A 52,396-nucleotide genomic window follows, 5' to 3' on the forward strand; every position below is an offset into this window, starting at 1 on the left:
ACCATTAAAAGGTTATTCCTCTAACTTTGACCTTTTTATAACAATTTAATTATTATTATTTAATTTTTCTCTTTTTTTTACTCCATTTTATCTTCCATGAGTTTTTGAAATTTGTTTTTCTTTAATTTTTTTTTCATTTATCATCAATTTTTTCTTAAAGAAAAATCTTCTTATCCGATGCAGTACCAAGGCAATATAAATAATCCGCCATTAGTCCGATACTGCATCAAACACCCGATTATTTAGTTAGTACTATCCGATGTACAAATTATCATATCTGACTGAAATAGTCAGTACAATTCAACCTGCCAAACAAGGTCTGAATGTCTTCAAACTTCCCAACAACTTTTGTCATGATATTGATGCGGTCATTGCTAGGTTTTGGTGAGGGTAGAAAGAAACCAAAAGACGTATCGATTGGGTTAGTTAGGATGCTTTGGGGGCCACCAAAAAATGATGGGGGTTTGGGTTTTCAGAATTTGTAGTTCAACCTGGCTCTACTTGCTAAGCAATTTTGGCGTTTAATCCACAATCCTACCTCGCTTTGGGCCTGGGTTCTAAAAGACCAATACTTTCCCCAAGTATTGTTTTTGGAAGCTAAAAAGAATGGAAGGGCTTCCTGGGCTTGGTCTAGCTTGCTGGAAGGGAGAGATTTACTTTTGAAGGGAGCCATTGGAAAATAATGAGTGGTGATCAAACAAAGCTTGGACTTGGTCTAGCTTGCTAGAAGGGAGATATTTACTTTTAAAGGGAGCCATTGGCAAATAATGAGTGGTGATCAAACAAAGCTTTGACTTGACAGGTAGGTCCCTAGTATTCCTTTGGGGCACCCAACACCAACCCTCGAAACCATTGTTGATGTCAACCAATAGGTTTCCTCCATTATCTACCATGAGACTAGGTGTTGGCAATTGGACAATATTCGTGACATCATTTCTAATGTGGTGTGTTCAGCCATTTCCGACACTTACATTGGCAATTCCAGACAAAATGATCTGCTAATCTAGCCGGCAAATGTAGGGGGTAAATATACCGTTGAACACGGTTATGGGTGGCTTCATGCCAATGCTCTGTGTTTGAGAACTCGTCGGCCTTTTTCTTCTAGGGATGTGGATCTCGTGGTGTGGAAGTGCATTTGGGGTATCAAAGCCCCTCATAAGGTTTGGAATTTTATGTGGTGGGGACTTCGGGGAGCTTTAGCAACTCAACTAAGTTTATTCAAGAGAAAGTGTTCGACTTCTTCCATCTGCCCCATTTGCAACAAGCAGGAGGAATCTGTCGAACATGTTTTACTTTTATGCCCATGGGTTAGCTCGTGTCTGGTTGGTGGACCTTTGAATTATAGGGTGGACCGATCTTCCGTTACTACCCTTGATGCTTGGATCTTAAAGGCGGGTCAAGAGTGCTCTGGAAGTAAGGAAGAGAGGAAACATTTCCTCATGATGGTTGCCTTCACTTGCTGATATATTTCGAAGGGCTGGTGTAGGGCTATTTTTTACCATAAGCCTCTATCCCTTATTCAAACTATCAACGCCATATCTTCTGTTGTAGAGTTGTTCGCGCATACTGGCGCCTTAGTCCCTAATCATACCCTGTTACACCGTCACATTTGCAGCGACCTTCATGGACTCCCTCACCCTATCACATGATCAAAATCAATGTTGATGCAAGTTGGAAGCTGGGGAGCTGTTAGGGTTTGGTTGGGGTAGTGGTTCGGGATTCATTGGATCGATGTCTTGCTGTTAAGAGGCAGGTTGTCAATGCGTCATGTGCGGTTGTGGTTAAGGCTTTTGATGTACTTCAAGGTTGTCTCTTTGCCAACAAGAGAACTGGCCCGTTGTCATCATGGAGTTTGACTCTAAGCAGGTCATCTCTAGTCTGCAAGGTGGTACTGATAATGCACATTGGGAGGCAGTCCATGTCCTTTCTCGGGCACTGGATATTGGTGTCTCATTGGAATCTTGCACGTGATCTTGGGTCCCAAGATCAAGGAACGAAGCGGCAAATTTTGTGGTGTCGTATCAATTTACGGAGATGTGTATTCTGTTTGGGTTGATTGACTCCTATCTTCGTTTGTAAGAATCTTGAACAAGGATGGCTTGCCTTGTCCCCTTAATTAGCTAGTTTTTGTATGTATTTCTTTGTCTCATTTGGCTGTTTGCCTTGGTAATAACATTTTCAATTCCTCAAAAAAAAAAAAAAAAAAAAAAAAAAAAACAAAGAACACGCGGCTTGTGATTTTTGCCATGTCGCCTACATTGGGGTTTTAAGAATGATTAACATGTGGTGTGTTGTCATTGCTGCGATGTAGAAGTAGGACGAGGATTCTATTCGGATCCTCTTTGTTAGGATTTTAGGGGTCAATTCATCTTAGTCATTTATCGTATAATGTGCAGTCAATTTTTGTTAGGTATTGTTTGTGCTTAATTTTAAATAAAAAATTTAAAATAATTTATGACCACAAGATGACAAATGAACGAATGAGATGAACAGATCCCTAAAATCCTCACAAAAGAATCTGAATCGGATCCTATTCCGTAGGGATATGGTTCTCTCTCTCCTCCTATTCTCCCTCTATTTCTCTCCTCTCCTATTTAAACGGTTACATTTCTCTCCTCTCCTATTTGAACGGTTATAATTAAGTCATATCAATATTTTATGTTAATTTTTTAATGACAAAACGCAATATGTGAGAGGAGGGAAGGAAAAAGAAAGAAGGATCCCACTCCATTCCGTAGAAGTACTCACCGCACCATTCGGATTAGAGTTAGAATTAGGGATGGGCAACGGTTATGGCAGGTGGGTAATCGCGATTATTTACCCATAACTGTTTATGCTCATACCAGCATAACCATTTACCCGTTGGGAATGACCTAAACGGTTATACCCATACCCATAGTCGTTTATAAACGGTTAACCATACCCATAACCGTTTATAAACGGTTAACCATACCCATTTAACCGTAACTGTTTAATACCCGTTTACCTATTTACCCTTTTTAACCCGTTTATCTTTTTTTATTTATTTTTTACTGTTATCCATTTTTCAACTGTCTACATGTGTTTTTAACAACTTGAAATTTAAAAAAAAATTGTCATAATTTTCTTATTTTTGACAATTAAACACCGTTATAGGTACATTCATCGTACATTTCCGTATTTTAATTTTTTAAGTTCATATACCATTCCAATAATTGAAATAATAATTTACGGACGATATTTTTAACTGTTACCAATGAAGGTAAATATAATATTTGCTAAGTATTATTGGGTTACAAAAATTGTTTAGAAGACATTTTTGTCAAAGCATTTTTGTCAATTTCACGCTTACTCACAAGGAATTTAACTTAATTTGGCGAATTCCTTGATGATGAGAATCATCATTCCTGTAGCAGTGTTATTGAGAGGACCGATGAATTCCTTGCTAATTTATTGGGTGCTAAGTATTATTGGATCGAGAACATGATTTGTGTTAATTTTACATATATAAAATAAATAGGTAAACGGTTATCCGTTTATAACCGCGGTTAATACCCATAACCCCCTATTTAAATTTTACATGTAATCGGTTATACCCATAATCGTTTATTTATCTAAACAATTATCCATAACCGTAACCGTTTAATTTAAATGGGCAGATAATCACGGTTACCCATAACTAATGGATATTTGCCCATCTAAGACAGAATAAACAAGTGCAGACCTGATTTCGCCGGCTACAACAAAAACACAGCGAGCTGCGTAACACCAGATCCTCAAAACTCTCTCTCTCTCTCTCTCTCTCTCTCTCTCCCCGTGAAACTCTCGCAAAACTTCTCACTGTTTCGTTATGGCGCGGAGCTGGAGATCGAATCCGGTGGTTCTCGTGCTTTTCCTACAGCTCTGCTTGTCGCTCATCTCTTCGTCGCTCGCAGTTTCTCCCGGGTACGATTGAAAAGTTCTTCTCTTTTATCCATACGAACTACGACTCATCAACGATTTCTGAAATTAATTTGGTTCAATATTCTAATTAAATTATCTGTTGCAGGTCTGCCGACGGATACACCATTCATGGCAGAGTGAAGATCCCACCCAGTAAGTCTTTCAATTGAATTTAGCTTCCTGTTGACTGTAATTTGTACCCTTTCGTTTTTACAGAAAAGTTTGAAAAATTATGATTTAGTGTGCAGTTTTTGGTGAATTTTTCATGTTAGACGAATCAAATAGTTAGTTAATTAAGAATAAGAATGTGAATTCAAAAAGACTGAAAAATCTGAAATTTTGATTGATTTGTTGTTGTATTGGGATGAGGAGATAGATGTAAACTGATAAGGGCTTGTGGAATAGGAATGGTTTCCTGTTAATTTGATCGGTTCTGGTAGTTTGTGAGGTTATGGATTTTTACCCTGATCTTGGATGAGTGGTTCCAGTGTGGACTCAGAACTAGCTAAATTTGTGGTAGAAGATTTGCTCTGGGAGGGTTAGTCTGGATTACCCTCTACACTTCAATCACCGATATTAAACTCAAATTTCTTCCAAGGAAAAAGTTCTTTTACTGTTGCATTCTGTCTATTAGTTAATCGGACTGTGTTTCTTTCTTCTATGACACAAGTGCGTAGCCCATGTGTTTTAAGTCACAAATTTTTTATGCAGGTCACGGGGTGAAAGGGTTTGCACCTTACGGAAAAATATCAAATATCAAAGTCATACTAAATGGTGGTCAAAGTGTTACCTTTCTGAGGCCTGATGGATTTTTTACATTGTATCCTATTTGTTCTCTTGATAAGGATATTTCTAATGCTGTTTTTGTATGTGCCTTGTGCGTATGTGTTTGATATTATATCCCGTAATAGAGAATCAAGAAATGATATATTGATTATTATGTATACCACGTTTCCTTAACGTGTGCGCTTAAAGCCATAATGTGCCTGCGGGGACTCATTTGATCGAAGTGTCTGCGATAGGCTATTTCTTTTCTCCGGTGAGATTCCTCTATATAATTGTCTCAATACGTCGTGAAATGGAAGGATCACAAATCTGATATCCCCATGTTTTCATTTTCTTAAAAATGTTAAGGTCCGAGTTGATGTTAGTGCTAGAAACCCAGGCAAGGTTCAGGCAGCACTGACTGAGAATAGGAGGCCTCTAAATGAGTTTGTTTTGGAGCCATTGAGAGAGGAACAGTATTATGAGGTTGGTTTCGGTTTTTTCATTCTTCTTTATATGTTCATCACATTTCTGTATCGTTATGACTGTTTCACCGCATGTCATGTTTGTGTCATTGCAGATAAGAGAACCCTTCTCAATAATGTCTCTTGTAAAGAGCCCCATGGGTCTGATGGTTGGATTTATGCTAATTGTTGTGTTCCTGATGCCGAAGTTAGTGGAGAACATGGGTAAGTGATGTATGCTTGTATGGGTTTTAAAATTTCATCTATGAGATTGAGACTCTGGTGTGCTTTAGATTTACTTCCATCAATAATATTCGTAGGGACTCGGTATTCTCTTTTGAGAGTTACCTAGGCTGAATCCTCCCGTAATGGCATCTAGCATGTTTTCTTACCTTCATCAATTTTTTACTTTTTACTCCTTAGATGGCTGTACAGTATTTAAAATGCACTTGATTGTTACTTTTAACTGCTGATTTTTTCCCCTCTATGTATAAATCGCTAGCAGTTTTATCTCCTCCAGTAATACCTTTGTTCGAATGAATGGCATCTGTTTTGATATTATTACATTTGCCGTTCATATTCATCCCTTTTTGTGTCCTATCATGCTTGTTGACGGTGGTGTGTTTTGGTAGAGTATAAATTTGTAAGAGTTGGTGAATAAGTAATTTTTATGGTGACAACAGATCCTGAAGAAATGAGGCGAACACAAGAAGAAATGAGAAACCAAGGCGTTCCCTCACTGGCAAGTTTGTTACCTGGTGCTGCGAGGAGTTAAAGATTAAAGTGGAGAAGTTGGAACCCTCTTTGCAATGGAGGACTTATGTTTTCCTCTCCAGAAGCTGGGAGCTTGTGTATCTTTACGGTTACGAAAGAAATCCAAGAAATATTACGAATTGGTCTTACTCTTTTTTTTTTGTTTCCTTCTGTTTTGGCTAGGACCGTGATGCTATAATGTTGGTAATATGTTTTTGATTCTGTATTTGATGGTTTAGGGTTGTCTTTGATTCTGAAACGTTTTTATTTATTTATTTATTTTTGGGGTCAAAGTAAATTAGAATAATTTAGAACATAGCAAATGATGAATTACCTTAGTGGTTAGAGGCTTAGAGGCTTTGAGCTTTTCTCTTCAACCCACTATGTTTGGATTTCAAACCCTACCTCTTGCTCATGGTATGGATTAGTGTGAATCTCGGTTGCACTAAAAGGAAATAGAATTTTCTTGAACAAAATAAGGATTTATAAAACTTGGAGGCAACATTGTCCATACCAAACTGGCTGGCTACTTAGTACTGCAGTTTAATGTTATTCATTTTCATCGGTAAGTGAAATATCTTAAATATAACTTTTGTCAAAGATGAATTTAAACCACGTTATTAATAATTTATTATGAACGAACTGCCCAACTAGATAATATCGAATGTTGAAAAAAATAAAATAAAATAAAATAATCGGCCCTAAAAGGTAACCGCTCCAAATTTCCAACCAAGCCTCTACCCTTTTCTCTCTCGCGGAAAATTCAAAGTTTATGATTTCAGATGCCTTCCAAATTCCGCATAACCTAATGCAGTTTCAGAATCCCTGTCCGAATCAGTAAATCCGCCACTAAATCTGCACCTCCGATTCTCCACCGAATCATTGCTTTGCACTCTTCGCTCTTTCCGTCTCTGCTGATTCGGAATCCGGGATGGAAGGCTTGCCGACGATGATGAAATCAGAGCGGCGATGGCGATCGAAGCCGCTTCAGACCTCCAAGCCCTCCATTCTCATGGCCTTCTTCTCCTGCGTCGCTTGGCTCTACGTCGCCGGCCGGTACGTTATCTCCTTCCAAAATTGTTTCCAAAAATGCACTCTTCCAGCTTTAAATATTCAAGTTTTACTATTCATATTCAAATTCTAATTCCTGAGCTTTCTGTTTGATCTGATACAATTCAGTGTCGATCGCGTGTTAAGAGTTCATGGTAATTAATTATCAAGTTGATCACTTGTTTGGGAAATGCAGGTTGTGGCAGGATGCGGAGAACAGAACAGTGCTTTCTAATCTTCTAAACAAGCACTTGGCCAGGTTAGATTTTGGACCCTCTTTGTTTGGAATATTTTTTATTCGAGTGATATCGTAATTAATTTGATCTAAGCGACGGGAGCGGGATTTCAAACTTGGCTGTAGAGTTCAGAAGAACTCAGGGCAGGTTTGATTTTGGATCCTCCTTATTTGGATTTTTTTTTTAATTTTTTTTATTCGTGCGATATTGTAATTAATTTAATCTGAACCACGGGAGGAGGATTTGAGCTTGGGTGTAGAGTGGAGCACGCAGCTCTTTTGTTTCAAACTTTAGTATAAAGGTTTTGCTTTTTTCGATTTTGATTTCCCAAGTTAATCCAACCGTCGAGGATGAAATTGCGAAAATTGGTGAATTTTATTTTTAATTCAATATAACTTCTGTGATGTTTCAGAGACCAAAGGTTCTCTCGGTAGAGGACAAGTTAGCAGTGCTTGGATGCAAGTATGCTCCTACTTTTTGTTTCTCTTTGATCGGTTTATTTGAGTTGTGTGTAGTTTTAGTGTCCGTATTAACGGTAGTGATTTGTAATTTTGTAGAGACCTGGAGAGGAGGATTGTGAAAGCTGAGATGGACTTGACACTGGCCAAGAGTCAAGGGTACCTCAAGAACCACTTGCAACAAAAGGTGTCTTCTTCTGGCCGATTGCTCGCTGTTATTGGAGTTTATACTGGATTTGGTAGTCATTTGAACCGAAATATGTTTAGAGGGTCTTGGATGCCTAAAGGTCAGTTGGAATTTCTGATGGCAATTTATACAGATTTACCACGTGTTCTCTCTCTGACTAAACTTACAGTGGCATCGCTTGAATTCAGATGAAGTATTGATTCTCAATCTTTTTACTTACACTCCTCTGGTTTGAGTTTTATGTTCCATCCTGTTAAAAGTAGCCCCTTTGTGAAAGTCAAGGTATTTTTTAATAATCCTGTAGTGTTCATTCAGGCACTCCCTTTGCCTAATTTGAGTAACATATGTTAGAATGAGTTGTACTGTATGAATCAGGTTAAAGCTGTTAGATATGCATACTAAGACAACCATTAAGGTGCAATTATCGGGTTACATCAGGCATCAATTGCAGGTTAACTGAATTAATTTACCATGGTAAACCCCCAGTGTTCAACAACAGGCACCTTCTGTGTATGTAGCGGTGGTGGTAGATAATGTGGATTCGTGATTACTGTAGTCATTTTAAGTCAAAATTAAACTGGTTTACTAACAACCATTGGATCCTATTGGCCTTTGCAGGTGATGCTTTGAGGAAGCTAGAAGAAAGAGGAATAGTAATACGCTTTGTAATTGGTCGGAGGTTTTTCTTCACACTTTAATCTCAATATTAGTACTATGCATTCCTGATTCTTATTATTGTTTTGTTTGCTTGGTCGAGTCACTATGCTACTATAAGTGTTATACCTGTGATAGCTATGGGTACACTCTTCTCATAATCTTTGTGCTTTTAACTTGCAGTGCCAATCGGGGTGATAGCTTAGATCGGAATGTTGATAAGGAAAGTCATTTGACAAAGGATTTCTTGATTCTTGTAAGCAGTACAATCTTAGGGTTACTAAAACATATATGTTCAATCTTTTACCCAAGACTGGAGAAGCCACACATTGTGATGTTATGGTACATTACTCGTAATACCCATTAAAAATATGCGGGGAAATTCTATAGCTAAATTTTTGGAAGTTGGTTTATTGGATGCATGGTGGAAGTTATGTCCATATGTGGTGATTAGGCTTTTATTGTATTACGTTGAATCCTTGATAATATGTAATAACTAAAAGTTCAACATCTAATCATAGTTGTAGGATTCCTCTTATATATTTGATAACTTAGACTTTATTGATAAGAAAAATATATAGTTCTAAACTGTAATATTGTTATATCAGGAAGGTCACGAGGAGGCTCAAGAAGAGATGCCCAAGAAAGCAAAGTTCTTCTTCAGTACTGCAGTTCAGAAATGGGATGCGGAGTTTTATGTCAAAGTTGATGACAGTATCAATCTTGATCTTGGTACAACTTCGATTCAAGACTAGAATCCAACTTATTCATCAGAACTCTTCATACATCATTGAAAATATCTTTTCTTGACCTAAACAGAGGGGCTAATTGGACTTCTTGAACATCGTCGTGCTCAAGAAGGTGCTTATATCGGCTGCATGAAGTCAGGAGATGTGATTTCTGAAGAGTATATACTTTACCATCCTATATCTTTGTGCAACTTGATATTATTTTCCACTTTATTTCTAGATCTTGAGGTCCATAAGACCATCTCCAACCAAACACCACCACACCCCCCCCCCCCCCCCCCCCCCCAACCAAAAAAAGGATTTAAGCCTGGCTTAAATTATTCTGGACCCACCAAACCATCATATTTCAAACATTTTTTTGTTTTTTACTTATAATCTAACGGCTATGATCAAATGAGATCAAATCTAATGGTAGAAAAAAAATTGACGGCCCAAAATTAAATCTAATGACTAAAATAATTTAAGAAAGTTATTTAAATCAAATTTAACCTTAAACTTTATAAATACCTATGTATTTGTATGATTTTTAATTACTTATTAGAATTTAAATACTTTTAGATTATAATGTTCGTACAAATAAATTAGGATAATCTACATAAATTTTATTTTCAAAAAAGTTACTGCAAAAAAAAACAAAAAAAAAAAAAAAAAAAAAAAAAAAAAAAACAAGGCTAAAATCATTGTGATAATCTCGGGCTAGAATTTTAAGCCATAAGGGTTGGAGGAGAAAAGCAGTTTCTAGGTTATGGCTTAAAATTTTCTGACTTAAATTTATAAGCTTTATCCCCAAGGGTTGGAGATGGTCTAAGGTTATACAACTGTTTTGGTCTGCAGGGGAAAGTCTTGGTATGAACCTGACTGGTGGAAATTTGGGGATCAGAAATCGTAAGTGATTGAACCTATGGAAGAAAACTTCATCTATACTTTGTTATTTGTTGATTACTTGATCCAGATGTGTGCACACACACCCACGATTTGGCTCTGGTAAAGTGCCAATACATGGAGGTCATTTGAGTTTTTTTAATCATGGTGATAGGAAGAAATCTGATGGCCTAAGATTTGCTCTGTACTGGAGCCTCTGTTCGTGTGTGTGTTTATGTATGTAACTATGTATGCGCATATCTAGAGAGAGATTGGGTGATAGAAAGAAATGTGATGGCCTAAGATTTGCTCCGTACTAGAGCCTCTGTGTGTGTTTGATGTCTGTAATACCCATATCTAGAGAGATTGTTTTTGTCTCTGATTTTTTGTAGAGTTATGTCATGTCTGGACTGCTAGTCCAGTATAAAACATTCTCAGTTTGATTGTTTTAATGCTGATTGAGAAAGACATATAACCGTCCAAGTGCAAATTATGCATTATAAAGAGATTGACAAGTTTGACCATTCTGTATATTTCTGGTAAACATGTACAATATACCGACAGGCTAAGAAGATTTTTGTTTAAATTTGACAGTTCTATGTACTGGTAGATTTGGTTATATCATTCTTACCACTTCTCTCCCTTTCAGGTACTTCCGACATGCGGGTGGTTCCCTCATTATACTATCCAAGAACTTAGCTCAGTATATCAACATAAACAGGTTTGTTCTCAATGCTATTGCTGGGGAAAAGAGTTCCCAATGTTATCAAGATGATCATATGCTTAGATTGTATTGCATCGTGGCTTGGGAGAGTGATTTTGTTGGACTTATTTGTGCTTTCATTATCCTGTGACTTATTTCTGTTTCCTTTCGTATGCAGTGCATCATTGAAGACTTATGCCCATGATGATGTATCAGTGGGTTCATGGATGATGGGTATCCAAGCCACTTATATAGATGACAACCGCCTTTGCTGCGGTAGCATTAGACAAGGTAAATTCACTCCATCCTTTTTTTTTTTAGTATAAAAAGTCGCCTATCTTGCTTGAACTGGCCTCGGTTTCGGAAATTTGAAATGATAAAAGTATGGATGCCTTTCAGGTCTTCTAGCTTGAAAGAAAATACTAAAATGGAAAGAAAAGGACACTTTAAATTGATGTAAAAGCATATGCTTAAATATTTGACTTGATGGATGCAACTTGTGTTGACAATTGCCATTTAACTCTTCCAATTTTGCAGACAAGGTGTGTTCTCTGGCTTGATCAAAGCGGAAATAAATCTTTCGGTAGAAGAGAAATTGATCTGTACATGCAACTTTTGCTTGAACATGAGAATGGTGTTTGAATCATGATGTTCATACTTATGTTCAACTGGGGTTGCTACGAGGGTCGCAGTGGATGTGCACATCATTCTTTTCATGTGTGAAGATCGGCTGGAATTTTTGCACCGCCCGTTGTGGTAGGAAATAGCTGTTGAATGTGAGTGATAGCATGATACTTTGTAAGATGAACTTCATCTGTTCTTTAGTGAATATATGATAGCTTGGTCTCCACGCGGTTCCATCTGGGCCGTCCATAGGAGCAATCCCCACAGCAGCTAAATCTTTTCTAATTGTATGTGATCTTTCATATTCTTTGTTCATCCTCACTGCATTTCTTTCCTCAATTTTTTGCAATACTTGATCTTCGGTTAACTTGGCACGCTTCAAGGCTTTATCCTTAAGCTCCTGCAGAACCTGTAGCATAAAAAAGTTCACGTGTTGCAGAAAAAAAACGTATTCAACAGAAAAAATAGGTGTTCTGCGACAAGCCCAAGAAACTCATAGAAGTATCAGAGTACTGGGCTTGTTCGTAGAACCCTATTTAGATTTCTTGTGGCACCAACTTCTGTACCTCCGGCTATGTTATGATATTGTGATTACCTTGGTCACAAGTAACCAATTTGGGGGTCAATTTGTAATTGTCTTGGGTTTTAGTGCAATTTACATCTCTTTATGGATTCTGTTTTAGCCATTTGGCTGTTTGTACCCACGTGGCAGCTCACATCAGTGTATGAGCTATTATATAAAGCTCTACTTTCTTTTTTTTCTTTTTTTTTTTGAATCAAGAAAAATATATTAAAAAGAAAACTCAAGAACATGAAGAGCAAATGAAGGAATACAATGATTCCAAATATGACAATCAATAATAAGAAGGCCTTGGCGAGCGAAGACATCTGTCACAAGGTTGGACTCTCTATAAATATGTTTCCAGTCAATGCAATCAAAATTGGTTGCTGTCCACTTGTTATCTTCAATAATAGGAACCAGATTTTATGGCGTCGCACCGCGGTCCAACAATGACTGAATGACTAACTTAGAGTCACTTTCAACCATAATCTTTGTATAGCCCTTCCTCTTAGTAAAAAGAAGGCCCTCTCTAAGAGCCCTAGCCTCCACTTCATAAATAGTGGCACCATCCAGATTTAAAGCTCCACCTCCAATAATCTGTCCATTATGATTCCTTAAGACAAATCCCACCGTCACTTGTCCCCAGCCACCAAACCGTCAAAATTTAACTTAACAAAACTCTTATATGGCAGATGCCATTTAACAATTGTGGAAGTATCATCAATATTTCTTCTCAAACTTTTACCATTGGCCTTAAGATTTCTCTCACCCATAGATATAGCCAATAACTTAGATCTTGCTGGGATGGGAAAAACATTTATGAACCCCATAATATTACGGTAATTCCAAATTTGCCAACAAAGGAGCAAAAACATGCTCAAATCACTAGGAACTTCCTTATCAACATGCTTTAAAGAATTTAGTCAGTCTACTACCGAGTTGAAGTTAGCATTAGTGAAATTGCCTGACTTAATTGAACAAAGGTCCCAAATCAAGTTAGTGACACCACAATTAAAAAAATAAATGCATCTAGTCCTCGTCTACAGAATTACAAAAATGACACATCTTATCACTATTAATTACAATATGACTTAATCTTTTTCTAGTTTGAAGTCTTTCACGAATGAACAACCATGCAAACATCTTAACTTTAGGATGAATATTAAGTTTCCACATCTTATTAATTTTTTTTAACTTATGCTTTGTAGATTGAGTCAGCGTCCCTTTCTGGATCCAAGTAGCTAATTTAACAGAGAACTTACCATTTGTATTTGGACCCCAAACAAGCACATCTTTGGAATCCTGCAAGGGAATTGTAATATTACAAATTTTCCTCACAATTTCATTACTAACCACTCGCGAAAGTTTTCTCCTACCCCAACAATAATACCCCAACAATAATTATCAATAAATTTATTGACTTTCAAGTCCCAATTAATGTTTTGGTTGTCAATGTTGGGTAAGAGATGGAACAACAGGTAAGGAAAAACCCAATTGTGGGACCATAACAAAATGTCCTTACCATAACCCACTTAAGAATAACATCCCTAGTTTTCAAGATACCTTTCCAAGTAAAAGAATGATTTTGTCTAATTTTATTATCTAGAAAATTTTACTTTCTAAGATACTTACTTTTTACTAACTTCACCCACCAGTTATCCTCCTCAGTCATTACCTTCCAACCCAACTTAGTGAGACAAGCATTATTAAAATGATCTAGTCTTCTAACTCCTAAACCTCCCATCTTCTTAGGAGCATAGACTGAATCACAAGCCACTAGAAAGATTTTCTTGTCCTTACCCCATAAAAAATCCCTACACTCTTTATTAAGCTTATTGACAATCTTGTCAGGACACTTATAGCAAGACATAACATGATAATGCATACCTGTTAAATTAGAGTTAATTAAAGTAAGTCTCCTCGCTCTCGAAAGAGTGCTTGCTTTCCAACCAGCTAATTTTCGCTTAACCCTCTTAAGTAACTCATTACCATTAACTTGGTCTTTCCAGAAAACAATATTATGAATTCCTGGATACTTACCAACAGTAGCTTTATGTTGAATATGTAAAATATTAACAATATCAATTCTAGTTGTAGAAGTGGTATTCTTGGAAAAATACTAGGACGACTTATGAAAGTTTATTTGTTAGCCCGCCGCTTTAGAAAACATATTAAGGATTTGAAGAATATTCCTCGCACCCCTTGGCGTGGCCTTAGTAAACAGGACACAATCATCAACAAACACTAGATTTGAAATTTTAAATCCTCTAGATGAGGACAAAATACCAATATGAGACTTCGGATGATTTGTTAGGGTATTGAGGTGTCTAATTAATTGTTCCATACAAATGATGAAAATATAAGGGGACAGGGGTCCCTTTGTCTAATTCCCTGCTTCGAATAAAAATAACCATGAGGTCGCCCATTTATAAGCACAGAGAAGGAAGGAGAAGTAATACATTCCATAACTAATTCAACCCAATGATTATCAAAACCAAATCTAAAAAGAACATATCGAATGTAATCCCAGTTTAAGTAATCATATGTCTTTTCCAGATCTAGGTTGACACCCATAGCTCTAGTTCTTCCTTTCATCCTATTGAAACCAGCAAACATTTTGCGAGCAATAAGAATATTATCCCGAATGGCTCTACTTGGAACAAAAGCACCTTAATTGTGCGAGATGCAAAGATCTAACAAAGGTTTTAGTCACTTAATGATGCTCTTTGTGATAATTTTATAACTAACATTACACAAACTAATAGGCTTATAGTTACTAATAGTATCCAGATTATCTATTTGAGGAACTAAAACGATGTTGGTATGATTTATGAGTCTTAAGATGGAACCATTTTGGAAAAAATCTTTGATCAAACAGGAAACAAAGTCCCTAATTTGGTCCTAGCAACCACGAAAAAATGCCACACTCAAACCATCAGGACCCAGGGCTTTAAGAGCTCTAATACTACTCCCAACATCCCAAATTTCCTCATCTGTAACAAGAGACAACAAACTTTCATTATGATGATTAGAAATACAAGGTTGAATAATATTCGCTAAATTACTTAGGTCAGTCCTCAAGGGAAGACTGTCATAGGAAAAATGCTTTTAAAATTGTGCACAAAAACCTATTCAAGGCCCTGACCAATAGACCACCAAAAACCATTCTCATATTTGACTTTTGTAATTTCATTCATTTTCTTACGAATAGTAGCCTTAGTTTGAAAGAATTTAGTATTCTTATCCCCAAGTTGCAACCAATTAGTTTTAGCTCTCTGGGCCCACATAATTTATTCACAAAGTAACACGTGATTCAATTCATCTTGAAGAGATATTTCCGTCATCAAATCAGTAGAGTTGTTACTCATAATTTGCTTTTGAAGCTCCTCAATTTCATTTAACAATTCTTTATTTTTCTCCTTTAAATTGCCAAAAGTGTCCTTGTTCCATTTACAAACTAGAAATTTAAACTTACCAGCGCACACTATGAATTTATCTTTAGGATTAATAGTAGGGTCACAATGCCAAGAATTTTGCACAAATGTTTTAAACTGAGGATAGCATCGCATTTAAACGAGAAGTAGTTATTCTTCTCCTCTTTAGAATTTAGAGATAATAAAATAGGACTATGATCAGAACAAAAAATAGGATAGTTATGCAAATGATATTAGGGAACATATTTAACCATAAAGGGTTAGCCACCACCCTATCCAATCTCTCAAAAACAACCGAATGATAGTATGACAATTAGGCGAAGTAAAAGGAACTACAGACACATTTAAAGAAAAAAGGTTGCCACGATTAAGAAAATTGATAAAATTGTTCATGTCCATGGTATGGGTTTAATTACCTCCAACCTTCTCTGAAAGATCAACAATATTGTTAAAATCTCCAACTAAGCACCAAGGACTATGAATTGGATCTAACTTGAGGACCTCCTCCCACAGGTCACACTGCATATGTTTTTGGGGAAAGGCATATATGAAAGTAACTAATTGCTCTAAATTAGTAACTAAGTCCTTCATAGAATAGTGGATATATCTCAGAGAGGAAGAAATTATACTAACAAAAACTTTAGTACTATTCCAACATAAGCATAGGCCCCCAGATCAGCCAATTGGATCACAGTAAAAAATATTGTCAAAATACTTGGATTAAAAGTTCCTAGGGACCTTATGAACAACCACCTTAATCTCCATCAAGCAAAAATGGTCCAATTTAGCTAAACTACATACAAAATTAAAATTACTAGGAAATAACTTTCTCCTAATACCTCTACAGTTCCATGCAAGACACTTCATCAATCTAATTCTTCAGGATAACTAAACTCTTCCTTAATTGCAATTTGCTCTTGGATTCTCTTTCTTGGACTCAGCATCCTAACAGTGGCATAAGGGGCACCATCACTAGGCCCAACTTTAACAACATCCTCCTCACAAACTCTTTTCTTTGGATTCATCATTCCTATTTTGGGCCTTACACTCACAGAGCCAACCTCTACATTAAGAAAAGCAGAAACCACATTTCTAGTGTTCTCCCTAGTTTCAGCCTTCTCACTTTTCACATTTGACATATCAACAACCAGGTATAAAGCAAGATCATTCATAACATCAAAGAAATCAAAATTAATACTTTTATAATCATAAACAAGATTATTATCACATGGCAAGATAAAGAACTCATCATCACCAAACATAGAATCAATAAAATTAATACTAAAGATAATTATCCATCTATCCCCACCATTACCTTAAGCATCCCATGAAAATTGAATCTTATTTTCACAATGTCAGGTTCCTGCATCAAACCTTCAAGGCCGCAATCATCTACGCTGCAATTTGGGTCATGGATCCCACCACAGCAACCTAGATTAAGATCTTGCAGGAGCTCGTCACATTTATGGTATGAAATGAATTAAATATAATTTTACATAAACAAAAAACTGTTCTTCCTGCTACCACATCCATTTATGTATCTCACAGCTTTGATTAAGGTCGAATAGGCTCCTGGATTTGGATCTTATCATAGGTATCACCCATTTCCTCGGTCCTGGTTTCCCTTCCCTTATATGCCTTATCATACCACCACCAACTCTAAACTCTCTGTTATAGACACTTGCGTAGCTTCCCTTAATCTGCCATGGTGAACCTTGACTCCAAAATCAATTCAGCAGTTTCCAACGCCTTCGATCATAAACTTCCACTTTACTTTGAGCAACTTTGTCATGAATTGTAGTTTGGAGGTCATGGGGAAGGTCCTACTTTTACTGTTTTTGCAAACCCAAAACCTCAGGTTGTTAAGCAAATCCAGCCACCTTATAGCTCAATCTTTGTATCTGTTGGCCACACGCCTTGCCCACAGTGGTCTCCTCAAACTGACTTCCCTAATTCGTTGAAGATGATGACCCCTTAGCTTGGATCTTTAAAGTTGAGCAGTTCTTAGCATGTACTCACTACTTCATTTTGCTTAGATGAAGAGTCTTTACAGTGGTTCCAATGGATGGATTGTATCCATTCAACTCTACCTAGGGAGAATTTCACCAAGGCTTTGTGCAAAGAATTTGGGCTTGGAAATTTGAGAATAGTGCTGAATCTCTCATCAAACTATACTAGACAGGTAGTCTCAAGGATTATATCACTGAATTTCCCCACTTGGTTAATTGTACTAGTGATTTAGGTCTTATTTTACTCAAGAGCTGTTTCTTAGGTGGTTTGAGAAAAGGAATTAAAATTTGATGCTAAGCTGTTAAAACCTATCACTGTCTATGAGGGTATATACATTGTTGTGTAGCTCAATTCTAAACTCACTTTGATGAAAACATTGCCACCTAAACCTTTCTAACCCATTAAACATCCACCCTTGTTGACCACACCCCCATTACACCCAATACCAAGGCAGGGTAACTTAGGTATCAAGAAATTATCTCCTGAGAAGATCCAAAAAAAGAGGGAGAGAGGTAGATACTGGTTTTGTCTTAATAAGTGGACTAGGGGTCATAAGTGTGGGCTTAATCAATTGTTAATGCTAGAAATTAATGAAAATTGTTATGAGTCTGAGGAGTTCCAACTTGAGTTACATCATGTGCAACTTAGTGAGTGTGCTTTTTATGGCACCACAACTAGACAAACAATCCACACTATGAAAGTGTAAGGCATAGTGCAAGGTCAAATTGTTACTATTATTCTGGATTCAGGTAGCACTCATAATTTCATTGACTCTAAGTTGTTGAAGCAATGGGGACACCAAACACATGCTACAAAACCTTTTGAGGTTATGATAGCTGATGAAGAGAAAGTAGAGCTCTGGTTACTGCAAGGTTATGGGATTAAATGTGGGATGTTACAATTGTGTTGTTGATTTATATTCCTTACCCTTAGGTGGTTGTGATATTGTTAGGGGTTCAGTGCCTATCCATAGTCAGTCCAGTACTCTAGGATTTCCATTTAATCACTATGGAATTCTCCAAGTACAACCAACAATATAAGTTGTGTCTTAATAGGCTTGCACTTTATTGGTTCAGGAAGTATCTCTTCATCTTACTGACAAAGACCTATCCAATTCAAATTTGGGTTTGTTCTTATAGCCCATGGAGAGTCAAAGAGTTGAGGCTTGCAATCTCAGTTCTCATCAATTGCAAGAATTGCATACTTTGCTTGGAGATTATGAAGAAATTGTTGTCCGACCTTCTAAACCACCCTTCCAGAACCCAGGATCATCATATACCTTTATGTCTAGGAGCAAACCCCCTAATATCAGGCCCTACCATGAAGGTTAAAAAAAGAAGAAGACACACTGACCTAGCCAAGGATGATGAGATTCGAAGTCCAATGCCTTCACGTATGAAATGTCATTCGACATTAAATGTCAGTTTGAATGGTTAACTCAAGGTGAAACAACGTACACTCATACACATTAGTCAATCCTTAAACCAACGAGCCGGAAAAGATGATGAAAGGTGGTACTGGACGTCTACCATGTTGCAGTTAAAGAGGTCGATGAGGAAGAAGTCTCCAAATAAAACGTTAGAGAAATTCCACCACAACTCGATGACGGGGGGCAAGCAACTATCAATGACTTGAAGTTAGCACCACCACACTTGAAATGATGCTACGCTTAAAACTGTGTATGACACAAAAAAATGAAATAAAAATATCTGTTGAATTGAAAATCCGAAAGAGTGGCTCAAGAAAAAATTAGAACTAAAAAAAAACCTTTTAACTATGTGATGATTGGGATCCGTTCAAATCGAGGGTACATAGGCAGCTCGAACTTTCAATTTCGAGTTTAGTCACATCAAAATAAAAGCAAGGATTCATTCATAATTGATACTTTTATTCTCACAAGGTTCGGCTAGAAAATGTCAATCTTAGTACAAAAGAAAGGGAAAATAAAAGGAAGAAGTACAATCAAGACACCATTCCTGTCACATCCCGGCCCGGGCCTTTACCACATCCTGGGCTCGACTCTACCGTAGCACGATAATGTCCGCTTTGGGCCCCGACCACGCGCTCATGGTTTTGTTTCTGGGAACTCATACGAGAACTTCCTAGTGGGTCACCCATCATGGGAACTCTCGCGTGAACTCGCTTAACTTTATAGTTCCTACAGAACCCGAAGCCAGTGAGCTCCCAAAAGGCCCCGTGCTAGGTAGAGATGGGAATATACATATAAGGCTTACAGGATCCACTACGTTGGGCGATGTGGGATGTTACAATTCCATATAAATTCAAAGTGAACTCCTTCTTCTTTGTCGTTGATGTCCTTATGAATTCACTTCAACAAAATTTGTCGATGCATCATTCCAAGAAGAAAAGAAGCAGTCTATGCCACTTCCATAAAGCCATCAAGGCAGCAAGGTTGCAAGCAGTATGCTTCAAGGCTACTAGCTGCAAGGAAGCAGAACGCAGTAACAACAAAGCAGCTGCACAACGGACAGCAGCGACAACGCGCATTAGTGGCAGTGCGAAGTGAGCAGCGGCAGTGCATTAGCAAAACAAAGCAATTTGTAGCAGCGGCAAACACACATCTAGATACTCAAACTTTCAAGCCCTAAACAATCTCAAAGACTCTGAAAACTCTCAAGCCTCAAACGTTCTCAAACAATCAGAAGGCTCAGAAAACTCTTTGTATTCTTCATCATACTTGTGAAGAATCATCAAGCACCACTGCACACGCCGATTGTGAAGGAAAAATTTGTGAAAACAAGTTAATTTAAGCAACATCTATGCATGCAATTAACAATTAAAGGCGGAATCATGCTTGTATGCACTAAAAAAAAAAAAAAAAAAAACTTCACCCGTGAAATTCAAGGCCTAGTAGTTGTGGTGAACCAAGACTCAACTAAAATCTTATAGAAAAGAGTTGAGAAACTTTTATACCTTTGAAGCACCTCTTTGCTTAGCAAAGGATATGCACCCATGTGAGGGCCTTCTTTCCTTAGTCTCCTTAATCCTTGTCTCCATGGATGTAGATGGAGGAACTTTGCTTCTTGGCTCCATGACTTCTTGGATATGGATAAAGGAATGGATTCTCCAAGTTCCCAAGAAAGGGAACCTCTACGTTTCCACACCAAGGAGAGCATTGAGGAAGAGATGAGTGACCTAGGAAGAAATGGATGCTAGTCCATTTTTCCTAGGGTGGCCCGGCCTCCTACGAGAAGAGAAAGTTTTTGTGTTTTTCTCTTTTCTCTCTAGAAAACCCCTATGAGGGAATGAGTTATAAGTTCCTTTCTATAGCCTCTTACATTGAGTGGCATAATTGAAATTAAAACCAATTCTCCCTCACACTTTGTATGGTCGACCTTATGGGTTCATTGGGCTTTCATGCCCTTTGTGTTTTCAAGTTGTCATACAACTTGAGTTATTGGACTTGACATTTGAAGCCCATTGGGCCTTGAGGCCCAAAACTAACCCAAGGTCTAAAACAAACTTATTCGTTTGATTAATTAACATATTAATTAATCATAGCCATAAATAATTAAACCATTTAATTATCCTTACTCATCTTCGTTGTTTCTTTAATCTCTACCTTACTCAGTGTACTATCCATTAGGTTCCCTTTAGCGAGGCAGTGGGCGATTAGAACTCTTTAAATTGATTGTGAATTGAAACTTACTTTTCAATTCTCCCTTTAGTGATTATACACCTTTAGGGCTTCCACAAACCATGAGTGACACTTAGCAGTATGTCATGGCGACCCAATCTAATGAAAAGTGGTGAACCTATTCTGTTTGGGATTACAATGCAATATGGTCTTTCCCTAATACAATACTCTTGACCACATTGTTTGATTTGATAGTTTGTTCATGTTTACTATCCAATACGATTATCTTACTTATATGATTACCTTGAATGTGATTTGGAACGACTTCCTAAATCTCATTCATACTCTGGCCAGAGATTCTTAATCATATCATTAGAGTATTCTCCCTCAAACGGTATGAAGGTTAGATATACCTTGTTGTGCATTCACTTGCCTCCATGGCTAAGCGGCTTAACCCCAACTATGCCGTGGACACCTTTATGAGTGACTTTGACATAGTCAAAGATCAAAGACCTAACCATAAGACAACTATGATCCCTTAGGTCAAAAGACTACTTTGCATTATCCCAACTATGAGTTTTCATGTGACATGAGTATGAGAACTCCTTGTTGATCGCGTTCAGTGGACTCATTCTCTATTGAGCACCTACATGCTTGTCTTGGTGTCAGTCACACGAATGACTCGAGACCAGTCACTCTCTCTAAGAGAAGACATAGCACGTACTGATCTTAACGGACTGTCAATGCCCAATTGGCAATGATTAGGAATGGTATCATGAATCTAACTTCTTTAGATCACATTCTCCCAATTACAGACTTATCGTTTAAGCATATAACATTTATATGAACGACTTTAAACAATAATCTTTGCCCTTTATATTAAACTAGATTAGTTTAACATGTGAAATGTTTGTAAAGTATCATCATATGATTGGCTTTAGGGCACATTTCCAACCGATTGTTCTATTTGCCACAAGCCAAACCTTGAGGCATCCATTCATCTGAGATAAATTCATTGCGACCCTTGGATCAACAACCATACACATACATCCTACAAACCCAGAGATCGAATCAGAGGATTCAAAGTTGTAACAGAGATTGTACCCCTAAACACTCATTAATACAAATTCTTTATTTTGTACACGTATTTTAGTTTCATTCGTTGTAGGAATGTTGCGTATATGTATATATAAATATTCAATATCCAAATTATACATCTCCTTATATATGAGGACACGTATAACTTAGGCAATGGATATTAATCTAGATCACTAGGTAATGATTTTTTTAATTTTTGTCAATTTGTATTGATATGTAGTACCATCCAATCACACTTTTTGTATATATTAGTAAAACCAGTCAAATGGCTTTTAAGGTGTTAAAACATTTGGAGCTTTGAGAGATTAAATATTAAATATTACATGACTTTTACATTGAATACAAACATTTTAGAAATGCCACTATGTTAGTGGCTAATAACAATCCAACATAAATATGTGTCTGTGTTATGGTCTTTAAATAGGATCAATAATCACTGGTAGGATTCCATTCTTTGCTCTTGTGTCTGGAGCTCCATGCCCATCACCATATTGGTATATGTATTGGGAAATCCGAGCAAGGTTTATTGCTGCTTTTACAAATTCCTTGGTAAATGGAGAAGCAGAAGCTGCATCTTTGTTCAACTGCTTCCAACTATTTTCAACCAAATTACTTACATATTGACGAGCAGATTCCTCAGTGGGACAACAAATTAATACTTAAAATATTCAAGTCAAGATAAATTAATGCGTGCATGATTAAAGTACAAATTAAAAATAAATTAAATGGTTGTTTGATAATTATTTTGGTTTTTGAAAATTGAAAACTTGTTGGTAACTTTTGTGAATTTTCAAAATGGGAGCTGTCCTTCACATTATTTTTATCATTTTCCTTAAATATTGGTTTGATTTTGATTTTGAGATTTTATTTTTTATTTAAAAACCTAAACGCATTAAAGAGTTCCCAAACAATTTTTTAATCTTCAGTTTGAAAATGAAAAACTAAAATAGTTTTTAAACCGACTTTGAAATAAGTACATACCGCCGAAGTACTCAAATCATTGGAAAGCCGGAAAATAAGAGATGGCCAATGCAAGAGACCGTGGTGATTCTGTGATATCCATGCATTGTCAATATATTTTTCAAATGTGGGTGTGTGCTTGTCATAACACCATGTTGTCTCCTCTAAAAATGCTTTGCATAAATCAACCCACTGAGATTTATATAATTCAAAAGATTGCAGTTAATTGATATTAGAAATTGAAGTTATAATTCAATTGGAGAATAATATGATATCATTAATGTAATAGAAGATTGATTACATTGCACACATTGTCCAGTACAAAGGCTATATTGTGCGTTAATGTGGTTGATTTTGTATGTCTAAGTAGCATTGTTGATATATGATAATACAAATGTAGTGTACGTACAACTTTTATGGCATAAGGGAGGACGTGTTCTCCTTGCTCCTTTAAAGTGTCATAAACCATCTCATTCACTGTGTTGTAAAGAGCTAGAAAACAAAGCTTCATGTAACCTGGGAGAATTTGTATAGGTTTGATATCCCATCTGAGTACGAAAAGTACGTAATTAAGAATTAATTAAGAAAGTTGTTAATGAAACGCGAAGATATAAACACAAAAGAAAATTTCTAACCTTTCAACAGCAGAAGTAAAAAGCTCTAGTTCATCCAAAGTACCATAAACATCATAGACATCATCAATGGTGTTACGAGAGCAGCCACTTTTGTCAACCCTTTCCTGATATGACTGTGTTGAGGTTCAAAGATGATTCCAACCGACTAAAAAAAGCACTCCATCACTCTGTCTCTGGTGAACCTCAACTTTTTTGCTAACTCCATATCCACCCACCACCACCTAAATGAATTAATGAAGCAAACACTGATTGACTTAGGATTAATACTTACACTCCTAGTTCTTTGTTTGATTCTCTCTTCCCAAATATTGCATATATAAGAGGAACAAACTTATTACCTTGATACTTCTTGAAGATCCCTTTGGAGTGTGAATTGCATTGCACCCTGTTAAAATCTCGGTTGGCAATTTCAAGTAGCACTTGATTTGCATCTGGCTTTTTACTGTATGCCTCAATATACCGTCTAGCTTCTAATCTTTGCATTCTGTGGTGCAGTGGAAGTTCCAGTGCATCACTCACTTGTTCTGCTATTCCTTTGGTAACATTAGCTCCACTGTGGTTCTTGAGATAAATGGTTGAGAATGCAAGGCTTTCATCCAAAAGGTTCTTTCCTTCGAAAGCAAAATATGAAGCTTCATACATACTCAACAGTCCTTTTATATCCTTACAAATCCATGCCTTGAAACTTCCATTACCGCCCGTGAATCTACCGAATACATCTAGCAATTTAGATTAAGAAACTTTGATGTCATAATTTTTAAATGACCAGAAGTAAATTTGAAAATTCGATGTTTAATGCCTTAATTTGTAGGGCATTTGTAATTTTGACGTGTTTCAGAATCACATTTCGAGTGCTTGAGCAGTTCATTGTTAGTGTTCTCTTCAAATGCATTTTCAAGCATTAAGTCTACTACTATTTGTGCCATTTAGTACTACGGTTTAGTGATATTTCTCTTCACTGGTAAGTGAGAGGTCTTAGGTTCAATTCTCGCCAAAGGTGAATTTGAACTACATTATTGCGAGCCCATTGTGAGGCTAAACCCACCCCCTTCCCCTTAGTGTAGATAATATCGATTTAAAAAAATAAATAAATAAAATCTACTACTATTTTTAACTTAAAATTAGCGAATATAAACATATTATAAGTGAGCTCATACATGGTACAGTGCTAATAACCAATACTGATGTTAGAGAAGCGCACATATCCAAAACTATTTCTATTTTCTAGAAGCCTTGCACCTTATGTCTCGCATATGTATCAATACTAGCTAGAATCCTACTAAATATAGTTTTAATGTAATTATACAGAATTATACCGAATGAAACTGTGTGGTATCAACTGTAAACGATACAATGTATTTTTCTATACATCAATATATTACACTAAGACCTACTCAAACTCTTAAAGTAAAACTCAAATTTTAGATTCTAAATCTACCCCAACTTGTTCCAATCCTTGGGGCAAATATGAGTTTCAACCAAAAATTCAAATTGAGGCCAAGATTCTTCCCTGGGTTAGTGGGTGCACCATATATTAAAGTAATTAAAAAAAAAAAAAGAATCTTTCATGTGTTTCATATTCTTTCATAGTGTTCCACAAGTTTCATGTTGTCGGTTTAGTGATTTTTAAATATTTATTGGAATCTAAATATTTTTTGGTTAATATGTTCATAAAATTATATTAAGATAGTCTACATATATATATATTTTTTTAAAAGTTACTTTAAGAAAAAATTATCCTAAATTCATTATTTAATAATCGTGGGCTAAAAATTTAACCCAGAAGCATTGGAGCAAAAAAACTGTTAAAGAGAATAAATTAGTTGCAAACTCTCCTTTTTCACATCGACAATTGAAAATGAACATCACTATATCCTAGTATTGAGTGGCAACGATAAAAAGTTATTTGTAGGTGTATCTTGTTTAGATTTAAGGTAGGTGTTAGTACACAAATTAAGTACTTTCATGATTAAAATCCTACCAAATATTTTATACGAATTTAGTATAAATTATTTATCGCTTGTTACAATACCCATGTTGTCTAAGGAGCCTGAAGCTAAGAGCAGTGAGGTGGAGACTCTGGTTTGTTCCCTGGCCATGAATGTTGTTCAATAATTTATCAAGAGCTCTTGTTATGCCCTCTTCAAAGTGATATCCCAAACCTAACCTTTGGATGTCATCAATGAACTCAAGCGTAGTCAGTGTGTTGATATCATCATCTTCGTAATCAATCATATGCTTAACTTTCTCCTCAACGAACTTCAACTCATCCTTGTATACTTTATCCTACAAAAGTAATCAAGTGTAAGTAATACGTCTTGATAAAATTTGTATCATATATACGGCATTTTCAGAATCCGTCTAGCGGTCTACGACTAATTACTTTGATACTATGTTCAATTTTAATCATGGATGTACAATTCAATATGTATGAGCCAAATGCCTCAACGTAAAATAAAATTTAACGTCACGAGATTTCTGATCAATCACCTGTAGGGTATTATCATCAATCTTCAAGGACTGAATAAAATCATAATTCCATATGCTTGGCTTGTAGGCTCCAGTGCGAGGAGCAATGTGGTTACATGCAACAAGCTGAAGCTACGAGAATTAAGCATGTGAATTTGATATCAAACGACGGACATCTATATAGGCAGTGATGCAGGGTATGCTAGTTTGTCGTGTTTTATTGGTTCAGTTTATTCTGATCAAATTCTTTCATGCTTTTTGTCGACATCTCCTAATTGCTAGGACATGACATGTAGGCCAGTTTATGTGAAAAACATGTTGCATGCCTTTAACGATGAAACATAACAATGTGGGATGGCCAAATGAAAAGAACTACACATTTATATGCCTTTTTTTGGGTTTCACTTGTTATGTGATCATCTAAAATACATTAAGGGGGTGGGGGGAGTGGGCTAGCCTCACAATGGACTAACCAAAATAATGTGGTTTAAATTCGCATTTTGCAAGAACCAAACTTAAGACCTCTTATGTTCAAGTGAAGAGAAATACTACTAAACCGTAATACTAAGTTATTGACATTTTTTTTTTAAAAAAAGAAGGCATAATATAATATAAGTCCATACTTATCTTAGTTGACCTCCCATTTTTTAGTGTTAATAAAGCAAAATGGTGAAATAAAATAATACAATACAATACTGCCTACCTGGTTTTCCTAGTCTATTCAATTTTTTCATGAGACAAATGAGTAGGTAACATACCACAAAAGGCAGTATAGTACAATATTCCCTTCTTTATTTGCCTAAACCACTGAAGATGCTTGAACAACAGTTATTTTGCCCCTTTCTTATGGGTGTAGAAAACTTGGTGCGTAGGTATGCATGTTGACATTTTAGTTAGGGTATTGAATTTTACTCTTAGCTTTCTCTTTTTTTCCTACCTTATTTTCTTTTAATTTATTCAATAAAAGGTTAAAACAAATAGGAGCGCGTGAAGAAAAAGTGGTGTGTGAAAATCACTTTACATTTTAAATTTATCCAACAATCTCCACAAACACCAAAGAAGATTTGAGCTAGATCATACATTAGGCTAACCATAATTAGGTATTGAACTAGACACAATAGCTATTCATCCAACATAATAGGAGACAAAATAAAAATTAAAGTTATATTCATCGCATGTGGTCTAATATCCTAGTGGGTATAGTGTTGGTTTCCATCCATGCATCTCAAGTTCGAAACTCCTCCCTCCCCTAAATTATAGTTATAGTTTCGAACCCTCCCACTCTCTTAATAATAACATAAAAAAGTTTTAACTTTTATTGTCATTTAAAAAAGAAAGAAAGTAGATATTCATAAAAAGAAATTAGAAAAAACTGATTCATCAACAAGAAGTCCAAGGCCCAAAACAAAATAAAGAATGTAAGGTCATCTCCAACTGAAGGGTCCAGAGGGTTGAAAATAGCCCGAAAACTGTCTCCAACTAAGGGCTAGGCCAACGTGCTCGTGGGCCCCACTAGACAAAAAAGGGCCAAAGGGCCAAAGGACTGGTCCCTGGCCGGTCCAGAATTCAAATTGCAATGGCTAGCTAGCCAACGTCAACTAGCCGTTATTTTTTATTTTATTTTTATTTTTTACAATTTTTTTTAAATTCTATTTTTGTTTCCTATAACTTCCTAAGCCATTAAACAACATTAAATTAAATTAAGTAACATGAAACAACATTAAACAATATAAAAGAACATTAAATAACATTAAACAACATAAAAATTATACAACATAAAAAAAAGAAAAAATATTTAACAACATGAAACTTTAACAACATTTTTAAAAACATTTAACAACATAAAACTTAAACGCCTACTCCATGCTTCTTTTGGCTCAAAGATGTGCAACAAGATCCTACTGTAGATACTTGTTTGTGGCATGGGAACGTATCATCCTATAGCGCCTCATGTACTCATTTATAGAGATATTGCTAGTTCTTGGATTGAAAGGCAAATTAAGCCCATCATATATTTCTGCACGAGCCCTTCTTGACCTATTTGGATCCTCTTGGTCGTCATTAGACTCTCCATCAATATACCCATCTTGCTAATCCTCCACAATCATGCTGTGTAATATGATGTAAGACATCATGATGGAGTCTAAATTTTCTCGACTCCACCCTTTTGTCGGTTCCTTGATGATCTTCCACCGTGCTTGTAGAATACTGAAAGCTCACTCAACATCTTTCCAGTATGCCTCTTGGTGTAAGATAAAACACTTTTCGGCATCATTTTTAGGGTTTGGAATTACTTGGACAAGTGTCGCCCACTTTGGGCATATGCCAATTGCCAAGTAATACCCTATTTGTACTGATGGCTGTTGTCACATCCTGGCCCGGGGCGGATCACTTCCCGGGCCCGCTCCACCACCATAGCACGATATTGTCCGCTTTGGGCTTACCATTCCTTCACGGTTTTGTTTTTGGGAACTCACGAGCAACTTCCCAGTGGGTCACCCATCATGGGATTGCTCTGGCCCCCTTCTTGCTTAACTTCGGAGTTCCCATGGAACCTGAAGCCAGTGAGCTCCCAAAAGGCCTCGTGTTAGGTAGGGATGGGAATATACATTTAAGGATCACTCCCCTGGGCGATGTGGGATGTCACAATCCACCCCCCTTAGGGGCCCGACGTCCTCGTCGGCACACACGCAACCAGGGTTAGGCTCTGATACCAAATGTCACATCCTGGCCCGGGACGGATCACTTCCCGGGCCCGCTCCACCACCATAGCATGATATTGTCCGCTTTGGGCTTACCATTCCCTCACGGTTTTGTTTTTGGGAACTCACGAGCAACTTCCCGACCCGGGCGGCACCACTTCCCGGGCCCACTCCACCACCATAGTATGATATTGTCCGCTTTGGGCCCCGACCACGCCCTCACGATTTTGTTTTTGGGAACTCACACGAGAACTTCCCGATGGGTCACCCATCTTGGGAATGCTCTCGCGCGCTACTCGCTTAACTTTAGAGTTCCTACGGAACCCGAAGCCAGTGAGCTCCCAAAAAGCCTCGTGTTAGGTAGGGATGGGAATATACATTTAAGGATCACTCCCCTGGGTGATGCGGGATGTGACAATTTGGTATCAGAGCCTAACCCTGGCTGCGTGTGTGCCGACGAGGACGTCGGGCCCCTAAGGGGGGTGGATTGTGACATCCCACATCGCCCAGGGGAGTGATCCTTAAATGTATATTCCCATCCTTACCTAACACGAGGCCTTTTGGGAGCTCACTGGCTTCAGGTTCCATGGGAACTCCGAAGTTAAGCGAGAAGGGGGCCAGAACAATCCCATGATGGGTGACCCACTGGGAAGTTGCTCGTGAGTTCCCAAAAACAAAACCGTGAGGGAATGGTAAGCCCAAAGTGGACAATATCGTGTTATGGTGGTGGAGCGGGCCCGGGAAGTGATCCGCCCCGGGCCAGGATGTGACAGCCGTTGATGTGGTAGTCAAGTTAAGGTGATTTACCTTCTGTCAGGTTATTGAAGAGGGGTGAACACCCAAGATTTGTAATGTCATTTTGGAATCCAGGGACTCCAAAGAAAGCATGCGAGATCCATTTGTCAAACGAGGCAACTGCATTTAACACAATAGTTGACTTTCTCGACCTTTCACTAAAGCCTCTTTGCTATCCGATGGGACAATTCTTCCAACTCCAATGCAAGCAGTCTAATGACCCTATCATGCCCAGAAACCCATGGTCTTAAGCTTTGCGAAGGAGCCGATCCAGATCTTCTTGATTTGGCTTGCGGAGGTACTCCTCTTTGTAAAGCTGAATACTTGTGTTACAAAATTCAGTAAGAGTATAAAGGCATGTAGACTCAGACATAGCATGGGTTTCATCCATTGAATCAACTGGGGAGCCATAGGCCATCATTTGTAGTGCAGCAGTAACCTTCTGATGAGGTGAGAAACTAGGGTAGCCTGCTCTGTCTAGCTTCTGTTGGAAGTATAGATTAACTTGCTGGACATCATGAAGTAAGTGCTCGAAGACATGAGACCTCATTTGAAAGCGACGTCTGAAATCATCTTTTGTGTATACCAAGTTGGGGTTGAAGTAATTGTTCATCAGATTGGCATGCGTCATCACTCTGTTACATGGTTTGTTAGAGCAACCAACATCAGAGCCACTGCATTGAGGTTGTTCCTCATTGGCTGACACACCATGGTTGTAGCCATGGCTGCCACATATTGTGTGTTGCGCCATGCTTCATCTTCTTCATCAGACTCCTCATCTTCTTGTCTCATCTATGCCCATTTTTCTTCCAATTTGGAATTGGATGAGGACCCTTAGTTGGAATTTGAAGAGGATCCAAAGTTGGAATTCAATGTAAACTTGAATTGAAAGAGATTGAATTTAAAGGTGTGTGAATTATAGCCCATTATCCATCCTATTTATAAATTTAAAGGTGTGTGAATTGAAAGAGATTGAATGTAAAAATTCTTGTTTTTGGGTTCTTTCGTTTCTGACTTACCCCTTCTTCTTTTGTTGAAGGAACATCGTGAGTGAGTCAGTCAATATTGCTAGTCAATAAGTCATCATTCTTTTATTATGTTCTTGTGAAGTAACTAATTTAGGATCAATTTGTAATTGTTTGGAGTATTAGTGCAATTTACATTTCTTTATGGATTTTCTTCAGTCATTTGGCTGTTTGTGCCTATGTGGCAGCTCGCATTTAGGTAATGAGCTAATATATAAAGCTCCACTTTCTATTCCAATGGTATGAAATGAATTAAATGTTGTAAAAGCTCAGGGTTTGAATGCCCACATGGTTTAGTCAAAAGTTAAAAAGTAAGGATGACTAAATGGTGGTGGTGTCATATTTGCTATTGTTGGATAACATGATTTTCAACTTGTATGACATGGTTTTCAGCATGCCTTAAATTGGCTTGTAGACTTATGCACGTAAAAGGCTCTACCAAGGAATCCCTTAGATATGATGCAAAATGGATCTTGTTCTATTGTTGATCAGAGATTTCTTTATGATGAACAATGCGAATCGGAGTTTGAATATATAAAGAGCATGCAGTGTATGATCAAACAACACACCAGATCAAGAGTGAAAAACAATAATACCTATATCCTTCCCTTCTCTTTACCTATATCCTTTGCACCCGTTCCACTTCTATCTCTAGCAAAGGTTATATATATATATATATATATATATACATATATATATATATATATATATATATATATATCTCTATCTCTCTCTCTCTCTCTCCCCCTCTCCCTCCCTCTCTCTCACTTTTGCCTATTTATAACATTAAATACAATTTTACAAAAAAATAGAGTTGTTGTTCTTCTTCCTACTTCCATTGCTATTTCTGTATCTTGCAGCTTTGGTTAAGGTCGAACAAGCTCTTTGGATTTGGAAGCTATCATTAGTATCACCCATATCCTCGGTCATGGTTTCCTTTTCTTTGTATGCCTCGTCATACCACTAACTCTAAACTCTCAGTAATGGACGCTCGCGTAGCTTCCCTTGAATCTTCCATGGCAAACCTCGACTCCAAAATCAATTATGCGGTTTCCAATACCTTCAATCATAAACTTCTACTCTACTTTGAGCAACTTCACTGTGAATTGCAGTTTGGAGGTACTGGGGAAGGTCCTTCTGCTTTTGTTGTCTTTAGAATCCCAGATCCTCAAGTTGTCAAGCAAATCCAACCACCTCATAGTCTAATCTTTGCATCTGGTGGCCAAACCTTTTGTTCAAAGTGGTTTCCTTGAATTGACTTTCCTCGATTCGTTGAGGGTGATGACCATTTTTCTTGGATCTTTGAAGCCAAGCAGTTCTTTGCATTTTATCATACTTGTCACTCTCAGTATGTGCTCGCAGTTTCATTTCACTTAGAATGAGATTTTTACAATGGTTTCAATGGATGGATTGTACCCATTCAACTTCACATTGGGATGATTTCACCAAGGCTCTGTGCAGAGAATTTAGGCCTTTGGAATTCGAGGATACTGCTGAATCTCTCATCAAACTACGCCAGATAGGTACTGTCAAGGATTATATCACTGAATTTCGTCATTTGGCTACTCGTACTAGTGATTTAAGTCATATTTTTCTCACGAGCTGTTTCTTAGGTGGATTGAGAAAGAATTAAAATTTGATGTTAAGCTGTTAAAACATGTCACTATCTATCCATGAAGCAATATCCATTGCTCTGCAGCTTGATGTTGAACTCATTGAGATGAAAACATTGCCACCCAAACCTTTTGAACCCACTAAACATCCACCCTTGTTGACCACACCCTCATTACACACAATACCATGGCATGGTAAGTTGGGTATCAATAAATTATCTTCAGAGGAGATCCAGAAAAAGAGATAGAGAGGTGAATGCTAGTTTTGTCTTGATAACTGGACTATGGGTCATATATGTGGGCTTAAGCAATTGTTAATGTTAGATGTTGATGACAATTGTGATGAATCTGAGGAGTTCCAACCTGAGTTACACCATATGCAACTTAGTGATTGTGTTTTCTGTGGCACCACAGCCAGACAAACAGTCCTCAACATGAAAGTGCAAGGCATAGTGCAAGATCAATCTGTTACTATTCTTCTAGACTCAGGTAACACTCATAATTTCATAGATTCTAAGTTGTTGAAGTAATGGGGACACCAAGCACATGTTACAAAACCTTTTGAGGTTATGATAGCTGATGGAGGAAAAGTGAAGAGTTCTGGTTGCAAGGCTATGGGATTAAATATGGGAGGTTACAATTTTGATGTTGATTTATATTCCTTACCCTTAGGTGGCTGTGATATTATGTTACGGGTTCAATGGCTATCCATAATCTGGAAATTGTGTTAGGGGTTCAATGGCTTCGGTTCCAGCTAGTTACTATGGAATTCACCAAGCACAACCAACAATATAAATTGTGTCATCATAGCCCTACCACTTGATTGGTTCAAGAAGTATCTCTTCAGCTTATTGATCAAAAGCTGTCCAATTTCTAATTTGGGGTTGTCCATGGAGTAAAATGACGACTTTTAAATTTTAAGGGTAAAGTCGTATGAAAATCGAGTTTCATAAGATAAAGTTAGATCAAATGGGGGTAGATTTGACAGAAGAAATAGAAACATGGTAAAGTGGAGCACTCTTGAATTTTAGGAAGTAAAATGGTGACTTTTGAGTTATAGGGGCAAAGTGAGATATATATCGATTTTCAGTGGGCGTAACTATAAATAAGCCTATAAATATGAGTACATTGTTGTTAAAAGAAGTGAACATAATTTACAGTGAAAAATGGATACATTTTACATATAACAAAGTGATATTTTTTTTTATTAAAAATAAATAAATTATGAACACAGATAAGAGGTTAAAAAAAGTATGGGTACAAGTAAAAGTTTAAAGTTACGACTTATGAGGTAAATTTTGGTTGAGCTTCAATCTCGTGAAAGGTGATTGCACTAGTAGCAAAAGACAAAAAGGAATTAACTATGTAGGTACAAATAAAACTAAAAAGAAAATAAGGAACATACTTAAAAAATGGTTGCAAATTTAAAAATGGGTAGAAATTAATAATAAAAATATATGATCCAAAATTTAGTAAAAAATACGAATACCAAATGTAAAGTTTCTAATAGTAAATGAATATACTTAGAAATGATTAAATAAGGTTATTGGCACTCTAAAAATCTCATTCTACACTCCTCATAAGTGTATTTTCTTTCCAAATATAGAAAGTTTGGAGTGTAGAATGAGATTTTTGAAGTGCCAATAACAATTCCCTTAAATAATTTTTAATTATAAAATTTAAATAGGTTGACATGTAAATATTTAAGTAAAAAGACCGAAGAACCTTGATAAAAAATTGAAAAGGAATAAGGTTTTAATAAATGAAATAGAAAAAGAAGGGAACGAAACCTAATTTCTTCAAACCTAACACTTCTCACTTATGAGTGAAGTAAAATACCACTAGACCTTAATATTAAATGACAAAAATACTTGCATACTTATGTGCACGTTTGACGCCTTTGATACATGTAACAAAGCGTTTGTTTTTTATGTCACTTGCCACTAGTACTATAGTCTAATTATATTACAATACTTGTAAGTAAGAGGTTTTATGTTCAACTCACTTAAATGAACGAATTAGATTACGTATTGTATCCTTTAGTCTAAGATGGTATTTGATATGCCTTCCTTAAATCTCCAGCAATCAGATGAAAACAATAATGAAATTGTTTTAATTGATCAACAACACTGCAGTTTTCATGTTAAAATACGACAACAAGCACGAAAAGAAATAAACAATATAAGTTGTAATTGATTTAACCGAAAAACCATATTATTATTATTTTTTTTAAGAAATAATAGTATCCAAACTAAAAGGTGGGAGAATGGGCTAAGCCTTACAATGGGTTTACCATAATAATGTGGTTCAAATTCGCATTTGGCGAGAATCGTTCCGAAGACTTCTCAATTAAAAGTGATGAGAAATATCACTAGACTATAGTACTAAGTGACGAAAATTCATACTAAAATTAAGCACATGAAAATATGTCCTACAACAAAACTGATCACCTACTGTGAATCCACCACAAAAAGATTACTAAGGGAGCTTCCTGTAAGAAGTAATTTGAAAATCAACAAGTTACTAGGATCACAGATAAAACCAAAATAATTACAATGAACCAATCAAACAGTTAAAGGGAAATAAACTTATCTTCCAAAGTGGAGGAAGAAGAAGAAGCCATGACTGCTAGGGCTTCATAAGGAGTCTTCTATACTCAAGCAGCCGAGAGTCCTTGCCATCAAATAGGGTTTTAGCATGAGATAGGGTAATACTGTGAGTGCAGGGACCTCCTTATATATATATATTGTTGGAAATATGCCCTGAAAGTCAATCTTTGGAAGAAACCTTTCAGGACAATGTAATGATGTATATATGACTCTTATACATCGGAAGGCAAAGATACTAACTAGGACTATCTCAATGAACGAAATATGTCCTAAATGATGAATCCATGGACAATGGATTGATGGAAGAAGTAATCTAATGATGATTAGACTACAGAGACCTTCTTCTCATAACCAATATGTCCTAAAAGGTTCCTGGTCATAGGATTGTCGGAGGGATACTGACAATGCATAGATCGGTACATACTATGTCTGCTTCAAATGGAAGGATGGAAAGTCTCATCCCATTCGTGTAGTGACACTAAGACAAGTATGTAGGTGCTCATTAAGGGAATGAGTTCATTGAACACAATCGAACGAGAGTACTTGCATGGAGGTCTACTCACATGTCAAGCAAGTAACTCTGAAGGTTGGAATAATGTAAGTATTCCTTTGACCTAAGACATCATAGATGTCTAATGGTTAGGTCATTGATCTTTGATAATGTCAAACGACATTCCATTGGAGTGTCCACGGCATTGTTGGGGTTAAGGTATCTAAACATGTAGGCATGTGAATAATCAACAAGGAATCTCTGATCCTCGTTATGAGAGGAAGAATACTCTGAGATATGATTCGGGAATCTTCGGCCGAAGTCTCGAGCGTAATGAAGGAAAACGTTCCTATGCGACTCAATTGAATCATATAAGAAAGCATAATCACATTAGGGGTTTGACATGGTATATCCATACCCTAGTGATGTGATTGAGAGTATTGTTTTAGAGAAGGATCGAATTACATTGTAATTCCAACTGAATAGGTTCTCCGAATAAACTTCTACATTAGCTTGGGTAGCCATGATATATGTTTAGATGTCACTCATGGCTTGTGAGTTCTTCTAGATGATTAAATGTAGTCATCAAAGAAGAAGGTGAATTAAAAGTAAGTTTTAATTCACTAAGTGGATGGATTAAATATAATCAATTGGATTGGTGCCAATCACCTCACTGCCTTGCTAATTAGAACCTAAAAGATTGTTCACCAATACACTCTTGTAGTGAGTAACTAATGGATGATGTAAATAATTAATTGGATTAATTAAGTGTTGTGATTAATTTAGAAAGTCTAAAGAAATCATAAAAGCGATAAAAGATAGTTTTGGGCATAAAGAAATGTTCGGGTTTAATTGGGCCCATTGGGCCTAAACCCATTGGGCTTTTATTCAAGCATTGGATGACTTGAAATAATAAAAGCCCAAGGCCCAAACAACACTAAGATGGCCGGCCAAAGAGAGGGAGAGAGAAGGTCAATTGTTGACTTGTTTCTTTATGTAATAAAAGGAACATTATAATGAAAGAAGATGTAGGTTTTGTTTTAGTGTTTAAAAACAACACAAGAGAAAAGAATTTAACTCTCTCTAACACTCAAAGGGCCGGCCACCATAAGGGGATTTTAGCTAATCATTTTATCACCCCTTTGGTAATTCCTTCATCCTTCTCACTACACTAGTGGGTGAGGATCTTTAGAGGTTTTCAATTTTGGAAACTTGAAGAGGACCTAGGAGCACTCATTCTCAACAAAGTGGAGGAGGCAAGGAGGGAGGCTAGGCTCAAGGAGTTCAAGGAGCAAAGAGCTTGGAGGTGGTCAATCCTTGGTCTAAGATCTAGATCAAGAGGTATAAACTACTCCTAAACTTTGTTCTTCAATAAATTGTTTTTGATGCATCATAAATAAACCTATGAATCTTGAAGGGGATTTTCATGACTAGAGCTTTGATATTAATTGATGACATGCTTCCGTTGTTTTCGTATATAAATTTTGAATTGTATATGCATGCTAGTCAATAGAAATCCCACATAAATCTCATATTTTCCCTTCATATATATATATATATATATCCATACTCCCTTGATATCAAGCCTATTAACTAATACCTTGGATATTCCAAACTGATTAGGGTTTAGGTATAGTCCTCATAGGTATTGAACTCTTGTCAAGTCTTGATAAGGTTACTTGAATATAATTGCATGTTATTAGGACTCTTAATCTTAGCCAAGTAGGATCGGAATTTCCTCAACATGATAACTCATACATTGAGCTATTAGTTTGTCGAGAAGAACTCATTCTTCTTGACACTCACATCTTACACTTCCGTCGTTGAAACTATTCAAGCTCCTAATCTTCTTCAAAGTGCCTTCTTTATCGGACATCGCCCGTAACACACACAAAAATCATTTCCATCTTTCGATGACTTCTTGTTGGTATACCTAGCATTGGAGAACATCACCTTAGAGAAGCAAAACAGGCAACATTTGAATTTAGACACCTCAGTGACTTCTGTTCTACTGAACACCGGCAATGCCTAACTTATGAGCTTGGTGGCTTACCCAGCATTAGAGAACAACACCTCAGAGATTAGCAAAACAGGCAACATTTGAATTCTTGATTTCTTTTGCCTCCACGGTAGCAAACCAAAGTCTGGTGTCTCTCTTGGTCGCCCATAAAACTCCCACTACTCGATTTTCCTTTTGCGAAAGCTTCCATGTAAATTCGATTCTTGTCCCCCTCTCTCATGTGCCATCACATTTGAGCTGCCTGAATATTTAATGCAGTGAGCAGTGATCCGGTGGCCTCAAGTTGCGTAACTTTATAGGCTTTTCCCATCAAAGCAGCTGCATAGTAAGCGTTCACAGCCTTGTCAGTGTTTTCTTGATTTCTCCCGTCTGCGAATTCTGTCAACCCACCTGCCTACAAGTACAATTTATAGAGATCAAAGGATCGCAAGCGTGGGTAATTTGGATTTGATTGCTTATCTTTGTTGACAAAATGCTCCATGAGCGAGAAAGTTTAAAGCTTGTACTTCTGCCCCCATGCATGATCAATCTTTGCTAACACAGAAATTCCATAATAAAGTACCCCAGATGGTTATGGTGATCGGCATAAACACCAAACCCGAAATCTGCACCTTCAGCAGTTAATCCTTGCTTGGTAACAAGTCCACCCCATTTGCTATCATGCAAAAATCCACTGCGCTAAAACTACCATCCAACCACTGGCTCTGTTTCGGAAACTAATAAAGCATACAAATATGATTATTCAACTCCACCAAGGTGCTAAAAGCCTAATGTGACACTTATAATAGATTTTGAAACATAGGTCGAAAGGGTACTTGCAGTTGGATTAAACATGGTAAAATACTAAAATTATATATAACAATATTTGAGAATTTCTTGTATATTCATTAATCTCCACTGTGGAGTATATATAGGAGTTACAATTGGTATTACATATGCACTTCATCAAAGTGGGACAACAGACTACTATTTACACTTTAACTAATACATAAATATATAACTTGCAACACTCCCCCTCAAGTTGGAGCAAAGATATCAAGCATGCCCAACTTGTTAAGTGAGTTGGAAAACACACTATTAGACACAACCTTAGTAAGCACATCAGCAAGTTGATCTTGAGATCCCATAAAAGGAAAATTAATAATTCCAGCATGCAATTTTTCCTTGATGAAATGTTGATCAATCTCCACATGTTTTGTTTGATCATGTTGCACTAGATTATGAGCAATCTCAATAGCAGCCTTGTTATCACAATGGAGTTTCATAGCAGCCTTGGGTTTAAATCTAAGATCTCTCAACAATTTTTTCAACCACAACAACTCACATACACAAGACATGCCATGAAACTCAACTTCAACACTTGACCTAGCCACCACTTTTTGTTTCTTGCTTCTCCAAGTAACTAGATTACCACCCACAAAAGTAAAGTGTCGAGATGTAGATCGCTGGTCAGTGATAGACCCAGCCTAATTTGCATCTGTATACCCTTCTACACTCAAATGACCATTTTTGGAGAAAACCAAGGCTCTGCCAGGAGCCATCTTCAAGTACCTCAAAATATGAATTACTGCATCCGTATGAGCTTCAATAGGTGAGTGCATAAACTGATTTACCACGTTAACTGCATAAGCAATGTCAGGGCAAGTGTGAGATAAATAAATTAATCTCCCCACAAACCTTTGATCCCATTCCTTATATGTAGGAACTGGATCTAGAAATAAGTCTAGATGATGATTCTGCTCAATCAGAGTATCAACAAGTTTTCAATCTAACATACCTATTTCAACTAATAAATCAAGAACATACTTCCGTTGAGACAGAAAAGCACCATGCTTTGATCTTGCAACCTCGATTCCAATAAAATACTTCAATTTACCCAAAATTTTTATCTCAAATTCAATAGCTAGGTACATTTGAAGGCGTTGTACCTCCTCCTGATCATCATTAGTCACTATCATGTCATCAACATAAATAATCAATGCAATCAGCTTACCATGCTCTAGGAATTGTTTATCAATGCAATCATTAGTCACTATCATGTCATCAACATAAACAAAGTATTATCTGAATGACTCTGAAAATACCCAAACTTCTTCATTGAACTTGTAAACCTCCCAAACCATGCTCTAGGAATTGTTTCAAACCATACAAAGCCTTTCACAATCTGCACACAACACCTTTTTCAAGAGATATATTGATACCAGGTGGGAGATCCATATAAGCTTCCTCCTTAAGATCGCCATGAAGAAAAGCATTCTTAACATCAATCTGTAATAGAGGCCAATCCTGGTTTGTTGCTAAGGACCAAAAGAACACACACAGTTTTAAGTTTGGCAACAGGAGCAAAAGTCTCTGTATAGTCCACATCATAGGTTTAAGTATAACCCTTAGCAACTAATCTAGCTTTGTACCGGTCAATAAAACCATTTGCTTTATGCTTAATAGTGAACACACATCTACATCCAACAACTTTATTCCCGTTTAGCAATAGAACCAAATCCCAAGTGGAATTCTTTTCCAAAGCTTCCATCTCAACATTCATGGTATTAACCCACTTAACGTCTGACAAAGCATCTTGCAATTTACGTATTTTGTATTCCCTGAATTTTATAGTATTTTTACAAATTTAAATTAATTTTAGATTTTAATTACTTAATTACAAAGTTTGAAATTTTGAAAATAATTATTTAAAATCCGTAGACCTTTGGGGGTTGCTCTTAATGTTTTTGAATCGAGCTCGACCCTACGAGCGCGTAGGCGAAGGTTGTTCGTGAGTCGGGATGAGAAATGAGAAGTTACGAACATTAGAAGTTTCTTAAATAAAATAGGGATTTAATATTTTTAGGGGTTTCCATTAATCTGGGAAGAGACCAATTAGGAAAAAAAAAGAAAAAAAAACAAAGAAGAAGAATAAGGAAAAGATTAGAAGATGCCAGATGGCAGCAAAAGAGAAGGGAATATGAGATATACAGCAGAGAAAAGGAGGGAGAATGACCAATCAGGGGGAAAGGAGGGAACAAAGAGAAGGGGAGGAACCAGCCAAACCCAGTTCCCTCCCTTTGACCCAGTTTCTTGACCCCATTCCCACGCACACCTCAACGTCGATTCTGGCATTTTTCAGGCGAGTTGATCATCGTTACCACCATTCCTGAACTCCTCTCATCGTCATGAACATCATCCTCCCATATTTGGCCCGGTTTTGATCTCGATTTCAGGAGAAAAGATAATTGAACCCGTGAGGGTTTTGAGTTTTCAACGACGAATTCGTCGTCTCTGGTCACCACCATTCCCACCACCACCACCACTAGTTGACTCCCCTTGAACCCATGAGCAAAGCCTAAACACTTGCAGGGGCGTTGGAGCATCAATGGACTCAAATCGACAACCACCAAAATCTAGGGTTTCCTGTGAACTACGACTGATTTCAGGTGTTTCCCGACTGAATTAGACTTCAACCTAGGCATGAAAAATATTTCTCTCACTGAAATCTTGGTACCTATAAATTTTGGTAATTTTTGGAGTTAGTCAAAAAATTAGGTTTCCATTTGTCGAAAACCGCCACATGCGGCGTCATGTGGCTAGTGGGCCAACTTTGTCTCTCTAGGTTAAATTCGACATTCTGAATCCAATTTTGATAGTTGTTTGATGTGATTTCCTTGTTTGAACCTAGTTTTGTAGATCGCCGCCCCTTGACCTTTGTAGTAAACAACGAATCGACCGTTAGATCGTCACCAAATTTTAGTATGGATTCGTTTGTATTATTTGAGGACCTTAGTAACTTACGGATTAAAAATCTGGTGGGCGGATCTTCCTGATTGATTTACTAGGGTTGATTTTGATCAAAATGTTCGTAACCATTCTTAAATACTACTAAGTAGGGCTAAGTGGGCCTAAATTGGTTAGTGAGCTATCCTAGATAATATATACCTTGGTTTACGTTTATGGGATGCCTTATTGTGATATAGATGTGCACTTATCTCCTTGATAATATGAATGATATGTATGATAACTGTTATGACAATGTGAGCCTAGAATCCTATTAGAAGTATTCCCATAGAACTTTATGATTGTGTGACATGTTAGTTAGTGGTCATGAGAAATTGATAGTGCAGGTGATTACGTTGTAAATCATAGGGGTTGAGATAAGGGTAAGTAGGTTGTGTGTTGATTTAATTGCACCATGTAGCAGTGGTACATGGATGGTCCTGCTTGGTATATTTGCGATAGGGGACCATACATATTTCAGGGGTGATCATGCTTGGTATATCAGTGATAGGTGATCACCGCCTGCACAAGTAGACTATGCTTATGGTTCTGTTTAGTTTATCTGCAATGGGGGACTATACGCATTCTATGAGTGATTATGCTTGGTATACCCGCAATGGGTGATCATTACCTAGAGCTATAGGATATAGTCCTGCTTGGTATATCCACAATGGGGAGGGGGGGTGATCATGCTTGGTATATCTACGATGGGTGATCACTACCTACATTATTAGACTATGCCAATGGTTCTGCTTGGTTTATTCACAATGTGGGATCATATGCATTTTAGGAGTGATCATACTTGGTATATCTGTGATTGGTGATCACTACCTAGAGTTAGGATGTGGTCCTGCTTGGCATATTCGTGATAGGGGACCATAAGTATTTCAGGGTGGTCATGCTTGGTATATCTGCGATGGGTGACCACTGCCTACACGATTAGATTATGCTTATGGTTCTGCTTGGTATATCCGCAACGGGTGACCATACGCATTCCAGGGGTGATAAGGATTAGTTGTACTTGGTACATTTCGAAGAGGTGACCATATTTTAGTTAGATTCCGTTGAGTGGTCCGGAATCCCTACTTTCGCTCATTTTCATAAGGTTAGTCCAGCCCTAGATTCGAGTGAATAGGAATTGCTCACAGTAGATGTTGTGTTTATAAATTAGATTTATCATGTTATTACTTGGAATCCAGGTAGGGAATTATGTAGAATTCCTTTATTAAATTTCATGAATTGATATGTGATCTTATTGATTGATTAACGTAGTTAAATGTTAATATCGTGCATCTTTGATTCTTGGAATTGATTAATTGGAGTTATTGTGGAATGACATTGGATATGATTGTTATTATTATGATTAAATTAGTTGATCAATGTGCCTTGAGAATAATATTGTGCTTCGTTGGTTCTTTGATGTGTTACATGTTGTGGATTGAGGTGTCATGTTGAAAACATAGTGAATTATACAATGGATGGAATGGAAATCTTGAATGTCATGTGAGTTTGTTAGGTAGCCCTGAATCTAGTAATTCATGCTTGTCAAGTCCCAATAATTGATTGAGGAATGTTATGCCTTTATGTTAGAAAACATTGGGATAAATGTTTGAGTTTTAGTGAATGGTGAACTATGAATGGCTTGATCCCTTCTTAGGGTATGTAGGCAGTCTAACGCAAAGGTTAGATGTAGCCATGAAATAAAAGAAAATGACTGCGTATTAAATCATTGATTGTGTTTTGGTCTTGTCTCGGAGGGCAAGACATGATAGATAAATAGGAAAGTGGTGACGTCACGTTTCGATCTTGGACATATGTTGGGATCGAGGCATGACACACTAGATATCTAACATATGTAAGATGCATATGGTTTGGACAAACGATGACTAGACATATAGTTGTTGATAGGATACTTGGCTTTGGCATGCATATCAAGCTCATATTGTACTTTAGGTTTTCCACAATTAACTAGTGGAGGCAACAGATAATTAGAAGTATAATCAGAATTTACTTCATATGTGTCACCATCTTGTACCAAACCATTAGAAGAATCATCATTGGATGAACCATCAATAGGCAACTCGTTAGTCATACTAGCAGTATGCAACTAGTCATCAAAAGACAATTCGTTAGACATTCCAACAAAGAATAAGGGTATGGATAGTCCTATTCTAGGCTAGGTAAGGATAATGTGGTTAACAAAGAAAATAGACTAACTAAGGCTCAAAGGGTCTAAACCTAGAATACATATGCAAAGGGTAAGGCTTTTTGGCTCTGGTTTAACTAAACAACTTCATCTTATTATTTGTTATGCTAATAAATTTTATGCTTTGAATAAATGGGCATGAGTTCTAGTATTTGGAACTATAGTGATGAAAACGCATTCTAAGTAGCAACCAAGCAAAGAATAATGAGATCAAGCAACGACTTTAGAAAACAAAACCATCAAGATTAATAACTCTCCAAACAACGTTCAGGCTCAAGTCTCTCAGGGTTGTAGCGTTAGTTTGAGTTTCTTCCTTCAAGCATATTACAAAAACTGATTTTTTTTCCTTTGTGATTACATGTGAATTCGTAAATGTCAACTACAACTAAGTGTAAACCAAAGAGCATATCAAACTTCCATCCATGATTGTAACTTTCTTTAATAGTTATGCAATTAAAAACCAAATCCTTATCATTGTGTTGGAAGGTATCCTAAGACATAAACAAACATAAAAACAAAAATGACTCTATAAACAACTATTTTTGGGGTTTTAAAACACTATTTTTCGATTTTTTTTCAAATTTTCGGATTTTCTGTTTAAGACACATAAAAACACTAAAAAACAGTGAATAACAACTTTAGAAGTGATAGGTGATAAAATCCCACGAAAATCATTCAAAAATAGCTTGTTTACCCCCCCCCCCCACACTTAAACCAAACATTGTCCTCAATGTTTTAAGCATAGGCTTACAAACAAACAAACACATAACACAACTAACAAACATGACAATCATGGCAAAGTAAAAGCAATAAAGAGTAGGGTTTAGGAACGCAAATCTGGTTATGGAGTGTTGGAGATTCCTAGGTCTTTTTTATTTGCATGCATGGGTTGCCTCCCAAGAAGCGTTTGCTTTAATGTCTTTTAGCCGGACGAGACCTCCTTTTAGGCTTCATTAGAGCCCACGACATGGAGGGGTATATCCTCCATTACATGCTCCTCAAAATGCTTATAGTATGACTCAATGAATGGGAAGGGATAATGATCCTCCCTGATTGTGGTGTTTTGGTTCCTAAAGTCCGTGTAAATGCTCCCACCACCTTGAAATCGATTTGGAACCTGCACCAAAGAAGGTAACAACCTATTAGTTGAAATGGGAATTGGAATTAGGATTGGAGACTTACTAGGATGTTGTGGCAATGCCCCTAGGGCAGCCACCATCAGCTAATTTTATCATTAGGCACAGCCAGATTGGGTGTTTTTAGGGTAGTGGCGTGCTTCTTGTGCTCCACTCCAATTCCTTCCTCGATGGTGGTTCTAGATGCATCCTTCTTGATTGGTTTTGAATGTTCATGCCCTAAATTTTTAATTATACCAATGGCAAAACAAGAACGAACATCATTAGGATTCTCAATGGATTCAGAAACTTTATAGTTAATTATATCACCACCAAACTCCATAGTTAAGGCTCCCTTGGCCACGTCAATCTTGTTGTGGGCTGTTTTCATGAAAGCTCATCCTAGTAAGATTGGCGATGGTGGAGAGTGGGCTGAATCCTCCAAGTCAAGCACATAGAAATCTGCAGGAAAAATCAAGTGGTCTACCTGAACCAAAAAAACTTCCAAAACTCCTCTTGGGTATGCATTAGATCGATCGGCTAATTGAATAATAACACCATCATTTTTAAGCTCTTCTAGATTCATAGATGCATAAACAGAGTATGGCATGACATTAATTGATGCACCTAAATCAAGCATAGCATGTTCAAGCCTTGTATTACCAATTACACAAGGGATGGTAAAACTTAATGGATCTTTGCATTTAGGTGGCAGCTTTCTTTGCACCATTGCAGAGACATTCTCCCTTACATGTACCACCTCTTTCTCCCGAATCCCTTTCCTTGTTGTACAAATCTTCTTCAAAAACTTAGCGTACTTCGGGATTTGCTGTATTGCATCAAGAAACAGGATATTGACATGCACCTTCCTAAATGTTTCCAGAATGTCTTTTTCATCCTCCTCTGTCTTAGATTGCATAAACCTGCTAGGAAAGCACACATTTAGTGGAATAGAACTAGAAGAATTCGAATTTGAACTTACTTTGGTGGTTTGGGACGGCTTAGGTGCACTAGGGGGCTGCGGCAAGGTTTTGGCTTCCCTTGCTATGGCCTTTGCTCCCTGTTCTTCTTCTTACAGCAGCTTTTCCTCCTCTTGGCTTGTTTTGGACGGTTTTGGGGTGGTTCCAACCTCCTTACCACTTCTACGTTGCCTTGGCGGTTTCAAAACCTTCATTCGGATTAACAATTGTTAAACTAGGCAATTTACCTTCCTCTCTGAATTGGCCCATGAATTTCGCTATTTGCCCCATTTGCTTCTTCAATTCTCCTATATCCTTGGCTTGATTTTGATAGCCCTGCGACAAGGTAGTTAGTAATTGAAGAACATTATCATTATTCATTGACAAACCTAAATTTAGTTGGGTAGATTGTGATTGAGGTTGAGATTGTGTGAATGGCTTTTGATATATCATAGGAGGTGGTGGACGAAATCCTCCTTGTTGTTGAGGTTGTTGAGGCTCCCTTCACTTGAAATTTGGGTGATCTCTCCATCCTGGATTGTATGTATTTGAGTATGGATCATTCCTTGGTTGATTTTGACTTTGGTACCCCACGACATGGGCACTCTCCCATCCTCCATTATCTATCAATTAAGTACATTGATCATTGAGATGTCCTTGCATAGAGCACACTCCACATATAGCCGTACCTTGCATTTTGGATCCTTCAACAACCTGAGACACAAGCATAGTGAGATTAGCTAATTGAGATTGAATTTTAGAAATTGCACTTACCTCATTCACTTGTTGCCGTGGGGGGTCTCTTTGTTCAACTCCTTCGTATTGTTGTGCATTCAAGGCTCGATTTTCAATTAAGACCTTGGCAGCCACCGGTGTTTTGTCAACCAAAGCACCTCCTACCGAGGCATCTAGCATTTGTCTCTCAATTGGAAGGAGTCCTTCGTAAAAGTGTTGAATTAGAAGCTCTTCCTTCATTTGGTGTTGTGAGCAAGATGCAACAAGGGCTTTGAAATGCTCATAATATGTTGGAAAGGATTCTCCTTTGTTTTGTTGAATTTCACTAATCTTCTTCCTCAAAAGAATTACTCTTGAAGTTGGGAAGAATTTCTCCAAGAATGCTCATTTCATACTTTCCCAAGAAGTAACGGTTCTAAGCGCCAATTCGTATAGCCAATCTTTAGCCTTTTCCAAAAGAGAGAATGGAAAGGCTTTCTTTTTCAAAATGTTCCCATCCACATTAATGGGTGTCATGCTTGAGCATACAAATTCAAAATCCTTCAAATGCTTGTTTCGATCTTCCATGGGCAGCCCTTGGTATTTGGGAATATGATGCAGCAAGCTTGACTTTAATTCAAACTCATCGGTCTTGTCCGGGGCTGCCCTAGGGTATTGAATGCAAATAGGCTCGGCATTGTCCTACCCCGAGGCCGAAAGTTCTTTGATTGTTCGATTGTCCGCCGCCATGCTTTCTTCTTCTTCAAATTCAGATTTGGACTTTGAACTTGAACTAGGTGGATTAGATTCTGGTTGCTTCCTCTTTTTTCTCAAAGTTCGTTAAAAATCGTCGTCAAAATCCAATATGTTTGCACAAATAGGTTGAGAATGACAAGTCATAAACTAGTACCTGAAAAAAAAGAACAAAAACAAATCAGCAACCACTTTAAAGGGCACGGCAAACACAACAAAAAGACACAAAGAAACACACTACACACTTTGACACGACACAAACAAAAGGGATTAGCAAGTTTGCTAATCCCCGGCGACGGCGCCAAAATTTGATGTGAAAATTAACTTGACACACAAATTAAACCCTATTTGTGACAATTGTAGTATATATGCAAGTAAGGATTGTTCTAGACCGGGGATTAACTAGGGATGCTAATCAACACAAATAAGACTCAAAAACACTAAACTAGACTCTATAGACTCAAAACTAAATTAAAACACTTAAAATAGCAAAAAGCAATAAAAAAAGACTCAATTTTAGACCTAACAAGTGATTTTGACGAAAATAAAACTTAACTTACTCAAAAGACTAAAAGAAAACAGATTTTGACTGAAATAACAAGACTAAATTAAAGGGGGATTATTTTTGACGAATTTAAAACTTAAAACAGAAACTTTGCATAAAACACTTTGTAAAAACGAATTTGGGTGAATTAAATGGGTGGAAGGTTAGTTAGAAGGTCCTTCTCCACACATGACATATGCATATAAACCAATTTCCAGTTATTATTCTTTTAGACTATGAATAACAATGCCCCAAATTAACCATGAAAAGCATAAGTTAACTTTCAGATTTTCCTTAACTCATTGAATTGGATGGGATACGCATCGCAACCAAATTATCCTCATCAAGTTCCCTAACTATGAAAAGCATGATAGAAAATCATATCAAAGGTCATTAAGTTCTTTGAAAACCATAAGCATTGACAAGGCATTCGTAACTATGAAAAGCATGATACTCATACCAAGGATTTACTTAACACAATCATGACTAGTGACTTCCACTACTTGTGAATATAAGTTCATAACGATTAGGTGAAACTCCCTTATACTCTAGCATCAAATTCATGCATGCAAATTAAGTGTCGACCCCCAATCAACATACATAAACAAGTTTTAATAACTCAGATAAGCAAATCACATTTAAGACTTAAGAAACAATAACTGGATGTAATCAATTCATATAAAACATATAATCATGGCTTTGAATTCACCTCTAACTAAAAAGAAATTAGTTCCATATGTTCATCATAATTGAAAACGAAATTAATATGAACATTGAACTAAAACTAAGGATAGAATACACCTAGAAACACTCCACACTCCAATGCCAAATTTTGAACCCTCTTTGGATGGCAGATTGCACAAGTCTTCTTCTTCTTCCTTCCTTGCTTGCGGCACTAGGGTGATGTGGTGTGAACTATGGTGTTTGATGGCTAAATGTATGAATGAATGAATGAGTGAATGGATGGTATAAAACCTACGGCATAAGCATGTATATATATATATATATGTGTGTTACACGACTTAAACCCTAGGGAAATCAGATTAAGGTTTGGTAGAAATCAGGTAGGAAAAGGTTTGCACAATCCTAGGGGAAAAGGACTAGGGTTCCACGGCAAAGACCAAGGAAGAAAGGGAAAAGGATTGCAGGTTCTAGAGCTTCTAGAAGAGGGAGAGGCGCCACCTTTGTAGGAATTCTAGAAACAATGTGTTTTGCGGCAGGAATTGGACTTCTATAAGGGATAAAGGGTGCGGCACCTAATTAGGAACATATAGGGTGTTCTAGAAAGAGTATTTAGGGCAGATTTTTGGACCTAAAGGGACAAGAACACACATCATAGGTGTAGGAGAGGGATTACAACTCCTAAACCTTCAAGGAATGGCATATATGCGGCACATAAGGGATTAGGCTTCTAGAATATGAGTTATGTGTTTAAATGTATAACTAATCCTTTCTAAATAGCTAGAATTAAGGCACAAACTGATTTGGATAAGATAAGATAGGATAATGCTAGAGTTAGGAAAGGATAAGGTTGGTTAGGATAGGATAAGATAAGGTTGGGTAATGTTCCTTATTTCTTGCCTTTTCCTTATCTTCTTTGTATTTGAACTTCTTTCTCCAGATTTCTAGCATTTCCTAGCCTCTCTTGACTTCAATTTCATCCATCCACCTTGCTCCACTCATAAGCTATCCAATTGGTGCCCAAAACTACTCCAAATGGCTCCAAAATGCACTTTCTTGCTCTTTTTGCCATTAACCTATAAACATACAAAAATAGCTTAAAAGACTATAATAAGTAGTAATCAACTAACTAAATGAAAGGAAACAACATAACTAAGTAGCATAAATATGCTCCTATCAACATCTGACGAGTTGTCAGTAGAAATAGCCTTGCACATGACAGTTGACTGATCACCATCTATAGCCGACTGGTCAGTATCACGTAGCATAATAGGTTCTCTTCCCAACTCTACCTGTAACACATCATCCATACCATCTCTTCGAATCTGCACTTCACTCCTATTCTCCCTTGAAGTGGGGAGTCGGAAGAGGGCTTCACAAAATACGGAATTTTCTCGTGGAAAATGACATCCATGGTACGTTGGAGGATGATAACCCTTTCTGACTGTTAGCATATCTAATAAATACACATTGGAGAGCACATGCATCAAGTTTACTCTGCTGATAAGAGTAGACATGCACATATGCCACACACCCAAAGCCTTTCGGAGAAAGTCGGTGTCTGAAAATCAAGAACCCAACTAGGGGCATGATTTATCAAGTACACGCAGCCAAAATAGCATGACCCCACAAATGATTAGGAACATATTTATCCAACATGAAGGAGTGACCAACCTCCATTATTTGACAATTCTTTTTTTTCGGACACACCATTTTGTTGGGGTGTAAATGGAGTAGTTGTCTAGTGAATAATATCATATTCATGAAAAAAGCATGCCAAAGTGTGATTCACATATTCTCCTCCGTTATCAGACCTGAAAACCTTAACTTTGGTTTGAAACTGAGTAGACACCATTGCATAAAATTCTTGAAGAAGTAAAGTGATGTCACTCTTATTCTTCATCAAGAACACCTAAGTTAATCGAGTACAGTCATCAATAAAAGTAACAAACCAACGAAATCCATTAGAAGTAACATTTGCCAAACCCCACACATTAGAATGTATCAAATCAAATGGCAAAGTAGCTTAGAATCACTTATGGGACAGGAAGCACGATGACTTTTAGTCATGACACATGTTTCACAGTTGAACTATAAATCACTACAAATGCGAAACAAAGAAGGAAATAAATGCTTCATATAACTGAATGATGGATGTCCCAAATGTCGATGCTGGAACCAAATTTGATGTTTGTCATCCATTTTAGCACTTATAACTTGATGATTATTTGAACCTGAAGCAATAGTATCCTCCATAGTCAAGATGTATAAACCTCAATTCTTTTACCACGACCAATTTTCTTTTGAGTTTGAATGTCTTGAAAATAATAATATGTGGGGGTAGAAGTGAGCAGAACAATATAATGTATCAAGTAGTTTTCCTACCGACAAAAGATTGCACTCAGCATTAGGAACAAGTAAAGCATGGGCCAGTGATAAGGTCGGAGTGAGAAAGATAGTGCCTTCAGCCTTCACAGTGGAAGATGCTCCATTTGCACTAGTAATATATGGATCATGAACATGGTCACGTAACTCATCAAACACTCTAGGGTCACCAGTCACATGATTAGTGGCCCCAGTATCAATTATCCATATATTTGTTCCACCAAGATGCCTAACAACACTATGATTATAATGAGCCATTTAGCTAAAACAGAACAACAAAGACAAAAAAGATATGCAACGGAATTAGGACAATTTACCAGAACACTGTAGCAGAATCATTGTTATGCACTGCACTGTTCACGACAACGTAGCAATGTACTGTAGCATGGTACTATTATCAAGATTGTAGCAATATAATGTTCACTTCTTTTTTTGGCATGATGCTGAGAAAAGTGGGCACAAAATTAAAGCACACAGGTCACCACGAGTGAACTACTTTGATGCCAAATTGAATTAAAGATGATAAAATACTAAAATTATTATGACAATATTTGAGAATTTTTTGTATATTCATTAATTTGCAAAGTGGAGTATATATAGGAGTTACAATTGGTATTACATATGCACTTCATCAATGTGGGAAAACAGACTATTATTTATATGAACTAAAATATAAAATATAACTGGCAACATTTATCATATCAAGGATTTGTGACATGTGATGGGATTGTAACAACCTGTCCCTAAAATTACGGTTTTATAATTTTTAAAGTGTAATTTTACGAAAATACTCTTAGAGAAGAAATCATTAACTTTTGTTGACCCTTGTATCATTCAACGTATAACCTATTATGTTAGTGTATTCTTATAGTACTCGTTGCTACAAATGAGTGGATGCAAACAGAATATAATTTGAAGTTATAACGAAGAGTATGTAATTTGAAACTGCGAGGACATCTTGGTCTTTTCGCTATTAGTTGGCACATGTGGCATTGTTGTGTGTGCCACATGGGACCTAGGGAAGAGTCCTCAAACTTCTGGAACTCTCTCCCTTTTCTTTCTCTCCCATGATTCTCTTCTTTTTCTCCTTCAGCTCTCATCCCCATCACTTTCTTAAACTCTCTCTTCTTCCCCGTGAAAACCAAACCAACACAAATTATTTTTCTAGCAAATTAGACCCTGCAAACATCATCATCATGTCCCTAGCATCCCTGGAATCATGAATTCGTAGTTGGTTTCAAGAAACTTTGTGGTCAAAGGCAAGTTCGAAGTCACTTTTTGGAGCTGTGGCTTTACCTTCAATTTCAAACAATTTATAGCAATCTTTTGGACTTCCAATAGGTACGAACATGTTCTCCTCCTTCCTAGCTTCAATTCCATACTAAAATGGCTTACTTTTATTAATTTCCAAATAAAAACACACTACATATTAAAATGAATTTGGAAGTTTAGAGACCTAAACCGAAAACCTAAAAAAACAACGTACCTAAATTGCAGGGGCATTACAATTTAGTTATATGATGAAATCCTATCTTGTATGATTTTAGAGAAACGAACCAATGGATAAGATTAAGTTAAGAGACCCGATTCAATGGTTCATTAGTGATGAAATTTAACTTTGTCAGAATTTGAATTCTTTTAGATTGAAATGTTCATAATTTTTATTTTATTTTATTGTGATAACATGTTCAGAAATCAACTTAACACAAATTAAAATAAATAAAAAAATTATAGCATAATCAAATTACTACATAAGTAAATATATATAGCCATATATAGAGCTAAAAGTAAATAACCTCTCATTGGGAGAGATTCTTTCATAGGGCCCC

The 52,396-nt window shown here is 37.0% G+C and overlaps 3 protein-coding genes and 1 pseudogene across 3 annotated transcripts; 2 read left to right on the forward strand and 2 right to left on the reverse strand.

Moving 5' to 3' along the window:
* The first annotated feature begins 3,713 nt into the window (after positions 1-3,713).
* LOC103952454 (ER membrane protein complex subunit 7 homolog) lies at positions 3,714-6,154 on the forward strand. Its single transcript, XM_009364036.3, has 7 exons — positions 3,714-3,924; positions 4,028-4,074; positions 4,633-4,741; positions 4,897-4,960; positions 5,056-5,172; positions 5,267-5,375; positions 5,834-6,154. Exons 1-7 carry the CDS (start codon positions 3,830-3,832, stop codon positions 5,923-5,925), a joined length of 633 nt encoding a protein of 210 aa, XP_009362311.1. The 5' UTR covers positions 3,714-3,829; the 3' UTR covers positions 5,926-6,154.
* A 450-nt stretch (positions 6,155-6,604) lies between these two features.
* Positions 6,605-11,740, forward strand: LOC103952455 (hydroxyproline O-galactosyltransferase HPGT3). The gene is made up of 12 exons (XM_048580506.1): positions 6,605-6,959; positions 7,150-7,210; positions 7,599-7,651; positions 7,747-7,934; positions 8,453-8,513; positions 8,672-8,744; positions 9,097-9,220; positions 9,308-9,395; positions 10,072-10,122; positions 10,748-10,819; positions 10,980-11,092; positions 11,339-11,740. The coding sequence occupies exons 1-12, from the start codon at positions 6,835-6,837 to the stop codon at positions 11,359-11,361; spliced, it is 1,032 nt and encodes a 343-aa protein (XP_048436463.1). The 5' UTR covers positions 6,605-6,834; the 3' UTR covers positions 11,362-11,740.
* A 10,803-nt stretch (positions 11,741-22,543) lies between these two features.
* On the reverse strand, positions 22,544-28,463 carry LOC103952487 (annotated as a pseudogene).
* Positions 28,464-29,935: 1,472 nt separating this feature from the next.
* On the reverse strand, positions 29,936-30,439 carry LOC103952488. The gene has a single exon (XM_009364073.1). The coding sequence runs from the start codon at positions 30,437-30,439 to the stop codon at positions 29,936-29,938; it is 504 nt and encodes a 167-aa protein (XP_009362348.1).
* Positions 30,440-52,396: the final 21,957 nt, after the last annotated feature.

The sequence above is a fragment of a genome, unplaced genomic scaffold (assembly GCF_019419815.1).
Source record: "Pyrus x bretschneideri cultivar Hongxiangsu unplaced genomic scaffold, Pyrus_bretschneideri_v1 Contig15, whole genome shotgun sequence".
Taxonomy (NCBI): domain Eukaryota; kingdom Viridiplantae; phylum Streptophyta; class Magnoliopsida; order Rosales; family Rosaceae; genus Pyrus; species Pyrus x bretschneideri.

Excerpts from the sequence above, each read along its gene's own strand:
- LOC103952455 (XM_048580506.1), top strand. The coding sequence starts at position 6,835 with ATGGAAGGCTTGCCGACGATGATGAAATCAGAGCGGCGATGGCGATCG. Across the intron at positions 6,960-7,149 it reads TGGCTCTACGTCGCCGGCCG|GTTGTGGCAGGATGCGGAGA; the intron begins GTACGTTATCTC and ends TGGGAAATGCAG. Across the intron at positions 10,123-10,747 it reads AAATTTGGGGATCAGAAATC|GTACTTCCGACATGCGGGTG; the intron begins GTAAGTGATTGA and ends TCTCCCTTTCAG.
- LOC103952488 (XM_009364073.1), bottom strand. The coding sequence starts at position 30,439 with ATGGCGCAACACACAATATGTGGCAGCCATGGCTACAACCATGGTGTG.
- LOC103952454 (XM_009364036.3), top strand. The coding sequence starts at position 3,830 with ATGGCGCGGAGCTGGAGATCGAATCCGGTGGTTCTCGTGCTTTTCCTA. Across the intron at positions 4,075-4,632 it reads CAGAGTGAAGATCCCACCCA|GTCACGGGGTGAAAGGGTTT; the intron begins GTAAGTCTTTCA and ends TTTTTTATGCAG. Across the intron at positions 5,376-5,833 it reads GAAGTTAGTGGAGAACATGG|ATCCTGAAGAAATGAGGCGA; the intron begins GTAAGTGATGTA and ends TGGTGACAACAG.